This window comes from Sus scrofa, chromosome 15, assembly GCF_000003025.6.
Source record: "Sus scrofa isolate TJ Tabasco breed Duroc chromosome 15, Sscrofa11.1, whole genome shotgun sequence".
Taxonomy (NCBI): domain Eukaryota; kingdom Metazoa; phylum Chordata; class Mammalia; order Artiodactyla; family Suidae; genus Sus; species Sus scrofa.
Genome location: NC_010457.5, coordinates 81883865 through 81951609, shown reverse-complemented (window position 1 = coordinate 81951609; position 67745 = coordinate 81883865). Strand labels below are relative to the sequence as shown.

Below are 67745 nucleotides of genomic sequence, written 5' to 3'. Positions count from 1 at the left end.
TACCCAGACCGTTGCCAGCCCCAGCCTTTTCCTCAGAGCCGCCACCAGCCGATGCAGCCACCCTCACTTTTCAGAGCTGGTTCAGGTAGCCTGAAGCACTTGATGGCAATTTGCAGCAAGGAGTTCCCCATCCTTGTACCAGGGCCGGGGTTACCAAGCAGCCAAGGAGTCAGGACAGTCTTCTTCGTAAGAAAGAAAGAAAAAGAACAGAAGAAAAATAATCCATCCCAGAAATGGCGGCTTTATCCCCCCCCTCTGGATCTACATACGCCCCCCCTCCCTTATCAGCTGGTATTTTCCAGAAAGGAGCAAATGCCCTTAGTGGCAGAAGAAAAAGAGGCAAGAGGGAATATCCTCTGCCCATTCTTTTGCCCACTGCCAGGGCAAGCCAGGTTGGCTGACAAAGCTAGTTCTCCAAGAAGTCCCGCATTTACCTTACTGGTCCCTGAGCCCGGCTGGCCTCTCCGTTCGGCTGCTGCTGCAGACCCCGAGGCAGGCGCTGCTTGCAGGCACAGAGCCGCCCTGGGCTGGGGCCGGAGCACTAATGGTGAAGGGCAGGGCGAGGGGTCATTCGAAATCATTTACAAACATATCACAAAGTTTCATTATTTTTGTTTGCCGACAGCAGCACACAAGAGTACAAAAGTTCACGAATCGCGCGCCCGCCCCAGCGCCTCAGCGCAGGCTGGGGCTCGCCCCTCCATTCAGGGCATCAAGAACACTCAGGGCTGGGATGGATTTCAGGGGCAAAGGGATGCTCAGGCTCGAGTGGGATTTTTGGGTCCCTGACTATAAGCTAGAGGCGTTAAAATTTTTTTGATTGTTTTGAACCCTGATGATTCGAAAATTAGTTTCAAGCCTCAACCTGGGCCTGGTGGGGTGTAGAAGGGAAAATTCCCTCCACCTCGGTAGCCTGGCAAAACAGGCTGGTTTCTTCTACTCTGCCCTTTGCACACTCTCCAAGAACTGTCCCCCCCCCCAACCCCATCCTCTGGTTCGAGTGCTTTGGCTATTTTGTAGGGATTTCCTGGGTGCCAATTCTAACAAGAGCTCTGAGGCTGCCCCACACCCAACTTCCTTGTCCCAGAAGGGGTTCCCCCAACTTCCTTTAATTCCAAACGCTCCCCCACACACACACCTTCCTGGGGACCATGGGCCTAGGCTTTATCCAGACAAATTGGGGGAGCCTGCTGGGCCGGGTGGGGACCCGGGTGAGGGTACACATTTTCATATTTGTTAGACGCTGTGACCTGCATTTCACCTTATTGCTCGACTTGTTCAGACAGGTCAAAGCCAACGAGTTATTGATGAACAAAAGCGTTAAATATTCACCTCCCGCTCAACTGCCCATACAAATGCTTTTGATGTCTCCAGCTTTTTGTGCTGTGTTCAGCTACAGGGTGCTGAACATGGGTTTGTAAGCAAGGAGCATCCACAGAGATATGCACCCAGAACCAGGGCAGTGGCAGGAAGGGATAAGACCAGGGGGTCCTGGGGACACTAGATTTTCTAACCTGGAGCCCAGAGCCCCTTTCAGTTCAGCCAGCCTGATTTGTAGAGGTGAACTAAGTTCTGAGAGGGCTCTCCACTTGGGGGGGGGGGCAGCTTCCAGAGAGTGGATTAGGCTGCCCAGCCTGGAGGGCAGAAAACTGGCCCACAGCCAAGCCCCATCTTCCTCAAGCCTAAGAAAGGACATCTCACCAGACAGAGAGGGTGCCTGGTTCCCAACATCTTCGCACATTCCATCCCCCATTAAAATAGTCATCTCTGTTTTACAGCGAGGGAGGGGGCCACTGGTTTTTTCCACCATTCTCTCCCCACTACCATCATCTTAAATAAGATAGCCTAGCTGGAGATTTCACAGGTCTCCTCAGAAATGTACCTGTCTTCTGAGACATAATGCAACTCAGAAAGATCCAAACTTCCGACCCCAAGAATCTCTGCCCCACCGGACCTCCCCCACTTGAACCCCATGTTTGCCTGCAACTGCCAGCGGCTCTGACGCAGTAATTCTCAAATTGCAGTTACAGAGGAGCGGAGGTGAAGAAGGGCCGTACCCTCCCTCCTCGCTCAGCCCTCGTCCCCAACCCAAAGCCCGAACTGCTGGGGGAGGGGCCAGGAGGGTCTTCCACGCAGCCCTTCCCAGAAGCGGGCCAACTCAACACACCCGCAGCCGTAGAGGCTTAAGTTTTTTTCTTCCTTCTTTTTATAAAAAGCAAGAGAAGGTTGGGCCAGGCTGGACCGGGTTGAGCTGGGCTGGGCGTCGGAGGGGCACCGCGTTGCCTTGGTGTTCCGCCCGTTGGCTGGAGCAGAAGGCGATGCTCGCCGCAACTTGTTAATAGGGCGGGCTGCTAATTAGCTGCAAGCTCTTCACAGTCGCGTGCACTGCGGCGGAGCTGCACCTGTGCGAGTTGGAGAGGCCTGGGAAGGTCCAGGGAGGCCCAAGGAGACCAGGACGAGAGCCCGCGACACGTTCTCTTAGGTGGCTGTAAACTAGGCCCCAGAAAATCTTTGCAGCAGTCTAACTCAGAGCCTCCACCTTTAAATCGAACTCCCCTCGCAGAGCCAGGCCTAGGGAGGCAGGGCCGCTCTTCCACCCGCCCACTCCCCTGGCGCGGCCCTTCGCCCGCCCCACCTCCCCAGTTATCAATACCAACCCTCTGCGATTCGGAAGAAACGGGAAGGTACTTACAGCGGCGCTGTCTCACGGTCCCAAACCTGTTGCAATGAAAACGGGGTCACTTAAATTCCACAGGATAATAAAGCAGAGATAGATGATACACAGAAAAATGACAAGGCCCAGACACCCCACCAATACCCAGACCTCCCTGCTTCGGGTGCCCGCCCTCAGGAACTGCGCCAAGTTCTCCGCGGAGCGGGAGACTGCAGTGCTCAAGGGCAGACTCACGGGCGGGGCGGGGGGGGGAATATAGTATGGCCCCCATTACCTCCCACACTCCATGCACCCCTTGGGCAAAACCTTACTGGTTGCGTGGCCCGACTCAGGCTGTAACAGGGTTTCCCCAGTGGGAAAACGGGAAGCGAGGAGAAAACGGGCCTTTGTGTGTTTCCTTCCGCACAATCGGCGGGGTGGGCGCAGGTCCACTGGGGAGGGGGCAGCCGCCGCATCTGTCCCTTGCCCCAGTTCCCCGTCTGTCTCGCGCTCAGAGCAATTCAGCCCCCTTTCCAGTTTCAGATTGGCTTCAAATACCCCAGCCCCAACTAGCTCCCCCCCCCCCAAATGTCTTCTCCTTCCCAAAGAAGCACCAGGCATGGCTGGGACTTGCCTTCCCACTTCTGATCTAATTCAAAACAAAGAGCAATTTCCAAGGGAAACGAGGACCCAAGTGATAACCAAGGAAGAGGAAAATCGATGAGTTTAAAGGTAAATGGCAATGCTTTAGATTGTTATCCAGCTCTATGGATATGACATCATTTCATCAGCATTTTTTTCTGGAGAACCCCCAAAGCAATCTTACAGAGCAGTAGTCCTCACAGGGACTGGCGCCCAGCTTTCAGTTTTCAGACTCCTCTAGTTTTCTTCTGGGACAGCAGTCTTCCCTGAGAAATCTCAGAGGCAGAGGCATCTCCATCCTTATCCTTTCTCTCTGTCCACCAGACTATCGGTTTTATTCTACTTCTGTAGCAGATGCTCCATTATGCGGAGGAGAGGGACAGAAAATCCCTCTTGTGAGGTGGGAGCCCTCAATTCTTAACTTCCTATGTTCAGAAGGGAGAGGAGAAAATCAGGATTCCCATTCTATTTGTTGATTTAGGTGTAAGTTAAAATTAAAATTCACTTCCATGGGATTTCTCCCCACCAGGCAGAAAAAATGGGGCAGAGAAATTCCCCACCCCTGGAGTTGTCCTGGAAAAAGTAATAAGTGACTTACTGGTTTTCTCTCCTAGTGGGCAGGGGAGATGGGAGCAGAACTGTCTCCTTCTGAGCCCGGCGGTAGCTGGAGCCTCTCACTTCCCTATTGCTGCTCCAGGAACCAAGCATCTGCACTTGTATGCTCTTAACCTAATTTATGGTGGGAATTATATTTTGGCTTGTCAACTCTCAAGCCATAAAACAAAGTTTATTGGAATCACGTGCTCGTAAATAGCCACTCAGGTCCCATCTCTGCAGAACCATAAATAACCTTCGCCTTTAAACTTTTATTCACTAAATAAAGGTTCACTGCAACTGTTCCCTCACATTTAAATAGTTCCAAATATCTGGGATGCAAGGGGGGTCATATTCATATCAATACCCTGAGCTTTTCAAATAGCATCTTTTCAGGGATGTCTGTTTAGATTGGGAGATAGTGCTATTTGGAAAAGGCTGATTGGTGGGCATGCCTTATGATTCTTGGGCTACATTCGCTGTGAGTACCATCAACTCCTTTATTTCGATCATTTTCTAGCTCTAATGTGGTAAATAAAGAGGAACGGAATGCCACTTCTTACTTGCTTACACCAGAAGTTATTGGAGATTTTGTTTTAGATTCAATAAGAAAAGAGTAGTTAGGGAGAGGCGGGGTGGGCTTGGGGGTGGGGGTGGCAGTTGAGTTAACACTCAGCTCTGTATTGTTGTGAATGGGCTCAGCGAAAGTTGAAGGTAGCCACATGCCTAGAAGTTTCTATAATTTGCTTAGATCTGGAAGGGAAGCCTTTGCAAGTGACCAAACTGCTTAAAACAGCAAGATTTGGGGTTTGGTGAAGTGAGAAAGTGGAGAATAGCCCCATCTGAATCTTTGGCAACTGAAGCGCTAAAGAAGGTTATAAAACAATAAAACAGCCCTGGTGTGAAGGAGACAGGGTGTGAGCAAGCAAATGAGGCTCTCAAGAAACCCAAGCCCAGGAAGTCAGATGTCCCCAGTCCCACGGTGCCCCCACACAGAGCTTGGGGCTCCAAATCTGGCTGGGGTCCTATCCCTCTCCCCCTCTTCTGCCTCCACTCCCACACTGCCACTCCCACCAGAGGGAGAGCCTAAGAGAGGAGGGGGCCGCCGTGCTCTCCCGCTGAGAAAGCAAGAAAAGGAACTTGGGCCTGAGTGCTGCTCTATCCTGCGGCGAATGTGACACTCTTTGCTTGGGGTAGGTGGGGGTGGGAAAGATGCTCCCAGCTCCCCCCAAGGGGAGTAAATAAAAGCTAACTGACCCCCAGCATTCTTCCCTAGCCTGTCAGAGTTGCTATCAAACAGTATGAAAATGTGTGATTTTGACTATTCTGATGCAAAGAATGGATGTTCTGCGTAGATTTGTAGAGCACATCCACATACATGATTTCTAAATCAAATTCAGTTGCAGAAGTTCTTAGCAAGTCCTATCAAATCCACGAAACTCCTCTCTACAAAAAACCTCTTCAAACCCTACTTCTCACCCTTTCTCTGTGCATTTATAAACCCATGTCCTGATTTCACTTTCCTTGGACAGAAAGTAGAGGGCTATTGGCTGGACTATATATGGCATCTATTTCTCCCCTGCCTCTCCCCACCTCCTCCACCCCCATTAGACACTCAGCAGTATCTTTTCCTTTTACAGTTGGTGGCATCTGTTTTTAAAACTTGAACATAAAGATCAATCCTTAAAAAAATGATTTTTGAGTCTATTAGCACTAGATGAACAGCTTCAAAATAAGCCCCTCTTAATCCACTCAAAAAAATAAATAAATGTTTGAGGTACTGGGAAAAGCTTTCTTTATTTTTCCTTACGTGAATAAAACAGAATTAGTCAAAGAATGCTGATATTCTAGGCAATTGTGATGAGCTTTTTATGGGGGGGGAGGTGTAAGGAGAAGACCAAGCTGAGGAGATAGTGTTTGAAACAATGTCTGGGACCTAATCAGGGCTCAATAGATATTTTCTGAATGAAAGGTGATGAAGGATGGTGATTTGGACTTGTTTGCAGTCCTCACTGTGGCTTACCTAAGAAGAATACAATTATACAGCCTCCTCTCTATATTTAGACAATAACAGGAAAGGAACTAGCTATGCTTAGGGGAAAGGAGGAAAGAAAGGCAGTCAACTTCCATTACCTCCTAATCTTAGGATGGCCAGGAAGCATGATTAAGAAGAAAGTGCCCACCTTCCCCTAATCTTGCCTTGCCCCCATCGCCCAGGGTGGGGCTTCTGGAGATGAATGAGAGAGAGGAGAAGGGGAAGAACAGATTCTGCCTAGTAAGAAGACGGGAGCACCAGAGGGAGCGGCAGACTAGCTTGGGCCAATTTGTTGGGATTTTCCCAAGGACTTTTGATGGCAGTCCTGGTAGACAGAAAGAAGAGGTAAGGGAGAAGAGGTGGAAAGCCTTCTTAAAAACCTGTCAGGAATTGGTTTCTGGGTAAAATGAGGCTCTGGGCACTGTCCTTCCCCATGTGGCTGGAAAGAGCCAATCCTGGGAATTCCTGCCTGGAGTGCTTCCATGAGGTAGGGTCCCCTGCAGGGCTCCTCCAACCCAGATGCCACCAAGTAGCTCCCAGGAAGAAGGAGAGAGTTAAGGGGTCCCAGGAGGCATCAGCTGCACTCCTGATGTAATGAGGTCCACGACCTGCCCACCCCAAGGGCCCTGCCATGTGGCCCAGGAAATCTTGACTTTTAAGAGACTTCTTGCCCAGAGGTGGTATGGAACTCTCCACTTAAACTAAGTGTTTGCACACCCAGGATAGGTGGGGATGGGACTTTAGGTGAATTCTCTGGGCTCGGGGCAGATAAAGGAAGGAGACTGCCAGGTCTGGCACTTAGGGACACAGGCTGGGGGTAGAGCTTGGGGAGTCCCAAGCAGAAGAGAAATATGATTCCATAGTCCTAGCACTGTACTCTATCACTGAGAGAGGAACATTTCTGCTACACCCACCTCCACCTGCTACGATGGCGTCTGCCCACTGGAGCTCTGACTTGCTGTCCTCTGGGAAGGAAAGGTGACCCCAGAGGGAACAACCCTGATGGTCAGAGATGGGAGGTCAAAGAACAGGCTCTGCGGCAGCATCTCTGATGCTGGGGCCTGAGGTTGGAAAAGGCTCCACTATTCCCAAGAGAAGCAGAGCCTGAGGTGGTCATCTAAGTCTTTGAGAACCAAAAATAGAGGTTAGATGGCACAGGAGATGGGGTGGCTGGGCTGCTGCAGTGCTGCCTGATTACATGGGCCAAATCCTGCCTTCCATGGTTGAAAGCAGAAGAGACTAGGTGTGTTTGGACAGAAAATCTGACCCAGGTGACTCCTGGTTGAGCCAAGAGAAGCAGCTTGCCAAAGGCTGTGGGGGCCCACTCAGGAAAAATCTAGAGTCAGAAGTCATGGAAGCCAAGGCTCAGGGGTGAAACCTGGTTGCGGGGGTGGGGGTGGGGGCTGTGTGCATATGTGTGGGTTATATCCTGAAGTAGTATTTATAGAATTCTTTTTAAAAGATATAAAGAATCTCAAAAATTGGAAGGGCTGATGAAGATGTGGCGGTGAAGGCCTCTCTAAGACACACCATGACATCACTGTGGCCCAAGTTGGGAGCTGTGGCTCAGCCATGGCCCCAGAGCCCAAATGTTGGAGCACAAGCAGATAAAAGAGTGGGGCACTCCTTGCCTCCTTTGCGTGGTCTTCTGGCCTTTTGCTTTTCCACCCTGAGCCAGGTTTCAAGAGATGTCCTGGGGCTGTAAAAGAGGGCACTTGGCCTAATGCTTGTGACTGATAGGCAGTGGTGGAGAAAGTGACTCCAGGGGGTGGATGGTGGGGCCTGCTCTCTGGTAAAGCCTGTGCCTTCTGTAGGTGTCACATGAGTGTCCCCTGTAGGTGTCACATGTGTGTCCTGTGTGGGTGTGAGGCTTCCCCTACCTGATATCTGCCCACTGAGGAACCAGAGGCACTTTCCTCCAAGGCATGGCCCTGAAATCTCCCTGGAGGCAGGTGCCAGACACTGAGATCCAAGGAAGCAGAGTCTATGAGGCTCACTACAGCAACAGGAAAAGTCTCAGATCCATGTTCTCCTGGGCCTGCCACTTTCCATGTCACCAAGCCTAGGTCTGTCTGCTCTGTACTATTCAAAGATTGGGCACGGGAATCAGGTCTCTTTCAGTTCTAATAGTCTAGGCCTGATTACTGAACAGAAAAGGCATACTGATGATAAGGAACACCTACTGAATGCTTATTATTCAATACATGGTCAAAACAGGTAATGAATGTTTGGCTTGTGCCAAAAACTATTTTAAGTGCTTAATCAGTGAGTTAATGTATGTAAAGCAGTTAGAATAGTGCTGGGAATACAGAAGTGCTATGTAAGTAAAAATCCTCACAACAGCTCTTGAAGGTACTTTTATTATCTCTACTTTCCAAATGAGGAAACAAGCCCAGAGAGTTTGCCCTCCTTGCCTAAGGTCACACAGCAGGTAAAGATTTGAACAAAGGCAGACTGTACCAAGAACCTACTCATCTCTTTGAAAAAAAAATCTCCAAGTTAGCAAAGGACCAATGTCCCCTTCCCTATATGGAAGCAATTACTCACCCCATGGGGTCATGACATTAGAAAACCTAATTGAAGAGGGAGCCCCCAGAACTATGGGAGGGGGGTGCTGAGTGGTAGAGAGAACTTGGCGCCGGAGACCAAGGAACCATAGAAGAAGCAGGAGACACCCTTGACTTGTAATTCTCAAACATAAGTATACATCCTAATTGCTATGGTAGAGAATGTTTACAAACTGCATTCTGATTCTGTAAGTCTAGTGTGAGGCCCAGGAACCTGGATTATAAACAAGAGACTTGAATGCAGGCCTTCATTAAGAATCACTGGCCTAAGGTAAAGAAGGAGGCATAAGACTGTGTTGCCAGGAGGCAATGAGGAACAGTGGAGTTGGATCAGAGCCAGTCGTTGAAACTGGGTATCACTACTGATGCAGGAAATGCCCCCGTGGAACCCACGAAAGGCCTGAAATGGGCCCAACGGTGAAAGAAGAGTGTGTCGATGGTGAGGAAAGGAGGAAAGATGAGCACCTGCGGAGTTCTTTAACAGCACGAGCAACAGGATTCACCCTGGCTTGTCCTGGGTAAGCCAGGACAAGGCCCGTCTGCTTACGGGAGGACGTGCTGAATGCTCTTCAAGGGTGTCCGTTCCAGGTAGCAGGGATTGCGGGAAGGGAAAGTGGCAAGCACAGTAGCCCAACAATAGGGGACTGGTTGGGACCCCGCGGATTGTGCGCAGCTTGCCCCACCACCGGACCCTAGCTCTTTTCCTGCGCTTCGAAGCCTAGAGCGCGGAAATCGCGCCCCCTCCAGGAAGGCGGAGGAAGTGAGGTGGACCGCCACCCCGGTACCTGCCTTCAGACTCCCAGGCCTCGGGGCTCCTTCTGCTGCGCGTCTCGCGAAGCCTGTCCTGGGGGTGGGCGCAGCGTCGCCAGCGCCAACTCTCCTCAGAGGCGGAAAACACTTTGCGAGCGGAGATGGAGGGCGGGGAGAGAGAGGGGCGGGGTCACGTGTCCTTCCCTCCCCCCACCCCACCCGGTCCGCTCGCGGCCGGGGCATCTCCCTCGCCTCCGCAGCCAAGACGCTTGTCCTACAGCGCCTCCTCCTGGACAAGGCGCCAGACAGCCGAGCAGGGGGACTGTGCCAGCCCCGGAAACCCGAGGGCCGGCTTCTTCGCGCCGGCGGAGGTCTTCCCGCGCCAGAGGCTGTGAGCTGATTCTCTAGGGTCCCCTGGGGTGGCCAGAAGGAGGCGAGAGGACCCTGAGGCCGCCTCCCACCCCAGCCCCCCAGCATCGACAACGGGCTCTCTGCCCAGGAGCGTGCATCCCCCCCTCTTAATTAGGCGAGCCCAGGCGGAAAAGCCTTCCAGTTTGTCTGTTTATTTTTTTATTTGTTTGACCGCTCCGCTGAGCCGCTGGCCCCCACGGAGCCCTCAAACGTGCTGCGCTGGCGTAACAAGATCCGGGAGTGGTCTGGCTGAAGGATCGGCCTGAAGTTTGGCGGTCTGAACAGGCTCCAAGAGGAAAGGCCTTTTCCCAAAGCCTAAGCACCAGGCTGAAAAAATCTATACGCCCCCGAGGGTCACATATAAGGTCTTCTTTTAAGGTGTTAAAAATGTATGTGTGTGTTTAACACCTTGAAAGATTTGGTTTTCTTTTGGCCACTAGCTCTTATTTGCAGCCTGTTTCTAAAGTACAGATTTCAATTGGGGTGGGGTGGTGAGTCAAGACGATTGAAAATAACGTAGTCAAGGGCAAGATGTTTGGCTATATTTAGACTGAAGGTTGGAATAAAGGAAAGATGAGTAGCGAATCCAGAGGGAGGGAGGAGTGGAGAGATCAGGTTATATCTTCCTACTCCGAGTCCACTCGCCCCCTCCCCCTTCTCGTACTTTGCTGGTTGGATCTTCAGGCTGGACTATTTCATTGCACATGCGCCTGACGCCGGGCGACCGCGCGAGGCAGGCGTTTCGGGGGCCCTGAACTGTGTGGGAGGTGTGCGCAGCGCTGGGCGGTGTGCGTCATCGCGCGCTACTTTAGCAGGTACTTGCAGAGGACCTTGCATGCCCCACCTTAGAGAGGCAGGAAACATACTTTTCTTTTTCAGGAAAACCTATGTCAAAAGCCTCAAGATGCCTTCTGATTTGCAAGCGCTGTTCCTCCGAATCAACAAAATCGCCATGTTGCCAGTGAACCCTCTGAAGGTTGTCGTTTGGATCAGCAATTTCACATTTAGTACACGGCTTCTCCCAAGTCTTTCATCAAGGGGAACGGGAGGGAGGAACCACCCTACGTTCAGAGAGCTCAACTTCTCCCTCATTCTGTACAACTACGAAGTCTAAGGAACCAGTTCCTAGAAAGAGGGTATCTATTCACAGCAATTCCGGAAAAGTGACCCTAAATTGGACTTAAATCGGAATTCCGAGTTCTTGGTGTCTTCTCCCCAGCTTCCGGTGCCCCCGCGTGCCCTGCCCGGCGGCCGCACTGCGGCAAGGCCGTAAATACCTCTAACAGCTGCCTGCCAGCCCAGAGTGAAATACTGTCTTTGTTCCGATTTCTCTTGCTTCTCGAGCTCGGAAAGCAGAATTCTGGCGAAATACATTTATTTGGAGGAGCATCTAACAGGAAAATAGGTTTGGTTTTTCAGTCCTGGTGCTTGGCCATATTTATAACAAGGAGCTTCGTTCTTTTTCCTGGTCCTCGGAGACCGCAAGCCCAGCTCACTGCCTGACCTTAGATTCTAAGACCCTGACATGCCATCGGCTCCCTGATCTATAAACGGATAGAAGTTTGGCCAAGGACGCTGGGAGTTACACTCCCTGGCTTGTGGCCTCTTAGGGTCCGAGTATTTTTTTTATTTCGTTTACTTTTAAAAAGATTAGGTTAACAGGGACAGTGGGAGCATTTCTGGCAGTGGCAAAAGTGTTAACTAGTCTCCTCAGTAGTCTAAGTGGCCTGAGTTCAAATGTGATTTGCAGATTATTTACTCCCTTCGATGCAAGTGACCATTTAGTTCCAGTAAGCTCTTAACGCTACCACAGGGACTTACAAAGAGCTCCTTAGTCCTCCATATCTGCCCATGACATCATCCTCTGCAGCATAATCAGACCTGCAGCCTGCTCAGGTTCCTAGTCACTTGGGCGTGCTCAGTCACCAAATTCAGGGAAGGGCTACTGAAGCTCTGAACACAAGAGCTTGGTAATCACGGCCACAACTCATCCCCATCCCCATCGTGGTTCCAGCCAACTTAGGTGCTCCTTAGGCTCTGGAACTGCCAGGGGAGGGCCTTGGGAGCCCCCCCACCAGGGGCCTGCTTTTCAGTAGGTAATGCTCTATGCCAATATGAAAGAATGATCTCAGCAGTACCTTAGTAGAGGAATCGTTACAAAATACAGACATTCCAAATGTAAAAATCATTGTTTCTTATTTGTGGAGGATCGTAGTGATCCACGACAATTCCGCAGAAGTCAATGGGCCACAAATCTCCTAGCCCTCCATTTTGAAATGAGCATCATTCCATCATGAATTACTAAAAATGCCTTTCTATAAAGATGTCGTTTATTGTTCAGAAATCCTTTTGTGGCCAACATTGTTACACTGGAATATTGGGGAGAACATTAAATTAGAGTTTTCCGCTGGGTGCTTGAAAAATGATACTCTGCCATGTGTAGGTCAACCCCATGCGCAATGCGGCAGATTGTCCAAAGGTTTTACTCTTTCACAATGTGTCCATGAGGGAAAAGGCAATGGGATTTGAGAACTGCATCCTCAAGTGCCATTCAAAGTCCGTGGGAGAAAATTGCATTTTTCCTCCAAATAATTTTCTTTTGACTCATAGATATTTTGGTTCAGTGATTTTGAAGTAGAGTTGAAAATGTTGCCATATAATATTCGTTTCTAAGCAAAACAACAATGACCTACACCATGACAGTACATTTAGAGAGCAAAATATCTACTTTTTTCCTACTCTAGCAAATAAACACAGGCAATGTTTTAACTTAAACATGCTTTGAATTTCTGAGATGTCTATTGGTTTTTTTCCCAAGACCTGCACCAGGTGTTCTGATACTGTTACCTCCCCAAATGTATTCACCTTATGGCACAGAATACCTTATGCATTCACCTTATGGCACAGAATAATCCAAATTCATTTGATAGATTATTACATGTGTGAGGAACCTTTCTTGCGTTGTTACAAAAACTGTCTAAGGACTAGAGAAACAGTTAATACTTAAAATTCCATCTTATACACAAGGCCCAATAAACCATAAACCTTAGAAATAAGCATCACTCATCAAAGTCTAGGTTAACAAACCAAGCACATCCCGAATACACGGAATTCACCCCACCCCCCACCCCAAGCTCCCACCCTCGAAAAGCACCTGTTAGCCTCCCAGATACCTGACCACAGACAAACCGCAAAACACTGCTCTGTACTCTAAGTGCCTTTAGCAACCCCCAACAAAGCTGAGACGTCCAGGAACCATCTACACACTTTTCCCAGGGTAGAGATTGGGGGGCTTTCCATCTAGGCAGTGGGGTCCTGACTGCTGCTATCCGCCCCTCGGAATCTCGAGAGGAAACAGGGCTTCCTTTCGACTTCTGAGCTCAGCTGGACCCCACCCGGGGCCCCAGGGGACGTCCGCTCAGAGATGGAGTGATTTGGAAGCAGGGGGCGCAGACAGCCACTCCCAGGCCCCGGGGAAGTGTAGGGTGTCGGGCCGGGTTCACCGAGCGGTCCAAAGGGGTGGGAGCCTCGAGCCCCGCGGTGGCACGCCGGGGGCGCGGGGCGGGGGAGACTCTTACCCGGAGGTGCCGAACAGGAGGCGGCGGTGGGCCCTGGAGGCTACTGTAATCCACTAGGCGCTGCCGGGCTGCGCACGCTCTGGGCTTCTTCATGTTGGAGAAGGAGCCGCGTCGGAACCGCGCGGCTCGGTCACCCGGAGCAGGCCGGCTGCTCCCGGCGGGCGGTGCCGGCGCCGGCGGGGGCCTCGGTGCCCGGGGCTCCTTCCGGGCTCTCCCGCCCGCCGGGCTCCCTACCGGCTTCGGAGGCGGCAGCGGCGCTGCCGGGGCGAAGCGGCGGTGGGGCCAGGTTGAGCGCCGGGCGGGAGACGAGGCCGCCGCGGACCCCGCGATCCCGCAGCCGGCGACTGGAGCCCACCTCTGCAGAGACAAAGGTTAGAAAAAGAGGGGGTGAGGCTCTAGGAAGGCAGAATGCGGGGGGAAATTCGCCTGGGAAATCAGGAAAAAGGCCGTGAAGGCGAGCGGAGCCTGCACATGACCAGCCGCAGCCAATGACGACCGCAAATAGGTCATAAAAAGGTCTATTACCAAGTTGTAAATTTTCTTCAAACAAAAAGGAATTTACTGCAATTCCTTGCGGATTTTGCACATACAGCTCGCAAGCGCCATGTTTTTTCCTCTCTTTCTCTCTCTCTCCCTCTCCTCTTTCCTCTTCTCTCTCTCCTTCTCTTCCTCCCCCTCCTGAGTCTCCTCTTCCTTCCTCCCTCATCTGCTCTCTCTGCCTTTTTTGCCTTTAGGATTCCTTTCTCTTTCACCTTTGCTAGGAATTCTTTTCCTTTATTTTTTTTTTTTAAATTTTGGTGGGTTGGCTTGAAACCCCTGCTCATTGGGCTCTGTGTTACAGGGAGAATGAGTGCTGTGTACCGCCCCGCGCCGGCTTGAGGAGGTGATCCTGGCGGTCACCCCTCCAACTCTCCTTTCATTTGGCCTCTCCGTCCCTCTCCTCACCAAAAGGCTGTTCTGAAATAGCAGCCAAGCACTTTCTGTTTTGGCCCTTCTCATCTCCGGGCAAGCAAGCCCCAGTCAGTGATCTTGCGCTGAAAACCTGGGCTCTGCAGGCCAAGAAAGTGTGTTGTTCCCTCACCAGCCCTCTTCAACATAATTTGGGGTCCCTCCCATTTCTTAGGGTTTCTGTGGTAGAGAGTTGCCAACCAGCTCAAAGGCTGAAAATGGTTTTAGGTACTTGTCAACTTGTCCAAAATAAGTGTGAACTCCCAATGCCTGACCTTTTCTCTCAGCAGGAACAACTTCCTGGACAGTCCTGGGATAGAGGAGAGGCAATCTTTTTGGATCCCCTCTGAAACCCTTGTTTAAGTATCCCTGAAGTGCAATTCTCATTGTTTTTTCTTTTTTTGTTGTTGTTGCAATTTTCATTTCTATGGAATCAATCCTAGCCCGCCTTCCCTTGTTCCCCAAATGCTTGTCCATTGAAAAGCTTGCTCAATGCAATATTGAAGAGGAGAGGGGCTCCATTTGTTCAGGAAAAGGGCAACTACCCAGTTTCAGGCTTGGAAGAAAAAAAAAAAAAAAAAGGTCCTTTTTCTTCAAAGGCAGGAGTCACATTCCCTTTGCACCTCTCACGGAAGCTGCTCCAGTGAACCCCAGCTGAAAGTAAATGTCCTTGGCTGGCCTTCCTCATCATTAATGCATGGGCATGGCCAGCCAGGCTTCAGAATCAGCCTGTAAGAGGTAACCCCTCCCCCCATCCCTTCAAGGACACTGTCTTTGGACTTCTAGTAATACTTTTATAAATATTTGCATTGGATGCCTGTGTGTAAGTTCTCTGCTATTAACATCCTCACACCCAGTAAGTAGCTAAGTGGACATGGACTTAAGCAGGAGGTGCACAACACCCTCAGGAGCAGGCCGTTTATATCCCTTGAAAAAATTCTGATGACCTTGAATTTTTTTTCTAAAAGTACTTCTGTTGCCATGTTTCAGCAAAAATCATATTCTTTCTAGAGAAAGTCAGTGGACTCCAACTTTGCTAGAGGTAACCATAGCAGCAGCCAGGGTTCATTAAAATGTTCTCTCTCTTCCTCTCTTCACCAGATGCCTGAGGATTCAGCAAACACTGAAGAAGCAGAGGACACAGTTTGGATGTGAAAGAGCAACACCTTCTGCACTGAAGAATAATTAGACAATATTTTTAATTATACAAGAAAATCCAGCATGTTGTTGGACCCTTCCAAGCTAGAGCACTTTATATGGGTCTATACATGTGGAACTGAACAGAGATTGTTTAATTCTAAGATATTCTGAGAAAGAACCTCAATTGTCATTTTTCCTCTACCTAAAAAAAATGCACAGCTTTATGACCGTCCTTTTCTGCTCGGGGAAGAGGGCTAGGAAAAAAACTGCACTTTTGAAAAGGCAGCCATATTTGCATTTTCCCCTCTTGTGCAGAGGTAAGCCATGTGCTAGGCTTTGTGGAACTTCACAAAATGGCAGCCCGTGAACTGACTTTTCTCTAGGAACCATTGAGACCCACACCCCCTTTTGTGTGTTTCTGGTCCATGAAAACAGAGAATCTGATTCACTTCGAAGGCTTGGTTATTTCATTCCGTGTTAACATTGGAGGGTCCTATTTTTCTGTAAATAGTTTACAGACCTCTCTAAGCAGATCCTCTAAGCAGTCCAAGGCAAAAGAACGTTGCGCAGGTTTGCAAAAGGTTCATGCAAATTTCTGCAGCAAAAATGTTGGCTCACTTATTGCTGCAACCCTCGGATGTTTACAGATTTGAGCCAATTAGAAGGGTATCTCCTGCACTCGTCACTGTGAGCTGTCTGCATGAAACACCATGATGGGAGTTTCTAGCCACTGTAAGAAAGAAGGTGGTGATGAGGGTTTGTAATTCCACAGCTCTTTATTTGGAGACAAATCTATGCTTTTCCCAGCTGCAAAAGGAAACTTACATACCTACATTTATTACCAATGTTTTCTGCACATGAATATCAATGTGTATATACAAATACACCATATATATACACACCAAAAAAATGTACAAATACTCTCAAATGTACCAGTTAACTGCAACAGTCTTTTTCTGTACATGAGCTGTGAATTAACCATGGGTTAGGAGGCTGATGGGGCCAGGCAGCACAACAGAGTAGCACAAAATGAAGAGGAAATATTTTTACCTCCCCTTCCTTCCCTTATTTCCACCTCTATCCACACCCAAGTCCCCCTCCTTACAGAGAATTTTGCACAAATCAGTGGCTCTAAAAGTGATTTTTGGGGGGACATTCTTATGTAGGAGATGGTGCATTCTGCTAACAGAGGATCCCTTAAACGGAAGGCAGCTGGAGTTTAGCCAGCACCAGTCTCTAGCCAGCTTACTCACGCCCTCTCCCCAGGCAAGCTGTTCCCTAGCCATGCTTTCAGGCACTTGGCATACTTGCTCTAAACCAGTCAACAGCAGTCTCAGGCAGCACTCAGAGCAAGGCGTTTCCAAATCCAGTATGCACGTTTGCAGCTGTCTCCTCTCATGCAAATGTTTAAACTCAGGGCCACCCCTGACTTAAAACTGTCTTTCCTGGCTCAGGTCAGCAAATGCCACAGCCAGACCTCTTCCCTGGATAGAAAGCCAGGTGGTGCTTCGTTTCTGGCCCAGTAAGTGCCAACATTTCACCGGTCCTTGAAGCAGCAGGCATACAGCCCATCAATGCCTGAGGGGTGATCCAGACCTAAAACTAGAGGATTTCATTTTCTTACCTGTACAATCATTAAATCTGGAAATTAAAATGTACCTCTTCTAAAATACACAGGCATTTAGAAATAGAAGAGACTTCTTCAATGTCTACCTGATAAAGGTCCTTTCCCTTTCGGGGGAAGAAATGTTAATTTACTTGAATTTTTGCTCTTCTCTCCCGCCCCTCTGCCCCCTCCTCTGCCCTCATAAAATGGCAGCTGCAGGAGCAGCCTCAAATGGAAAATGGATATCTTGTTAAGAACAGATCCCAAACCTCAGCATCAGCGCCGACTCAGTGGAATAAGCTGCGGTGTAACCTGGACTCTGGGTCATTCCCCACCGGGCCTACAACTCCAATCCTTTGTGAAGTTCAAGGCTTTCCCAATATCTTATCAAGGTTAAACAGAACAAGATGAAGCTTAGGTAGCCTAGCCGGCCCTCTCTGGAATGAAAGAGAGCCCCCTCCACTCCTTGCATTTATTATTTATTTTTTTACAGCAAGGGTGCATGTAACCCCCACCCTCCTTTTTATCAAACAGAAGTTTTGGCAGGATGTTGCCTTCATGTGAGCACAGGCAATTGTTCCTAATTCAGGAAAAGTGTTATTGGCGGCGCTCAAAAACACTAGCTCTAGAAAAAAGATTCATTTCTTTTATTAAGGAGCTAGCTTTGTTCTGGAGCAGTTGTTTACACTCAGATTTTTCTGCATTTGCTCTCAGGGCTTGTTTCAAATAAGTGAGGCCAACCTGGAGAACAGCAGAGGACGTACCAACCGATATCTGAGATGTGCAGAGCAAGTTGGCTCACAATGGGCATGCAAACAGAGAGAAGGAATACAAATAAATATGGCACCTCCTCAAAAAACAGAATCACATCGACTGCCACAGCATAGAGACCTAGCAATTTCAGGCGATACCAAGCTCGGTTCAAAACGAAAGCAAATTCAGCAATGAAAAGCTTTCCACAAGGCGATTCGCCAGAGTAAAAACTATATAAGTGAAAGTTATAATAGGCTTTTCAAGTATTCATTCACTTTAGATGATTAAATTGCCATAATTTGTAGAAACTATAGAAAAATTATTAAACATCAACTTTAACATTGTCCTGAAACTTCTGTCACTGGCCCAACATTTTCCCCCAAGTTTAAGGAAGCTGCAGAGCCAGGACTACACATTACACTCTTCAGCTAACATGTGCTTTTCGAATATTTGGCCCAGACTTTTTCCCAGAGATATTACATTTACAAAATACTCAAAGAAATCTTTTAGGAGTAAACAAAAGGCACCCGAACCATTCATTATAAAAGCAGAAAGAAAAACCATAAATAATACATTTTAATCAAATAATATAAAGTAAATATTCTGCAGGCATAATTTTTTTAAAAAAATTAATAGACTTCTTTTAACTTACTCACCATAAAGAAAAGATTTAAAATGTTCAAGTGCACTTGTTTGATTAATAAAGCATTTTATATTCAATTACTTAGTGCTAATCATTAGGAAGTTTATGTTGTTGAGGCAAAATCATCAGCTCAGACATTAAAAACTACCATTATAAAAATATAGCTACAAGGTCAGTATCAAATTACTCTTACATAGGACAGCTCAACCGCTGTTTCTATGTGACACTAGAAACTTTTTTTGCAACACCCAAATCCCTCTCAAAGCGCAGAAACCTCAAGAGCAGTGACATGAAGGTAGCTTGAAATACAGGTAAAGTCCTTTCCAACAAAGAAAATAGGTGGTGTCCACCAGCATATGCTGACCATTAGTTTTAATAGTCTGCGGTAAAACTTTAAAGGTAGAAGTTAATTTGTCGGGCCTTCAGCTCGATCTTCCTCCAGCTCTTGGGCTTCCTTTTTGGTTTCCCCATCCTTTGCCTCCTGTCGGGAAACCGGGAATTTGTCCTTGTTGTTCTCCTTCTTCCATTTCATTCTTCTGTTCTGGAACCAGATTTTTACCTGTCTCTCGGTGAGGGCTAAGGCGTGGGAAACCTCGATTCTTCTCTTCCTGGTCAGATAAGGGTTAAAAAGGAATTCCTTTTCCAGCTCTAGGGTTTGGAAACGACTGTAGGTTTGTCTTCCTCTTCGTCTACCAGGAGCTGCTGATTAAAATAAACAAACAAACAAAAAAAAAAAGAGGAAAATAAATGTTTAAAAAATGTAACGGTGCATCTGCAGGTTGCTGGAGGTTTCTGGAACCGGTCTAAGAAGTGAAATATACACAACTCTCCTTAGGTTAGATATATACAGGATGTGCAGGAATGAGGGGCAGATTGCCACTATTCTGTCCCCATCATCTTTACATGGTTTCTACTTAAAAAAAAAAAAGTCTGTATTACTTTATGAATAAGAGTCACTGTAAGCCACACAAGAAGGAAAAGGAGAGGGAGAGGAAAGGGGAGTTTTAAAGCTAGAACGTGAGATGAAAGCAGATTTCTCCCCCTCTCCCCGCTTAAAAAAAAAAAATGCATCCCAACCTTGTGGTCTCATCCAGGGAAACATTTGAGAAGGAGACGAGCTCTGATTTAAGTGGTCTGGGTCCTCGCCAATATTACCACTGGACGATTTACAGTCAGGATATTGTACCAGCTCGGCCTCTTGCTGGGTCGTAAAAATCGGCTGTCTCTGTAAGTTATCGTATCCGTAAAACTTCGCGGGCTCCCCGTGACAGGCAATCCCGCCGCAGGGGGGAGGCGGCGGCGGCGGCGGCGGCGGCGGCGGCGGGGGGGCGGCCTGGTAGGCTGCGGCTGGGCTGCCCCCGCCGGGGTGGAAGTAGTCTTGGCCGGGGCCCGGACCGCCCCCACCACCGCAACCCGGCCTGGCGGGCGGCGGCGAAGGGTGCGGGTGCGCGTGCGCCTGCGGGGGCGCGTGCGGGAAGCCCGCGGCGCTGTTGCCATAGAGCTGCAAGGCGGCGGCGGCTGCGGCGTGGCGGCCGCCGACCTCGGGCGCGAAGTGACAGTCGTAGTAAGTGGGATTGATGGCCTCGCCTGCCGCGGCCGCCGCCGCGGCCGCCGCCTTGTACTTGGAGTACAGCGGGTTCACGAAGTACGAGCTCATCGGGGCGGCGGCGGCCGGGGGCCGAGGTAGGGCGGCCCCGGGCGGGCGGGCGGCGCCGAGCAGGCAGGGAGCGCGCCTCAGCGCGACTGCACTGCCGCGGGGGCCTCTGGGGCGGCTGCTCGCGCCGCTGGGGCCGCCGGGCTACTTTGGTGCCGCCGCCCGCCCGCCCGCCCGCGCGTCGCCTCTGAGGCCGGGCAGCCGCGGGCACTCGGCTACTGGGCGTTCATGCTCCGCTCTCGCGCCCGTCTCCTCGGCCTCGCGCCGCCTCCCTCGCGGGTCGCGGGGCCTCACCCAGCCCCCGCGTTCCACCGCCCGCCCAGCCTCTCCCGGCGCGCGCCGGCTCGGCCGCAATAAAATCGCCGACGCCCCGGGTGACCTGTCCCTCTGCCTCCACTGTTTCCTCTCAGGCACCAGGCGGCCCTGAGCGCACCGGGACAAGAAAAAAGTGCACCCGACCCACGGGGACACTCTTTGGCTTCGGTTTACAACCCCCGCTCTGGAGGGAAAAGGAAAAAAACACCCTCTGCCCGCCGCCACCTCTCACCTCGCCCCCCCTGTAGCCCCCTCCCACAGCTCTCGCCGCCGCTGCCGAGGCTTCCGCCCCGGTGCGCCCCGGCGAGGCATTTTCGCACCACGCCACTGCGCGGAGAGGGAGCGAGATGGGCGCGAGATAACCGCGCGGAGGGATCCGTGCGGAGGCGACACCGCTGTTCCCGACGGGACGCCTCACGCCGGACGGGAGATGCCTCCGCCGGCCTTAAAGGGGGCCCATAAAGCCGCACTGCCAAGGGCTCGTCTTGCCCCTCGGGGCCGAGGGAATGAGGACCGCAGCCGGCAGGGCGGGGGCGCGGCAGAGCCTTACACTTGGGGGGAGGCAGGGAGGCCACTCCCAGGAGGCTGTGGAGCAAATGACTCCCTTCCTGGGCCCCTAGAGCAGCCCCTCAGAGGTTGGCCCTGGCTTTTACGGCTCTAGACACGAGCATGCAGCCCAAGGAACATGGGCAAGTGGTGTAGATGATCCAAACCGAATATTTGAGTTAGGTCCTGTGCAAGTGGTTTGATTAAAAGCCACAAGGGTGACCCCAATACCTTGCATTATCAAATCGAATCTAAGCCCTTCTTTTCCAGCCGAGAGGGCCTTGTGGAAATGAGATGTACATTTACCCTTGACGCACTGCACGCCTGGCTGAGGCTCCCAGGTTAATTGATATTTAATGGAAATCATGCCCATGAATATAGTTTCCATCATTTCACCCTTGATAGACGTCAGCACCGGGCGCCGGGGGGAGGCTGAAGAATGTGGCGGGCGGGGGGTGAGGGGAGGCATTAGCATTGCTGAGGGAGTAAATGGAAAAACGGACAGAAATGTTCCAAGGCGGGAAGGAGGACTCATGCTGGGGTGGGTGGTATTTCCTCGGGCAGGACGCGTGGCTCCAGGGTCTCAGCCCCTGAGCCGAGCGGACCAGGGCAGGCGGTGGCCCCGGGCGGAGTACAGGGGACTGACGCCCGCAAGTCCCCCCGCAACGAGCCTCGGGCCGGCATTCGGATCGCGCCGGTTCCAAGCAGCTGCAGGCGGCGCCCATCTTCTAAAGATTCTAGTTTATCCAAGAAGTCTGTGAAGTTACTGCTGAGAGCGGGCGCTGGGCTCAGACTAAAAAGTTACTGATTTTTCTAAAAGGAAAGAGAAGGTTCATCCTGGTTTATGAGCGAGGAGGAAGAGAAACGTCCTGTGTCATATGGATAAATCAAGTGTGAATCGGCATGATATCCCTGGTTTTAGAAGCTTGCTCTGAAGTCACTTGCCATTACACCACCATTCGCCTTCTCTCCTCCACATCCTCCCTCCCCTTCCCCTCTGGCGTTAATGTCCTATATAAGTAATAGGTCTCCGTTGAGTGTGTTTTCCCTTGCCCACACTGCCTTTCTCGTAGAGTCTTTGGGTGACCCATTTCCTTGGGATAATTCACTGTTGTGAGGACTCCAGGCCCAACGGCCTGGGAACGGACCTCAGAAACACTCCCTGAGCCCACCGAGGGGCTCCCGCTGTAGCTAAAACACACCACGCCAGCTTTTCACGCCAAATGCAAATGTCTAAAACCTTCACACAGCTCCCAAAGGCACAGCAGGAGAGTGGTTTAACTACCCCTCGCTTCTTGCGGGTTGACCCAGCCTGTGAGTAAGATCTTGGGGTCAGTCCGGATAGACCGAATATCATATTTTGCAAATGGAGGAAATAAGATCGAGATGGAAAGGCATAACAATATAATGTTTAAGAATCAATTGTTTCTACAGGGATTAGTTGGAAATGATTAAGGTAAATGAATTGCTAATGAATCTCCAGGTGATAAAATCGAGCTTTACTTAATTTTTAAATTAGTAGGGAGTGCAAGGAGACTTTACTTGTGGGGGTAGTGAAGGGTAAGGGTTTTGTTGTTGTTTCCTGCCAGTTACCGCCAGGTAAACTTCCTTTAAGTCCGAAGGCGAACGAACTGATTCCAACAGTTAACGACTTGTACTCCAATCTTGCAAATACCCAATTAAAAGAGTATTATTTTCAATAAAGCCTTGGAAATAACTTTGTAATTGTGCCTTTTTATTTCACTGTTTGGCGTGTGTGTGTGTGTGTGCATGTTTAAATCGTCGTTAGTGGGTTTTGGAATGGAATGGGAGAAAAAGAAGAATGAATCCAGATCTCAATAACACAAGGCACCCTCTAGAACTTTGTGATTCCTGGGGGGGCGAAAAATAAACACAAACACTACAAATTCCATTTCTACACATTCTGGCCTAATTAAGAAAATATCATAACTTAATATTTCCTCTTGGGACAAAACACTTAGGGTTTTTTTCCCCCTTCAAACATTTTGTTTACAATCTGGGAAAGAGCGCGATTACTTCGTAAATAAAGATGTATGCTTTTGCACGTTTCTATTTTGATACAGTGCATTAACATAACATTTTATAGTTTCAGCTGTGCCGTAGTCCACATTTTCTGAAATCCTGACTAAGCCAAAATTTTATACATAACAAACACTTCTAGAGAACTTAATAGTGCACATTGCTTCTTTTTGCTTAAATTTATCCTAATTTGGAATTTAAAATGAGATTGTATCTTTAATCAAAACCTTCTTCCGCTGCAACACCAGCTTTACGATCACAAAGTGGAGCAACGGCGCTCTCTAGTGGCAAAAGGACACCTCTAGCCGACTGAGCTTGTCTGCTCAAACCAATTCCAATCTTGTTCTTTAGTCTGACTGAGACTGGAATCGCTGACACTAATAATGCTTCATCCATTTGATTGTCGACAAGTCAACTGCAGCAAACAGGGGCTCCTGAATGCCAAAAGCATTTTTGCTCCCAAGAGCTTCTAGTAGTGTCTTTTTCAAAAGCTTCCAGCCCTTCTTTTGCCAGATACAGTAAATCCCCATTCTGTAATCGCCCACAATTATTACAATGGACTAAATCTAACAAAATCACAACTTTCTAAATATCAACTGCAACAGGACTTTTTTTCTTCAATAGAACCAGGCACTTTAAAAACTAAGAAATTATAGAAGTTAAATTTGTTAATTGTTTTCTTTAAAATGGTTACATTTAGCATTAAATGGCAAATATTCGCTATTTTAACTTTGCAATTTTATTGCTTCAGGCCCATTTCACTGGACAATGAGGGGATAGAAGGCAAATTAAAAGCTTTTTGCTGTATCTCTGAATGGTTGTCTGGAAAGGCCCCGTTGGTCTATGTTCATTGGAATGCCTATGCACAATAAATGAGATATTAAATTTATATCAAAAGTCACAGTTAAATGAAATTACTAAGCATTCCACTTGACTTTAAAAAAAAAAAAAGCAAAAACTTTAATTATTTTAGGTGTTTCCTGAGAGGTTAATCTTTTTCTCATTTTCAAAAATGCTTCCCTCCAATTCAGCTGTAATGATTATTTTCCTATAAGCAAATAGATATAATTTCTAACAGCATTTTTGCTACAAGGTTTGGAGTAAAGGGCCAGATATTTTTGTGAAAAGTCAATTAAGTAACTTCATCATTTCCGGCAGACCATGCAGCTTGAAGACACTTGGCCTAAGTAAATGACCCAAGATCACGAGCTCTCCCACCCCCAAATAACAGGCCAATTAATTTTTTTTTAAGAATGACCTAGATGGTGGCCATAGTCAAATATTATTGAGAGCCACACACTGTAGCCTAATTCTAATACCCAGCCCATTTAAAAATCAGAAATACATGGTCTCCTTCCTACGCACCCCCCACATTTTTATTTCCTAGGTGCTCACACCTCATGTGGGGCTCCCAAGCCCCTGCCTTCTTAGTTCAACACAGTCTTGTTTATATTTTATTGTCCAGATTTTAAGACCTGGTTTTGTCTGCATTTTTTCTTTCCTCCCACAAACACAAACATCAAAATGAGATGGTTTCAAAGCGAAGCGCCGGGCCTGTCGTAAACTCATTACCTCCAGACGTCTCGCCGGCTAGATGGCTTTATGACACCTTGGCTCTTCCTGTTTTCAAAGAGCCCTAGGTATCGGTTTGGCCACAGGGGCGGGGGTACACAGCACCTTCTGCCGGATCTGGGCCTTGGATTTCCCTTCCAGCCCCCCTCTGCCTTTCCTTTAAGCCCCTTCTACTATCAGGATCCCCCAAAACTCTATCATCACCCCCGCCTTCCGCGTCTCTTTGGATTGGAAAGGCTATGCTGGGCCCGAGCCCTCACTTACAATGACCTTCATTTTAGCCTCTGAATGCGGCCCTCAGAGGTCCAACCTCGGGCCTAAACACACAGAAACTGGGTGGGGTGGGAAGGGGGCAGTGGGATGGGGAAGCTGTGGAGGAGAGCCTTGACCATTTTGATCTGCTAAGGTCACTTTGCGGGGAGGGGTGGAAGCTCACAGCCTAACTGGCTCAGCCCTCCTGGAGCTAGCCAGTCTTGCAGAATGGAGGTGTTGCCCCAGAGTGCAGAATTGGCCTTTCCCTGGTTTGGAGAAGGGAGATCCATGGCTGGGACTCTGTGAGCAGAGGGAGATGGGGGTGCAAGAGGGTGCCTGGCTTCTGGAGCCTGTCCACTGGCACTGCTGTGAGGCTGACTCTGGGCCCGGGACTCTGGGTTTGCCCTAAGCACTGGAAGTAGGTTGGTGGAGGGACTGGGCCACCAAGGACCACCCCCCCAAGGTCTGTGCTTTAGGCTGGGTCTGCCCACACAAAGGGACATTCAGAGGCACATCAGAGAGACCTCTCAGGTGGAAGGGCCACAAATTTTTAGCAGTGTTTCCCTCCCAAGGGTGGGAATGAAGTCCCATGAGGGAGATATCTTGCAGAGACAGAGAAAGCAAGCACACAGTGTTCAGGGCCAGCATCTGGGCTCCATTTGATCAGGTTATCATTTATTGGTAGGAAGCGGTAACATTTACAACTGGTCCTCAGGCAGGAACCGGGAGAGCCTTACACCCGCGGCCGCCCACAGGAGCCAAGCCTCCCAGGGAGAGTGGCTTCCCCAGCACACTGAGAAGAAACCCCCAACCTACCGGAGGCCCTGGGTTCCTCTCTCATTCCAAGTCTCAGGGGAGGGTCTGTGGGCTCCCTGAGGAAAGGGCGCTTTCATAACCAGTGGGCAACACCGCCTGGGGCTCAGCCTGGGAGGGCCTCCTCACTCTCCTTGCTCTGCCTTCGCTCTTGGAAGTGGGGTGCGCTCGGCCCCTGCTTGAACAGCACTGGGGGCTAAACTACAGCACTTTTCAGAAACATGGGGAACATTTACACAGGACAGGGCTCCTCAAGCTGTCGTGCACTCACAAAATATAGCATTTCCTAAGGAACCAATGGGCAGGAAACAGGGGAGCGTGATAGGGCAAAACCCCAAAGCCACTTGGTTTCTCCAAGACATAAGCGAGCAAATACAGAGTCCCCCAAAATACCGCACAGAGACCAACCACACAGTCACTTCTACCTAAAAAAAGGGGTGGGGGAGATGTCCGAATCGCTAGAGAATTTCTGGAAATCAAGCACCCACAAAGAAAAAAACCCCACTGCCATTGCAAAGCAGAGTGGTCCCAACGGCGCCTCGCCGAGTCAGTCTCCTTTGGGGCATTTTTCCTTGCTCATCTTTTTCATTTTCATCCTACGATTCTGGAACCAGATTTTGACCTGTCTCTCTGTGAGGTTCAGAATCCTTGCCACCTCATAACGCCGGTCCCGGGTGAGGTACATATTGAAGAGGAATTCCTTCTCCAGCTCAAGCGTCTGGTATTTGGTGTAGGGACAGCGCTTTTTCCGGGTAGAGCGAGCGTGGATCCAGTTTGCTGCGGGGTTGTCTACGAAGAGGGGGGTTTAGGAAAGGGGAGCGAGGAGCGGAGGGGAGGCAGGAAGAGACCACAGGGTGGGGAAGAGAGGTCGTTAAATTAATTTCACCAAGGATAGCCGCTTTTCACAACTTGGGGGGAATTATCATAAAAAGCCTTAATGCCCGCGCTCTGTTTACCGTACAAACCGCGCGCCTAGGGTAGGTGGTTATGGGAAGCTTTTTTTATGGGTGCGTGTTGCTCGCCTAGGCTAGGGTAGGCGTCTAGACGTTTTTATAGGTTAGTAAAACTATCAGTTTTGCACATTCGAGCCTTACAGGTTTCAGCAATAAATCAGGGGGCAATTTCTTTTGCACTTACTTGGGTCAAGTTGCTGCTGCGGCGGCTGCGGGTGCTGCTTCTCCTCCTCCTTCAGCGGGCAGCCTGGGCTCGGGTGGTCGCTGCAAGCCGAAGGCTCCGATGAGCCGCCTGCCCCAGACCCGGACCCGGACCCGATCCCTGCCCCGGGCCCGGATCCCCCAGCCGCCGCTGCCGCCTTGTCCCGTAGGAACGAGTTGCACGGGAACTCGGGACCGCCGCTCCCCTGGGACTCCCGGGCTGCGGAGCACTCAGTCCGTTTAGAAGAGGAAGACGAAGAAGTGGAGGAGGTGGAAGTGGCGGCAGCGGCGGCGGCGGCGGAGGGGCCGAGGCCGCTCCGGTTTCAGGCTTAATCCCGTAGTGGCGCCCGTTGGGTGGGCCGCTGGGGCCAGGGCTGGGACCGGGACCCGGGCCGCCTCCGCCGCCGCCGCCCGGGCCGCCCGGAAAGCCGGGCAGCGGCTCCATCCAGGAGCGCATGTAGCGGCCGGGCTCGGAAGCAGCGGCAGCCAGGGGCGGCGGGGGCACGTAAGGGTGGTAGAGGCCGCTCATCGCCGCCGCCGCCGGGGGCTGGGCGGGCACCGCGGACCACGAGGCGGAGAACACGGCCGATTTGGGGGCAAAACTACACGAGGCAAACTCGGCGGCGGCGGCGGCTGGGCTGTCGGCCACACCTGCGGGCCTGCCCTGCGCGCCAGGCCCTGGAGGTCCGAAGCGCGCGGCGAACACCTCGTCGCCCTCATGGCCTATGAGCGAGTCCACGTAGTAGTTGCTGAGGGTGCCACTGGAGGACATTTTGAGGCGCCGTGCGCTCCCACCCAAGGTTACACTGCCCGCCGCGGCGCCGCTCCCAGCCGGCGCCCGAGCCGCCGACTAGTTCGCAGGCTGCAGCCTCCACCATTGGTCGCGCGGCCCACGTGATCATATTTACCAATACCGGGAGTAAATCAGTCCGCTAAACTGGGGGCTGCTGTGATTTAAAAAAAAAAAAAAATCATCATCAACATAAGCGCCGCAATTAGAGCCCGCGGGCCCGGGCCAGTGCGCCGGGCTCGGCCCGGCCTGGCTCAACCAGCCAGGAGGCGGCTGGGACCATGCGCCGGACCGCGGCCGGAGGAGGCGCTGGGGACTATTTGTTCGCCTCCTCTTGCAGCCCTTGGTCTTGCAGTCCGGATCCGGCGCTGACTTCCCAATGTCTGGGCTCCGAGCTACCCGTCCCGAGTCCTGGGCTCATCGGGCACTTAGCCAGAGCCGGGAGAAGCCGGGGAGAACGTAGAGCCAGTGCGGCCCGAGGCTGGCCGGCCTTCCGAGGCGGCCCCCTGGCGCCCGAGGGGAGTTCTTCTCCCTGTACCTCACTTCAGGCCCGAACCCACCCCTCCCTATGCATACCCACACACACGCTCTCTCACAGCTTGTCGTGTTGTTTAAAACAGGTGGAAGACCTCTGTAATGATATTATGCCTTTCAATAAAAATTTTATGAGGTGTATTTGATTATAGATTAATGTGTCCCTAATAAAACGGACGGATGGAGCAGCTCGGAGGGCCCCCTCCCCCTACCACACTCACACACGCCCGCGCAGCCACACACACCCCCGACGTGAGGCTGAGCACACGCCGAGGCCCGAGGAGTTGGAGCTGTCTGGCCCGTGGGTTGGGTGCGGCGGCGGCCACCTCTAGGGCTCTATCCGCCCTCGGAAGGGTTCGCAGGCTGGCAGTCGGTACCAAGCTGACGGTGGGGGCCAGGGTGCCTTGTCTTCTCCGGAACTTCTGGAAAGGCTCTGGAAGAGAACACGCCGTAGGGCAGAACCCAAATACTAACACAGGCCAGCTCCCGCCCGCCGCCCCGACCCTGCCTCAAAGAGGCCAGCGGGAACAGCATCTCCCAAGGCAAAGCCGATTCCCTTCCCGTGGTTCCCACTTAGAGGCCTCCAGCTGGATTACCGAGATGTCTTAAAAATGGCCTGGTCCTTGGGCTACTCTCTAACGAACTCTTTTCTTTCTTTTCTTTTTCTCTCTTTTCTTTCTTTCTTTCCCTCTAGAGGTAAGGCTGGGTAGCCTTGAATCTGAGGGAAATGCCCATTGTCACTCCCAAATCCATGGTACAAAGCCTCGGGAGCCGGCTGGGCGCCGAGACAAAAGCAGCTGGGCGCTGGCGGCGGAGGATATATTCCTCATTCTACAAGTCGCCCAGCGCACCCTTGAAGGGCTCCCAGCCCACCTCGAGCCCCGGAAAGGAAGGGAGGAAATGGCTACTTATGGCCTGATTGATTGCCTTTGCCACCGGCTTTCTGATTTTATTCCAGAGGAGCTGCCTTTGCCTGTAGCATGGGTTTTCCTCCTAGACATGGCCCTCTGTCAACCACCAATGATGCTTCCCATATCGCAGAGGGTAAACTGAGGAGCTAGAAATTGCCTTCCTTCCCTTGCCTAGCCAATGGAGGTCTGGGCAGATCTATTCCAACCTGGCATTGATGCTCAGCCATCTCTCGTCCACCCTAGGAAATGGCTCCCCTAAAGGGTTCTGTCTTGGAACTGAAGAAGGATCTTGGTTTTCCAGAGGAAATTTAAAACTCTGAATAAATACAGAGTCTCCCAAAGACTCCTTGGATGAGTTTTAAGGCTTAGACCCCACATAGAGATTGTTTTTAGGAGAAAGAAAGGGGAAAAATGAAAAGGACTCATTTTGTGAAGCTGTTTGAATCTACTGGAGACACTCAGAAACCACAGCATGACCTGGGGTAACAAATTCTGTCAGCTCATCCTCCCCTCCCCCAGGCCTCTCCTTCTCTTTTCCCTGGCAGAACCAAATAAGTCTGGACTCTCTTGGGCAATCAATCTACCTACCTACCTGTCTATCCACACACACACACACACACACACACACACACACACGCACACACACTGGTGAAACCTGGCTAAAGTTTTCTGAGGCATGGTGGCAGCTGGAACATTGGACTTCATGGGAAGTCATGTTCACCTTTAAATTCTCTATCAGTTACTCTTTGTACATTTTCTTGCCTCCCAGATACAATGGCTCCAACCAGCATTTTGTAATTAAAGGGAGGATTAACTGGGGGAAATCTCCCTAAAATTTGTTTTCACGTGGGCCACTGAAAGCTAATGACTGAGCATAAAATCCTTCCACAAGGAAACCAGGGCAAAGTGGATGGGGAAACTCACCCATCCTCGGCTTCACTGTGGCCTGGCTGTCTTGCGCTTGGGATGAGGGTGGGGGTGAGGAGGGGGGGGTCAGAATTGAATCTGATGCAATGCTAAGCTGCTGCTTGTCCTTGCTCCTGTAATGAAGGCCAGACGGCTTCCAGGTGGGCAAGACTGGTTTCAACCCAGCTCCTGATGATGGCCAGAAATTGCCAAGACCCCACTGAAACCATTAAAATAACACACACACACACACACACACCCCAAAAAGGGGGGAAGACACACAAATGGGGCGCTGCAAAGAAAAAGCAGTTTGGGCAAAGGCTTACTACCCGGCTCAGGCTAGAGGGAAGCTCACACCCACTGACAAATCAATTACGTTACTATCATGGGGGAAGGGGGAGAGAGGACCCTCCTTCTTCCCAGCTATGAAAACAGCACACACAGGTCATCACTCCCTTCACTACTGCCAAATTTCAGCATCAGAGTCCCCCTTCAGCTTTTCTCTCCCATCTCCTTTCCCCTGTTTTCTGCCACCCCCCCAACTAACCCAAACAAGCAGTTTAACAGGAAGATAATCTCAACAAAAGCTAGCATTTCCACTGTAACATATTTCCCTTTCAGAAAGCAGAGGGAGCGCACTCGTTTCCAGAGTTTATTGCATTATACATGCGACCAGAACATGCACAGAAAGGACAGGTTGCTGTTGTACTTCTACCAAACCACAGATGCACCACAAGGGAAAGGCTACAAGGCATAAATCGTCAATATTCCATCTCACCAAGGACAATTGCTAAATTCAATTGCAAAAAGATACATTGTAATGTGCTTTTTTAGTCCCCCTCCCCCCCAAAGCTTGTGGGTTTTCTTAATCTTTTTTAAATATATATGTAATTTAAGTACTTTTAAGTACTGGATGTACTCAAAATGCCATGAGCTCATGGACTAACCACACACACAGATCTTTTGTGTTAGGAAAAACATGAAAAAGTCACATTTCTGGATGGATGAATGGATTGATGGATGCTCTACAGTTCCAATAAGTTAAGATCCAAATGAAAATGCGCAGTAATAGTTACCCTGCATTACGATGAGAAAAATAATAAATTACACGTGCTAGTTTTTTTAATATATATATATATACTCATAGGGATTACAGATCACTTGCAGCACGAACAGTATGACCCCAAAGTCACATTCTAGCAGGAAAACAAAAACAAAAACAAAACAAATAAAAAAAAACAAAGAGCAATGAAGGTTTTGTTTCCGCCTTCCCAGTCCTCCAGCACTCGGCCCTGGAATGCGGTGCCCCCTCTCTGATCCTGGCCTCTAATGGGCCTTGGACCTAAGAGAAGGTGAGGTTGGCGGTCAGTTCTCGGATCCGGTTCTCTCGGCTCATCTTCTTGAGTTTCATTCGGCGGTTTTGAAACCAAATCTTGACCTGCCTGTCGGTGAGGTTAACGCTCTTACTGATCTCTAGGCGGCGCTCGCGGGTGAGGTACATATTGAACAAGAATTCTTTTTCTAATTCCAGCGTTTGGTGCTTAGTGTAAGGGCACCTCTTCTTTCTGCCACTCTTTGCAGTGAGCCAATTGCTGGTTGGAGTATCAGACTTGATTTCCTCTAACAAAATTAAAGGGAGAAGAAGAAAAAAAATCAAGAATTTTTTTTTTTTCTCTCAGTCTGTTCAAATGTACCCTTGGCCATGACCCTGCTGGCAGCCAGGCTGCTTTGGGAAATGCTGGTATTAGACATTACTCACATGAGGTGGGCCCTGGAAGGGATTTGTAAATGATGCCATGTTAGTTTAAATACTCACAATGACACGATGGGCTGGTACTCTCACCCTCTGCGTCAGGGTTCCCGAACCCTCTCTCTCTCTCTCCTCTCTCTCTCTCTCTCTATCTCTCAATCTCCCTCTCTCTCTTAACTTTCTGGACCTGCACAAAACATTTGTATAATAGTAAACTTTCAGGATCTCACCAGCAACATTCTAAGTGATCATCTGACAACAGGGCTGGAGTAGAAGAAATAAACCACAACCTGACAAGACTACAAACCCTCAGGTTCCCAACTCTGCCACTTCTTCCCACCGCTCCTAGGCAGGGGAGCCCCACAGCTAGGTTTATAGGTGCCCATTCTCTTTCAAAAGATCACCAACTGAGGAACCGAGCATACCTTCTCTGCCTTGCCTGGGCATTGTTGTATGCCCAGAATTTCCTGAATTCTAATGGCTTCTTGCCCCCACACAAAAGCATTTGCCCAGAAATGTAGTTCCTTGATGTGGCCCAATTCTGAGTACTCGGGAAGAGGATCAGGGGCAGAAAAGCCAGAGCCCCTGGCTCTTTGCCCTGCCCAGCCCTAAGGCTGGCCCTGCCGCCGCCGGGTGGGCCATGAACATTCCATTCCCCCCCCCCTTCTGCCTTTGCCCCCTTTGCTAGTGGACTGCAAAGCTTGCGGCATTTTCCCCAGACAAAGCCAAGGTTATCTCACCCTGCAGAGGCAGGGATCCCTGTTCTCCAGCCCACGCACCAAACGGCCCAGCCATCTCATACCCCCTTGTCAACCCCAAGCTCGCAGGATGCGGGGTGCATACATTTGAACAAGAACACAGTGCCTCAGACAACCTTAAAATCATCATTGGGTGAAAGGCAGGGCTGGGACTGCAAATCTGAACGAGAGAAAGGAGGGTCTGGGGCATGTTTACCAGCCGCAGGTCTCATTTGCACTCTTTTGTTGCATTTCAAGTCTAGCTCAGGAAAAATAAACCCGGCAAACCCTTCCTCTGCCTGGGCTCCCTCAGCGTGGGGCCAGGACCAGCCAGGAGGGCCAGGGCAGTGCCGGAGAAGCGGAGACCATCTCAGGACTAAGAATGCCCCTCTAAAAGCCGGGAGGAGCAGCACCTCCCTGTCGGGCCCCAGACTGCCGAGCTCGACACTGGGCACCCAGGCGGAGCTCTTTGCCGGGTTCCCGGGCTGCTCGCCCCGCTGGGGTGGCAACTCTGCTCATACCGACCTTTGCTTTCCTTCTCCTGTACTTCAGGACTGGACACGGAGACCTCAGCCAGGCAGCTCCTCTCTTCCGGAAGGCCACCCTTGGCCTCGGGGCTCTCCACCTGGGAGACTTTGTTGGGCTCCGGGCCACTCGCGGGCTCGTTCATCTTCTTTTCCATCTGCAGCTGGGCGGCCGAGAGCTGCGGCTTGGCCGCGCCGCGAGGGTTGAGCTGGAGCATGACTGTGGAGCTGCCTTCGGGGCTGTTATTGTACTCTTGGGTTTTCCCGGTGGCGTAGGTCTGACTCAGTCTAAAATATCCAGGGACAGGAACCTCAGGGTTCTCAACGGGACAGGACTCAGGGACCAGCCTCTGGTACGAAGGGACCTCAGCAGAAATGAGTTTGTTGCGCTTATCAGAATACATGCAGCAATTGGATTCTTCCTTAATGTTGGTGGTGAAGGAGCAAGTGGGGACTTGCTGTGTAACAGGTTGCTCTATTCGACAAGATCTGTTCGGGTCTGTCCAACTGTCTACTTGAGGTATATAAGGATGCACATTCATACCCATATTTTGGTGGTTCACTTCTCTTTTGGCCAGAGACGGGAGCAGTCCACAGGTTTGCATTCCATAGGTCCCCATGTCTGCGCTAGGTGGTGGCATGTACATGCTGGCGCTGCTCGAATAAAAACTGTCACTCCTGCAGGCACTGATCAAGGAATCTACTAAAAAAGTATTAGCAGCAGGAGAGCTGTTGGGAAAGGACATTTTGGGGAGGAATTTGAAGAAGAGAGATTGTGTCCTTTGTAGGCTGACATCTCTAGGAAAACATTCCCCGTGTAATTGTGGATGCCTCTGCCGACCACATGACAACCAAGCCAATGAGATTTGAAAATGGCCTTGAGCCGCAGCCTCCTCGCAGGTCACGTGCTCCAGAGCCCGGCCGGCCAGCCGCGTAAGCACGGACAACAGCGACATCTACTACGCGCCTGCGATAGTGCGCGCTGGAGACTGCCGGCCCAGCACTCTTCGCCGCCCGCCAGCCTCCCGGGGCTCGCTCGGCCCTCCCGCCCCACTCGCGTCCCCCACTCCGGCCTCTGGGCCCCGCAGGCGGAAGGAAACACTCGGCCCCGAGGGGGTCTCCAGGCGGACACACGCAGGGAGGGAAGTCGGAGCGCCGTGGCGCCAGCACACAGAAGCATGCCCCGCACACACCCAGGCAGGCGCCCGAGACGGCCCGGGCCCGGGCGGGGGGGATGGTGGGGGGCCCAGCCTAGTTCATTTTGTCTCGGGCAGCCTGGGAAGGTGAGTCGGATTCCCCAGGCTCTGAGACATCCCACCCCAGGGGTCCACAGGAAAGAGCTCTGGCGCCTAAGACGCGGCCAAGGTATCCTGGGGAGCGGAGGCGAGAAGGACCGCGAGGGCCGAGAGGCTACGCAGTTGGCCGGCCCCGCGGAGCCCCAGGACCCGCCCGGCCCCGGCGCTGTCCTCTGCCTCCGCCCGGCCACCCTAGCTCCGGGCGCCTGCGCCCCGGTGGGCTACCCGAGCCTTTGACTCTCGGAGGAACCACACCCCGACCTCTGCGGGTCGGGCCGCTGGGAGCTTTCAGTCCGGAGACAATCCCTTTCCAGCAGTTCACAATCCGCGAAAGCGTCCCTCGGGTTCCCAGCGGAAGAACGAAACCGAGGTTTCCTCCCCACGCGCCCTGATAATAGAGGGCAAAGAGGAAGGAAGGGAGAGAGAAAGAAAACGTTTTCAAGGAAAGGAAGGAACTCTCGCTTTCATACTCCAGAAGTTTTAGAAAACTGGGCCAAGCAGGAGAGAGTGAGAGGCAAAGGTGTCATTTGGTTCTTCTGCAAAGAAAAATATGTTTTCCTTTTATGGATTTTGTAAAAGCATTGGTTTCTGACAAGTGCAAGGTACAAAAGGTTGTGGAATTTATTAATACATATTAAGAAGAATCAGGGCGATCAATAAAATTCTCATCTACATTCTTGGGCTACTTGGTAATTTTCTTGCTTCTGAAGGTTTTTAAAGAGTTATACCCGCTGTTGCCACACACGGGAAGATATTTTATTAACAAATCAATCGAGACTTTGTAAAGGATAAGATTAATAGTTAAGATTTAGCATAATGGCGTTCGCTTTATGAATTATTGAAAATTATACTATTGATTTTTCCCCTTCGCTACTAACCAAGAAGGTCAATTTTTGTTTTAACACAAATTGTCAAATATTAAAAGCTATACTTTTGTCAGAAGTTGAGTTTTATAGTTGTGAGCAATCCCTAAAATTATTTGACACGATTCTGCTTGGGTAAGGGAAAGGAGGGAAAAAGGAGGTGGGGGAACCATACTCCTCTGTTTCCTTTGGTGAGGGAAAGTTCTATAAAGAGGATTTGGTCTTTGGGGTTGTGGTCGAGCTCATTAAAAAAACAACCACCATCACCACCACCATGGAAACTCAGTTTTATGAGAAACTTCTTCAACAACTTCCTCCCTCGTTCTCTGGCTGTAGGCGGGTGAGCAGTCCTTCGGAAGCCACAGCCTCGGGGCAGCAGCGGGGAGCTTTAACCTTGATTTCCAAAGGCTTGCCCTGAGCGAGGGGCCCCGGCCAGGGCGCAGGAGTCGTCCGCCGGCTTCCCATATCCCCTTTCCTGCATCCAAGAGAGGAAAAGGGCCCCAGAAACTCTGCTCGTAAACCAGTTCTCTGTCCGGGAAGGCGTCCGTATTTTCTTCTCCCCACACTCGTCCTGTCACGGGCTGGCCTTGGATTTCAGGCCCAGAGACTGAACTTGTGGGCAAATGGGGTTTCTGCCTCTGCAGAACATTGTTTTGGAGCCTGTCGCTAAGTGAAGTGCCTCAGCCTACTGGGGGACGTCGTAGCCCGCTCGCTCCTTCACAAAAACCTTTTCCAACAAAACCTTTGTCCCCCCTCCCCAAAAGGAATCTCCCCTGGCCTGGTAGAAACAGGCACTGGACATTCTTTTCCGCCTTGGGACCATTTCGCCTGTCCCCTCGCAGTGCCCTCGCCCAAACAATAAACCCTTTAAAAAAAAAAAACCCTCCGCGGTGGCAATGAGACAGACCTTTTAAACCTTTACGCAGCTGTTCAAATACAACATCATTGTCAGGTTAAAAGCCTGGCGCCTCTAACTGCTCTGGTTGCAGGACGCCGGCCGACGAAGCAGAGGTTTAAACATTACCTTCGGCAGGGGTGGCTGTTTTTAAGCTTGGGGGTGGGGGAGTGAGGACGACAGGGGGGGAAAAAACCAACTTTTGACTCTAGTCTGCTAAGGACCTGTTCACAGCTAACAGCCACTGACTAGCACGAAAATTACTTTCTCTCAAGGCAGAGCTCATGATCCCAGCCACAGCTAAGCATGCCCACGGCTGGACAAAGTGCCCGCTGCATGCGCTCGCGGCAGGCGCCCTGACGCCAGCCTGGCGCTCCAGCACTGTCGTCCCTTTGCATGTTGGCCAACGGAGCTGCCCAGAACCCCGTTGTCCAGTTCTCCCTATCCCACAAGAGAGGCGAGAGGGTTAAATCTAATCGTGAATTTTATGCCCATCAAATGCCCTTTCATAATCTTTATTTATACATGAAGAAAACATCCAGGCTAAAACCCAGCAATTCCTCACCGAGCGGGCAGATTCTGCCGTGAGCCAGGGAATCTGCCTTCTGAATTTGGGGGGCCTTTCTGTTTCAGCTCCTGGTGCCTTCAAGCTCAAAGTCACTCCCACATTGGATTTGGTTTTAAATAGGTTGTCTTCAGTTGGGGGGGGATGTGTTTCAGATATAATTTTGAATCTATTATCACAAAATTCTCTTTTATTCTTTTTCAAATTTGTCTTCACACCAGCTCCTTGAGGCCAGAGACTGCCAATATTTCAAAGAGATTTTATTATAAAAATTAAGCAAGATAGAAAGATATAAGAAAATGATCTGTGCCTGGGAGGACAGAAAGTTTACCTAAGACCCTAAGGCTAAGATAAAGAAAATGGAATAAAAAGGCAGTGGCTTTCAAGGTTAGGCTTTATTATTCTTACAAGTATTTAATGTAGCTGCATAGCCGCTGTTTTCGATCATCTTTAGATCAGTTGGAGCAGTTACCATTAATAATAAATCAATATTGCACCATAAAGGAGATGAATATCCACATTTGTACCAAGACACCCTTCTCCCTGGTGCAGTTCTTTCCAGAGAAAAATTAAAAGGGTTGCTTTAGCAAGGAATTAGCATTTGTAATCAAGAAGTGACTTGCATCTGTGCTCTCCTGTCACTGGGAAGAAGGGCAGCAGCTCTGGGCCTGAGTGGACCTGGGAGCTCCTAGGTTCACCCTGAATTGGGGGGCCTGAGTGGCCTCTTAGGGTTGTGCAACCCTTGGGGGACAGAGTGGATGGGCACAAATTTTAAAAGCTGCTCCCCCTGGGTGCCCTTTCAGTTGCACCATGCACCACCCAGCCGAAGTGAAAAGAAATCAAGAGGGCCATTGGGGAGGGTAGGGAAGCCACCACCAACTTGGAAAGGGGTCTAGGGAGACATGCAAAAGGGCCAGTGGCCTGGGAGCCTCTTTCCTTTGCAGACACAAAAGACTCTTACCCCTCCACTTCAGGATCTGAGACCTCAGATACTCAAGATACTCAGCCATGCTCTATGAGCCCCACATGCCCTGAACAATCAAGAGATCTCAGACCTGCAGCCCCCAGAAGTCCTGATCCAATTCCCTGGACTTTTTCAGGCTCAACTTGGGCTCTGCCGAGGGGAAAGGAATTGCAGAGTGTTGAGCACCCGCGGTCTGGGGGAGGCTGTCAGCCAAGGCCAAGGGGCCCTGCAAGGCCACAAGAGCCTCCGAGCTGGAACTGCCTAAAGAGGAATGCAACGACATTTGGGGAGAGGCATTCTCACCCCACTTGGATTAGGGCCCAGTTTAGGCCCCAGGAAATGTAGCTTCACAATAGTTAAGCTGGACCCATGGTCAGACAGGCAGGAGCCAGGGTGCCCACGGGGAACAGGAACATCAATGCCTCTGGCTGGCGCCTCTAGTGGGGTGGGAAGACTCATGGCCCCCAGCCTCCACAGATGCCAGCTCCCAGTGGTGGACCCAAACAGAGACTTTGGTCCAGGGCTGGAGGGAAGGGGGCAGAGACGGCGGAGCCAAGGAGGTCTTTACTAATTCCAGGGGTTGCATGTGCTTCACAATGATCTTCGGGAAAGAAGGGATTGATATCCTTCATTTTGGAACTTCCCTTTTTTGGACTGCGGATGGTGACCCTCCGGCAGGGTCAGGGGCGTTTTGGGGTGAGAGTAGGTTGAGGCGGGCACGCGGGGAGAAAACTGCTTCCAAGAGCTGGTGCCAAAATCAAACACCGCACTCAAGGCCAGCAGACGGCTTGGAAAGATAGCCAGGGTTCTGTCAAATGCAAAGCCCGCTTGCTTCAAATGCACTCCCCGCTCCACGACGCCTTGAAACACAAATGTTTCCCAGGACTTCCTGCCGCCTCTCGCAGCCACATTAGCCTAATCCACCCCAGGCGCCCCAACTCAGTCCCGCCCGAGCCTCTCGGTCGCTCCGGGTAGCCCCAGACGCCAGGCACGACGGGGGAGGGGGCGTCCGTCGCTCAGAACGACCCACTCAGTCCCGACGCGTCTCTTTTTCTGAGACCACACTCTGCTAAGTTGCCGGCGCCCCGATCTGTCTTAAACAAAAGCCTTTTAATCACCCCGGGCGGTCAGAGAGCACGCACCGCGGACCGCGGTTTTGGGCAGGGGTGGTCCTACCTTCCTACAGCTCTCCACACTCAAACCAACAAGAAAATTGATTTCCATAATTTAATTAGCTCTCAGTGGCATGACCTATTTCGAAATGCACGTATTTGTCTCCAAAAACCTCTGCTCAACACCACCAGGTTATACTAAGGTATTATAGATAACAGTTTTATCTATAAGAAGGCAATGATTAGGTGATCTCTTATTTCAGGAATCTGCTCCCTTTCCTCTGTCTTTATACAACTTCCCAACCTCACGGCTGCTTAGAACAAACAAACGACAAACAAACACCTTAGTGGTTTCTAACGGGCTAAGATTGCATATTAGAATCCAGTACTGGAAAGATAGGGTACCACGGCCTCTCCGACAAATACGGCTTCTGGAACGTGAGCACGCCCCCGTGTGGCTCTCCAAGGCCATGCAAACGCGAAATGATATCCCAAGGTTCGGCTTGCCTAAGGTGGTGGACATACAAGCTTGCTACATTTACACGCAGTTAAAAAACGAGAGAGAGAGAGAGAGAGCAACAGAGAGCAAGCGAGAGATAGATGGAGAGAGAAGTAAACCAGTTTTAAGCTCCTGGAACGATCATACTACTAGGGCACTGACATTGTAACGGATGTTCAGAATTTCAAACAAAGGAATCCCCTTCTGAACGAAATTATTCAATTGTAGGCTTTGTTTCTATTGCATCTTTCACTAAAGGTTGAGAGATGCCTTTGGAAACAATATAAATGTGTTTTCTTTTGTTCCAAATCATAGAAAGTACAATAATTTATTTGACAGGTTGAAAAAAATGACAAATATATCCAAGTAAGTCTGTAACAGAACTTCCTTTTTCAAATGCCAGCTTTTAAAACCATGGTTCTTCACTAGTGCTAAAGGACTGCTTATCTATGACCTCACCCCCCCCAAAAAAAAACCCCATCATTTACTAGCCGTATTAAAAATATGCTGGTAGACATTTTAATCTAACTAGTTTTTTTTAAATATAAAGAAGTCAATTGCTGTTGAATTACACAAATGTTTGAAGTGAAATTAAGGTTATTGATCCTGAAATTAGAAATTTGCTTAGATTTATGGTGAGCCACGATATGATTCTGTGTGGTCATAAACGTGTGTGGGGGTCTGGATATGTGTGAGCATGTGTGTGTGAATGGGTGGCAGTTGAATATCACAGAAGAACCTTTAGGCGCCTAATTATTCAGAAAGGTTAAAGGTGATGACCTTGACATTTTGGAAGTTCAAAGGCATACACTTATGCACTTATGTTTTTCCTTCCCTCCAAAAGCTTTGGTAATTAAAAAAATTTTGCATTTGGAAATGCATGCCTCCTTGGAAGATGCCTGGGGTGCTGCACATCTTATGGATTTATTTATTTATTTATTTTTTACTTTGGGCTTATGAGAGGTTAAGAGTCATAAGACTCACTTTACTCTTTTCAGAGAAAGAAAAGCTTTTCTCACTCTTCCAGTTTATTGCACATTGCGGAAATCTCTTTTGGGCCCACCAGAAGGTGTATAATATAACCTAATTAAGCTGTTTAGAACTTTGGGTTTTATGGTATTGTCTAGACAGTTCAAGGTTTTGTAAACAGCCTGGCCTGGCCCTGCAACATAAAGTGCAGAGCAGCCCTCACCACATTCTTTAACTTGAAGCGATAAATGCGGTGAGAAGTGGGTCTGCAGCCCTAGGCCCTATTTCCAGGGAAAGGGGGGTTACCTTCTCTGCTCCAGGCCCCTGTGACACAAGCAAGGACCCCAGGCCCTCTCAATTCACTGATAATTTCCTTTAAGCAAACCTTTTTTTTTTTTTTTTTCTTCCAGTGAAAGGTTCTAGTTTTGATTTCTTCTTTTAAGGGAGCCTGGATCTTTGACACCTTGTTAAGAGTGAACTTCAATTTCCTAATCAGTATTTTAAAAAAACATTTTTTTGTCTTTTCAGGAATTCCATGTTAATACACTGGAAGTGGGGTGAGGTGGAGGAGCAGATTTGCTTCTTAGGTTCCTGCTGCCCCATCCTCATTGCCTGCAGAAGGCAGTACCATCATGACTGGGTCACGTCTTCAATTCAGAGATTCATCCCTAATGCGATTTTTAAAAGCAGTGTGGCCTAGACGAGATGGGAGGAGAACACTCTTATTTTAGCGGGATTCAAAAGCATTTTACTTGATTTTCAGTTGCATATGGGAGAAGATTCTGGTCACTAAAATATCCTAATCAGACACTGAACTTCTTCAAAGAGGAAAATTCATACCGTGTATTAAAGCTGTAACCTCCATTTTACTAGAAACCATTTATTCACACAAAAGACAGTGACTCGTGCCTTGATATGACAGACCAAAGGTACATTTCCAGGAGTTTAAATAATCTGTGTTCACCAAGGGGAAAGGATGGGGTCCCTTAAACTCAGAACAAAAACAAGCGCCTTCCAGCCCCTCGGCCTAGCTCTACAGATCCCACAGCGTCCCCACGGGAACTCAGAGAGAGGAAGGGAGAACAACAGTGCATTGGCGGTAAAATTGTAAAGGGACATTTGCATTTACCATTTTCCCCTTATTAGGATCCGTTCGGCCAAGTCCCCGACCTCGTCCGCAGGCTGCAGTGGTCGCTGGGAGGTCCCGAGTTGACCGTGGGAAGGAATCGTGGAGTTCCACAGAGAAGAGGCGTCATTAAACCCAAGGACATTGGGCCTGCCCAGGACAGGCTGGTGGGAGGACAGTGGGTGAGTGGGGCTCAGGGGAGAGGGGTGCTTCCTGGAGCTCTCAAAATAAGGGGTTTCCAGTGAAATACTGCAGACGGTCTCTGTTCAGTTTCTTTTCTTTCATCCTGCGATTCTGGAACCAGATTTTGACTTGCCGGTCAGTGAGGTTGAGCATCCGAGAGAGTTGGAGTCTTTTCTCTTTGTTTATGTACACGTTAAAGAAAAACTCGCGTTCCAGTTCGCGGATCTGATACTTCGTGTAGGGACAGCGCTTTTTCCGGGACCGTTGGGGGGCCACTGCAAGGCAAAGAGACCAAAGGGTGAGAGAGGCCGCTGTATGCCCACCCTCCCCTGCCCGTCCGGGCCGCGCAAGGGCCAGGCCTCAGCCCGTTGGGGACGTCCCCTGCTGCCGCTGAAAGGCCCTGCTTGCGTCGTGGGGGATGATATATGGGCGGGCACAGGAGAGTGCGGGCGTGGACGTGTGTTCACGTCCGGACACACACACACACACACGCGCGCGCGCGCGCGCCCCCACACACACACACACACACACACACACACACACACACACAGCCTGGCATCGATGTGGGGAAGCAGAGGGCGAGGCAGACTCTGAGCTGGACCCAGAAGCGAGAGAAACACGAGCGCGCCGGGCAGGGCATCTGCTCTACTCCAGCCAGCAGCGCGCGTCAGCCAGCGGCTTGGAAAAAGTCCAGTTAAAGGATCAAACTCCCACCCCCACCTCCCCACCCCCACCCCTTTAAAAGCTGGAGGCTGGAGTGTCCACACTCACAAATTGGCCTGAAATCTCCCTCCTTCCGTGGTCTCTAGAACCGACTCCCACCCCATACACACACACACGCAAAACTGGGAAAAGCTCTCTGTAGCGATTAACGTCCTCCTCGAAGTCTACCTTAAGCCCACCTAAATTGGTTTCCTATCGTAAACACGCTTTACAACGGCCCGGGAAATCTTATAGGATGTATAAACCCCTTCGAACGCTTATAAAGTAGCACATAAAACGGCGCAAGCAGAGGGAGGCCCCCTCCGCCCCCCCGCGCTGGCGGCCCCTGATCCCCGCCGCCCACCCCGCGCCCAGTGCCTACCTGCGCTGCCGCTCTTCTCAGCCCCCGTCTCCCCCGGGGGCCCCTCGCTGTCGCCGCCCCTTCTGCCGCCCCCTTGAGCTCCGAGCTGGGGAGCGCCTTGGTGCAGGGACTGCCCCCGCCGCCACCAGCCCCGGTCTTGGGGTCTCCCTTGTCGGCGGCGCCCTCGGGCTGCGGCGGCGCGGGCGGCGGAGCAGGCTGCGGCCCGGCGAACGGGGGCCCGGGCGCAGCCTCGTAGAACTGGTCGAAGCCCTGCGGCAGGATGCCGTTGCGGCCCACAGCGCTGTAGAAGTTGGAGGCGGCGCCCGCGGGGCCGTGCGGCGGCCCAGGCGCGGCGCACACCGGCTCGGGCGCCTTGAAGAGCACGTCCGGCCGCCGGCCCGCGGGCGGGAGCAGCTCGCGCTGCATGGCCGCCTCCTCGGCCGCCGCGGCTGCCGCCGCCGCCGCCGCCGCTGCAGCGTAGTAGGGAGCGTAGCCCCCGGCGCCGCCGCTGCCGCCCCCGCCGGGGCCGCCCCCGCCGCCGCCGCCCCCTGCACCGCCGCCGCCGCCGCCACGGTACGGCCACTTGGCGCGCTCCAGGCCGTAGTCACGGAAGGCCACTTCGCGCACGGGCTGGACGTGCGGCGCCAGGTTGGAAGAGTAGGGGAAAGTCATCTGGCAGGACGACGGTTGCGACAGGAACGACGGCTTGCTGGCGAAGTCCGACGGGGCCACATAGTAGGCGCAGCCGGGCAGGTACATACTGGCTGCGCTCGGGCCGCACTCGTCAAAGTCGTTCATGGCTCCGCGGCGAGCGCGCCGGCGAGCCCCGGGCCGCTCCCCGCGCCGCCAACCTGAGCCATCGATTGCACAAGAGGCTTGGGCCAGGATCAACTAAGCAAAAATCCCCACCGGGCGCTGACGTGCAATTCATCTTGATTGATTCTGGTGGTAATTATGTCACGTGACGCCATGGAGAGAAATGTCCTTATATCTATATCAGTGCTCGCCAACACGCCCCGGGACGGCTCCTGGCGCCGAGACGTGCGCGCGCTGGGGGCGGATCACCCTCCCTCTCCAGCCAGTTCTCCCCCTGCGCCCTCTGACCGGGCTGTGCCGCAGGCCGGTCACCTGTGCGCCGCCGGCGGCTGCCACTGCTGGGTGCATCTGCCACTGCCCGGCTGGGCCGCCCGCCCGCGCCCGCCCGCGCCGCTTTAAGTACGCGGACCAAGGCCGGCAGGGAGGAGGAGGGAGGGAGAGGGAGGGGGAGGAAGGGGGAAGGGAAAGAAGCGTTGAGCGGAGGTGGGGGGGGGAGCCCCGACTCGGGGCACAGGGGACTAGGTGTGAGGGTGTGAGGTTCCCACCCCCCACACCCCTTACTACAGCCGCTCCCTCCCGCGCGACACCGTCACCCTCTGCAGCTTGCCCGCCGGGAGCTTGTTGCTTCTAGTTCAAGGGTCGTAATTGCGCCGCTCTCGGGGCGCAAGGAGCCCTGATTTACATATTTCTCTGCCCGGCGCTTTCGCCACGGAGTAACTTGGCTCTCTCCACTGACGTCCGGGAGCGAGACTGCCATCCTCAAAAAACCCATGCCAAAATCTTGCCAGGAGCTCACCCGGGCCAAAGCTCGGTCGGTGCCCACTGGGTTCAGTCTCACTTCTTTTTCCCGTCTTCTCTTCTCTCACTTCCTTGTTTCCCTTTTCTTCTTCCTTCCTCTGACTTTACTCCTTTCTTCTGTCTCACTCTGTCCTCTGATCTCTCCCATTTTCCTCTCGCTATGTGTCATTGCCCCTATCTCTCTTCCTGTCGCTTCTCTGCCTTTTCTCAGTGCCAAAGCAAAGGGGGCGTTCAGCCAGCGGAGATACCTCATAGCCCTCTAGAAGCCGGGGTGTCTGGTGAACAAAAGGATCTGTAGTCCTACTCTTAGGGTGCCTGGCTTTCCGCTTTCACTCAAGCAGGAGACAAGCCGCAGGCACCTCCGCCCTCCTCACCCTCTTTGCTTTCTGGCCTCGTCTCACAATCAGTCCCTTTCCAGCAGGCATCGGAGCCCCGCCAAGGCCTAAACATCCCTGCTGAGTCTCCCTTAGGTTCCTGGCACCCGAGGGCCAGCACAGTCACTGGAGTGGTGGGGGGTTTTTGAAGGTCCGTAGGCTCTGGGGTGGGGTGGGGTGGGGTGGGGGGATGGGCTCTCAGCAGCTCTTGCCTCCTTGCTCAAGTCTCTCTGCTCCACTCGGCTCTGAGGGTCTCCCAGCCACTCTCCCCAAGGCCTCACTCTCTTCCTCTGCTGATTTCGTCCCTTTATTCTAGCCGGGAGGTCCAGGAGAGGCCTGGGCTCCTGCCTGCGGATAACCCAGCATTTTCCAAAGGTAAAATCAGTCTCTCAGAAAGAAGCTCCCCAAACCCAAATTCCAGAACCCAGGGCAAGAGTTGCCCCTCTCCCCAGGATTCCTCTGCCAAGCGGTTTGAGCACTGGTCCTGGGCCTCAGCCATATGCCTAGGACAGGCAGTATAGGTTGTGGAGCTGGTTCCCTTCTTGGCCTCAGCCGCGGCAGTGCCCGAGCAGTGAGCTCTGCCCACCATGCTGACAGAGAAAAGGCGGGTGATCAGAGCTCAAATCTATTTTCTGGCCAAGGTTCCCCCCCTCCTCTTTTTCTCCTCCCTCCCTCTCTCCCTCCCACTCTCTCTCCTCCACTCTCCTCCCACCTCTGCTTCCCTCCGAATACTGCGCAAACAGGTCTGAGGGGCTGGAGGGCAAGAAGCCTACCCCACCCGCCCAGAAATGCCCATCCTTAGTGTGCATCCTCTACGCAGCTGGTACCCTCGCCCAGATTCCAGCTCGCCCCCTTCTCCTCAGCCCAGACCGCCGACGCATTTATCTGCCTCCCCATCTCCATCCCCAGCCCAAGCCTCTCCCTGTCGGGCTCGTAGTCGACGCCCCTGGATCTCTCCTAAAATGGCTCCCCGGACACTGCAAGCTAGCCCTGTTGCTGCTCAGGACCCAGGGCAGGGACTGCGGGGGGCCCCGGCCGAGTCTTTATGTGTCTGCAAGTGGGCAAGATTCTGGCACCTTCCCTCTGCACGGGTGGGGCGCAGGCAGTCAGCTGCCCCCCAAAGTGGAGCCTGCTGACCGCCGAAGAGGGAAATGGGGGAGGACGAATCATTCAAGTTCAACGACATGGCGACGGCGCTCGGGCTGGAGCCGTGCTTCGGCGGGGGAGGGTGCGCCATCTGCAGCGGCGCGCGGGTGCAGAGGGGAAAGGGGCGACCGGCCCCTCTCTGTGCGTTAGCGCGGACCCCCACCCCTACCCCCACACCCACCCCAACCCTAGGCTTTCCTTCTGGGCCCAGCCCTCTTCGCCCTTTGGCCCCAGCTTTCTCCTCCATCCTCACCCCGAAATCCAAGGAAAACCGCAGCCTCCCGACCCGCGCGCCCCGCTCGAGAACCTACCGTGAAGATCCCAGAGCTGTGGCCTTGTCCTTGCTGGCGCGGCCCCACTCGAAGCGCAGGGAGCTCAGTAGACCCTCCGGGCACTGCCGGCAGCTCCGCGAGTGGTAGCTTTCCGCGCAGCGCCCGGACGCGATGCGGTAATTTTGAGCTACCCAAGATAAGACACTAACTTGACCTTAACTTTGTCAGGGCGCCCCTGGTATCTGGAGAACGTGAACAGACACTGTCTGGCAGCTCTCGTAAAAGCTGACTGGGGAAGGGATTCTGAGTCATTTCATTTATTGCCACTACAGTTCTGCAAGAAAGCTTTTCCTCCCTGCCAAACTTTAATTATTTATGCTCTTTTAGGAAACGAAAGAAGAGGAGAAACGCGGGGAAAACACCCAGAGCCAGTCCCTTCCCCGCAGAGCCTTCGGAATGGGCTCCTTAAGTCAAGTGACTGAAGAACAAAAATGTGGGGAGATTACCTTTGTCCAAGGACGATCGGACAAGCGCCGTGCCCCCCCCCAAGGGGGGGGTGGATGCAGCTGGGAGAGGCGGGGTGAAGGGGCACACCCCCCCAGACATGAATATTTACAACGGTTCTGGATTTCTCCTGCACCGCCCGCCTCCCGGAAGCCTCCCTAGCCCAGCCCGCCTCCAGTGAGGAGAGCCCCCAGGCCTTAAAAGAGCCTCTTAGCCCTCCGAGCTCACGGCCGACTGAATGTCAGAGCAAGCCAATTTTTCTCATTTTAAAACCTTTTCTTTGGTCAAGAGGCCTGCCTGGACTGCAGTATTTCCGAGGACGCATTTGTCTTTGTGCTAGAGAATGCTGAGCATTCAGATTTTGGCATTTCTTTCGGGGCATTTTTTCTTTCGAATTTCATCGTCGTTCCAAATCCCTGCTGGGATTTCAGCTAGGACGAGAGACAGGACACCACCGCCTTTGTATTCTTAAGGATCAGTAAAATGGATGGATTTGAAAAATACTGCTGGAGCCCCAATCGACAGACCAGATTTTACACTTAAAATAATTTCATTCTCTTTGGGGAGTGGTCTCCATGTATATCTCTTTCCACCCTACATCTTAGGCTAAAGAGAAAGAAAACTATGATTTAAAGGTATATATTGCCAATAAATGGTCTCCCGTATTGTCTTGGGGCCTGGGTCTGAGTCTGATTCCCTGGTCCTTTACCCAGCCCTCTGGACCTGAGGTCTGAGTGTGGCCTGTGCTTTTGTTTGGTTATTGGGATGGGGGAGCAAACCTTCCCAGAAGCAGAGAGACCCAGCTTTCATATTGCTGCCTCCCTGAGCCTCACCAAGTGGGGAAATATTTCTAATGATAGGGCCTCGGCAGCTTCTTGCTTCCATAAAGGAAGGGTAAACCCTGTTTTGTTGTTGTTTTTGCTGTTTGTTTGTTTTTTAAGTAGCTGTTTAGAATATACTTCATTAAATTCGCTTCAGGGAAGGGGAGTTGGAACCATTGAATACTCTGAATTTGATTTCAGATTTCTAATTCTGCTTGCTAAAAGATAGCAATTCTCTCTTTTCTATCTCTAGCTAGCTGGGCGCTGAGGTCTACAAGAGCTTGGTGAATCTGAGCAGGCCCCGAGTTTTCCCGGCCTGAGCTAGAGGCTCTGAAGGCCTGGGGGTGCAGAGGCCACATTTCCTAAGGGAACCTGCAGGGCTCTAGGCAGAGGTGCCCGTGTGAAGGATTTCCACAGTGCATAGCCTATTCACAAGAAGCCTGACCAAAAAACATGGCAGGGGGAGATGTTTTTGTATTGAAAGCTGAGGAGCTTCATATCTTGGCAACCTCCTGATAACAGCAAGCTTCAAAGTTTGAGAATTTAGGCAAAATGTGGAAGCTTCAGCCAGCGATAAGCTGAGGATTCACTTAGTGTGTGAGACACACTGAAATCTGCTCATGTTTCCCTCGCCTTGGATGTTTTATACACATTTTGTTTGCAGGCTTTTATACACCATTTTCTGACTGACTTGGAAGCCATTTTCTCATTTAATGAACAGTCAACGCCCGCAGTGAAACCGCAACCAGGAAAGAAAAACGAATTTGGTGGCCTGAAAAACATTAGAAGGGAATCTGAAACATTTTGAAAAACCAAAATCAGCCCCATGGCAGCTTGGCTGGGACCTGGATATTTATTTCCACTCAAAACATTTCTATCTGTCTGATATATACAGGCTATTATTTTTGACAAAATCAAAACAAAACAAAACATGCACAAAAATTATTAGATAGCAGAAAAAATGCAATTCATCAGCTGAGGTCAGTTGGACTGAGGCTCAGGGCTCGCTGTGAGGTGCCCACTACAGATCAAGGGCCTGGTCCTCCACTAAAAAGAAATCATCAAACTTTGGGGAGGAATTTTCAACTCCTTGGCTGTTGCACACCTCACTAGGAGTTGGGGGGGGTGCTGCTACTTTGAAGGAGAAGGAAAAGAGGCAGAGGTGGTAGAAGGAGCTGGGGGGGCGGCTCAGGTTCACTGAGGTTAAAGCTGGACACCCCTACACACCCAGAACATCTCTATCTGGCATTTGGCACCCCCAGTCTACAAGCAAGCCCAGCAGGGCCCTGGACCTCCAGCTCTGCTGGGGCAGGTCAGACATGGCCTCAGAAAGGGCACAGTGGTGGGCCTCTGGTGGAGTTGGTGGGGAGTAGAGAGGGGAACTTCTACTTCTCTACTTGGTCAAGAGCAGAGAAGGGGCTGAGGATCTGAAAGGGCTCCTTTCTAGCCCTCCTGACTGTTAGCTGGCTGGGAAGACTTCACCTCTCCCTGTAGTGGCCATTTACTGTCATTCGAGGAAGAAAGAAAAAGTTGACACCTTTGCTCACTTTGATGACCAGAAAGCCATTTTTACCATCTGAATGTAGGATCCCCTCTCCCCACTTTCCTGGCTCACTCCCTCCTCCCATGAATATTTCCCCCTCCTCCTAGTGCAACCCAACCTCAAAGCCTACTAGCAGCTCTCCTCATCAGAGGTCAGCTCTGAGGGCCCAGTTACAGAGTACAGGACTCTGGCCTAGGCATGTGTGAGGAGGTGGCAGGAGTAGGGGAATTTTACCAGTCCAGTCTGGAGATTGCAGTTTGCTGTGGAGCCCCAGCCTCCCTCATCCCATCCATGGGAAGGAAGTATCCAGTCCATTCTGCCCAGCTGGAGGGGCCAGCCCAGCCCAGACTATGAGGTTTCTCTGGAGTTTGTCTGGACACCACGCCCCTTACCCCGTTTCTCCTGAAGTCTGAAGGTCTAGGTTTGCTATTGTCCTCCCAAACCAGCCAGGACAGACAGGACTAGGGATTGTGCCCTTTCTTTCCTTCAGAGTTGAAATTTTGGCTTTGTCACAAGGGGCTTTGGCAGCATATAAACAGAATTGTGCCCTTATCCCTTTCAACCCTGCCCCGGGAGGCCTTCCTAAATTCAGTTCCACTCTGAGCTCTAGTTAGGTAACCGCTAGATGCTGAGCCGACTGGAAAGGGAAGGGGAGACCAATGAGGTGGAAGCAGAAATCCAAGCACAAAGTGCTAGAGTGAGCCCTGGGTATAACGCCCCAGCCAAGAATTAGGACAGGCGACCCCAGACCTTTACTCTGAAAGCCTCAAGGCCAAGGTTGTGCTGCAGCTTCTACAGGCTTCTTCCAGAAAGGGGAAAGTGTGGACCCCCCAGTTGGCAGGATGCTGGCTTCTGGGGCTGCCATTTGAGCAGGAGGGTATCTGAACCAGCAGAGAAGGAGCAGAAGAAAGGCCCTATCCCCTCTCTTCCTGCAAGCCAGGCTTCGGTGAAAAAAGGCAGGCCCAGCCCCGCCGAAGCCACACCCGGGGCTAGTACAGCGACAGCGCCTGCTCGCGCAGCACCACGCGCTTCTTCTTCATACGCCGGTTCTGGAACCAGATTTTGACTTGCTGGTCGCTGAGGTTCAGCCTGTTGGACAATTCCTTGCGCTTCTGCCGGTTGATAAATTCGTTGAGAAGGAATTCGTTCTCCAACTCGGCAATCTGCTGCTTAGTGTAGGGTTTCCGCTTCTTGCGAGCCCTCCCCGGGGCCGCCCCCCACGGCAGGCCTGCAACACAGCCCCAACCTAGGTCAGCCCAGCCCGCTCCTTGTTGCCTGCCCGCCCCTGGCGGCTCCCTCCCTCTACACACTCTCCCCTGCACCCCACCTCCCACCCCGGCCCGGGGAGCGTTGCTCGGGGAGCGTGGCCACCGTTTACCGTCGGGCAGCGAAGGTCGCAGGCAGGAGGCGACGCCTGCCGCCTGCACTGTCATGTTCAAGTTGAGCGGGCCCTTGACGTCGTCCTTGAAGCCAGCAGAGCAGGGTGTCCCCTCGAGCAGCGCCGAAGAGCCCGGCGCTACACGGCCCACGCCCGCGTAGTCGTACTTGGCTGCTTTGAGAGCAGCGGCCGCGGGGGCCAAGCTTGACTCAGGGATGAAGGGCGGCCGCACACGGCCACGCTCCTCCGGCCCGGCAGCCGCGTCGGGAGTATAAAACTTGGCCTGTTCTTCGGATCCGTCCTTGGCACCCAGGGGCTGCAGGCCAAGAGGCCCAGAGCCAGCCAGGTAGGGCTGGGGAAAGCTGCCGAAGGCCGTGGCACCGGCGGTCTGCGCTGGGGCGCAGGAGGCGGGCGTGGTGGCCCAGGGCAGCGCGCCGCGCGGGTATGAGATGGGGGGAAGCGCGGCCAATTGGCCGCCATTCGGCCGCAGGTTGGAAAAGTAGAAGGAGTCTGGCGACTGCAGATTCAGAAGCGAGCCCACATAGCCCGCTCTGTAGAGACTGCGCTCACACATCTCCAACAAAGGGCTTGGGCTGCGCTTGCAGCAGTATTTAGTTACAACTGGGAATAAGAGGACAGGCTCTGACGATTGGACGAAACTTTGCCTGCAGGTTCTTCAAAGCCGGTCATTTCAGCACCGCCTACATCCCCCGACCCGTTTTCCCCCCCTTCAGGGTATTATGATAACACCCGAAATATTTGATGGCCAAGGACGAGGCTGCCAGGCAGAGCTAAGGCATTTAGAGCGGAGATAAAGCCTCTTTGAGTTTTCTGGAGGCTTTCAGGAGCTGGGGGCATCCCCATCGGGTGCCTTTGCCTCAGTGTCCCTTGGGACCCTTCTTGGTCTGATTGGCTTTGCATTCCTGTTTTCTGCTGGCTACCTGGGCCAGGCTTGCTTCTATCAGCTTTAAATTGCAATTGAGGCCTTTTCCAGTAGGCACATTCCTTAGCTTGTCCAGAGAGCTCTTGGTCTGGTGGGACCACCAGCTCCGTCTGAATAAAGCTACTCCTACCCTCTCCCTCTCCACCTCACCTTTCTGGACTGGACTCTGCACGAGTGATCTGTCAGTGAAGACCCAGCACTGCCCTAGCCCTGGGTCCCAGGCTGTGGGCATAGTTCGCTGATGAAGGAGGAATGCATCACAAAGTCTGCCCAAGTTTGGCGCCCAAAAGGGAGGCTTCACACCACTCCTGGTGTGCTTATCCATGACCCAGCCCTCTGCCCCTAAGAAAGTCACCATCCAAGTCCATGGAGAATGCTGACCCAGGCAGATTGATTGGCCTGCGGTGGCCAAAGGCTACAATCCTTTAATCACCAGGAGTCCACCTTAGCGACTACAGCCTGCAAACCAGAACTCCAAGGTGTTCATCCACTCCATGGCGTGCAGGACGAGCGTCCCAGACCTGGTTGGGAAGAACGGAAGAGCCAGAGCCACAGGTCGGGAACAGCGGGGTGCACGGAGGCAGCGGGCTAGCAGCGTTTCTTTGCTCAGCGCCTCCAGGGGCGCGCGGGCTGCTGGCGGGTTCGGAGGTCTGGCGAACAGGGAGGCGGCGGGCAGTGCTCCCTCGCCCCGAGCTGTGTGGCAGCCCTCGCCGCAGTTCCTCCGGTCTAGTGTGGCCGGAGGGCTAAGGGTCCTCCTTTCCGGCCTTCGGTCCCAAGACCCCCAGGAACCCCGTGAATGGCGCCCGCCCTAACCTGCAGACGCCTCGCGGTCCCTGAGCCAAGCTGGAATTGGTTAGACCGCCAGCTCAGGCACTGAGACCACACAGGCGCCGCCGGAGGGCCAGGCTGACCACCGCGCTGCGACTTTATTGTGTGAGTTATGGCGACCAATTGGGCGGCTCTGGGGAACGCAATCGGCCTCTTCCTCTTGCTCTAGGGCGGGGGTAGGAAGTGGGGGGTGGGCAAGTCCAGGCTCCTCTAGGACTCTGAGTTTCCTTGGGAGCTCAGAAACAGAGATGTATTCCATTCCCTGACCTTTCATGGTGTAGGCACAAGCTGCAACTTCGGTTCCTAGGAACTAAGGGAACCCAGGCTCTCATTTTGGGAAACTTGTCCTGTTTTCGAAGAGCTACAGCTTCCCTAAATCTGAAAGCTCCAGCTCCAACGGGTCCTTGAAATCTCCTCTCCTCCCACCTCAGTGCTATACAGCCATTCCCTGGTATTTCTAGGTCCGGGCGTGTCTTCTTCCGACCCTTAGGCAGCCACAAGGCTGCGGTTTGCCCTCTGGAACTAGAGATATAAAGGAACTAAGAACTAGAAAAGACTAGAACAACCAGCCTCTCCATTTCTCCTTGGCTCAGATGATGCCCAGCCGCCCCACCTCATCTCCTGGGTTTATAATATCCGAGGTCCAGCAGACAAAGTAGTACCGTCGATCAGGGAGGTGGGGACAGGGAGTGTGGGCGGCGAGGGGGAGGAGGCAGGAGGCTCTGCTCGTGAGAGCTGGAGAATGGGAAAGGAGGATTTGGTCTTGGAGCTAAACAGCGAGCTTTGCCAATGCCACCGACTGCCCAGGAGATGGCGAGCGAGCTCCACGCCTCGGGAGGCGCCGCCGCACGGTCAAGATCAACAGTGAAGGGCGGCGCAGCCGGCCTGGGGTCGCCAGCCCGTGCGGTCACGGCCCGCTGCCAGGCGCGGCGGAGCGTCTCGAAAAGCCGAAGATCGCGGCGGCAAGGCTGGCCCGGACTGCGGAGCCAGAGGGACCCGGCGGGCTCCCAGGCACGGGGAAGCGTCGTGGCCGCCCCTTTGTCTGGCCTTGCGTCCCGACTCCAAAGCTTCCTTCGATTCTTGAATCCCGCGTTGAGACGAGGGCCTTGATTCTCCACCGGCGGCGCTCGAAACCGGCCAGGTTTTGGAGGCACTCTCCCCGCGGCCTTTCTGTCTACATTCGAAGCAAAGGCCTCTCCTCGAAGCTCCCTTCGCCTCGCGGGCCTCCGTTCAGCCCTTTGGCCACCGACTGGCTCCGCTCCTCCCTCCTCAATTCGGAATATAAAAGGAATGCATATAAATAACAAAGTCTTCATCTGTTATTGATTTAGCCGTCAATTCAAATTCCACTGGAGAGCATTTGAGCGCAGTTTTAATCTTCAGCAAACCTCCTGTTTCTCTTAGTCGGGGAAAACCGACCGGCAAACTACAGATGAAAGGAAACCCTCGAGGCAATTCTCCCTATCCACAACAGGAAACCTGAGAAATGGACCTGGGAAATGGGGTACGGCCCTGGAGTCTGGAATTTACAAAAAAAAGAAAAAAAAAAGTGTGTGTGTGTGGGGGGGGGGACGAAGGCAAATTAAGATGGAGACGGGAAAAGAGGCCCATTGTAAAAGAAAACACATCTTTGAGAAAAACAGAGAAAATGTTAGTAACTCTTCCCAAAGTGGAAGGTCAGGACGGTTAGCCCCATTTTCAGGGGTTATTTCATCTCGAGAGATCGAGTCGTGGTCACTTTTCGTTTTCTGTCTCGCTATGTGCCTATCTCAATGAAAACGAAGCCGCTTACTCACAGTCGGTAAGATATGAACGAAATCAAGCCAAGGTGGAGGAAAACGAAAGTAGCTCCGAACCTTGGGTTTTGCGCTTTCTCTGGCAGATGCATAAGGGAATCCTCCCGCCAGAAGAGTTTAGGTACTGTGTGAGGTTTTAATACATCTGTGTTTAACTCACATGCCCAAAAGGTAGCCGCCGTTGAATTCACTGTGCCCGGGCGCTGACAAGGACAAGGCACCCGGTTCCTCAGCGGCCATTTCTATGAGTGGCAAAAAGCCCTCAAAAGAAAGTTCGTAGTGCCTAAAAATTGCATCTACAGGTTTAGGGTGTATAATTATGGTTTCAGTCCGCAACTGCTGTGTGCAGGCTGCCGGGAGAAGTCTCTATAGATAAGCCTGAAATGTTTCTTTTTCAGTTTCCAAATATGGATATGACTAATTTCAAGACCTTCCTAGAGTAGATATTTATAATGGCCTTTCTAGGAAGAAAACCTCCAAGTGAGCACGTTTTCCAATACCCAGCACAGACATACATATTGGTTAAAAAAAAAGAAAAGAAAAGAAACTATTCGCATGAGCTGAATTTTTTTTGAAAGAGAAGTAGAATTTTATTGGAGTTTTTTTGAGGTGGTCTGGTTAAAAAATATAATTTTAAACACCACAAATTATATCCTCATTTAAAGATATCACTATTTATGTTAAAGCCATGGGGAAAGGGAGGGGGAAGGGGTGATGGAAGCAGAGAGCCTGGAGGTTTCAGAGACCAGAACTGATACTGAGTTTCCTTCATCTGTAGAGAGCACTGTAGTGTTCAGGATAACAAGGTTTTATAATAAATAAGAAATTTCTAGAGGCAACATGAGCTTGGGGGGAAAAAACCCACAAATGTATAAAGACTCAGAAGAAATAAGTGAGTTCTGTTTATTTGACTCTCCCTAGGAGTAAAAAGTGATTTTTAAATGCCTGAAGCACTGTCCATGTATCTCAGCTCACAGACATTGCATCTACAAAAATAATCTCTCAGTTGTATAAATATGCAGCACTTTAAAAGTAGTTATTTATCATCACTTTCAGAAACACCTTTTTTTTCCCCCTCCTGGACTTCAGAACTCCATATTTTTTCACACTTGTTAGATGTTTTAAAGCTCCAGGAGAGCCCAATACATTTGTTCAGACAGTCAAGTTCTTCACTGGGTTCTGGATAAAAATTCCCACCCATGGCCACATTGACTCAGTCTCTTTCAGGGGACTGAGGAGATGGCCTCATTTCTAACACCACAAACCAAAGGTCAGGGAGTGGGGAGGCATGTATACCATTCATGGGTCACTTTCCCAACTGCAGCCATTTAAATATCTGCATCTAGAGCTGGAGAAATGAAGGCATCACATGAAGACACATTGTTTCCAAATTAAAGATTATAAAAGCACAAATCTACAAGGTGTAGTAAAAAATACAACAGTAAGTGAAAGACCTAAAGTTGGAAATATTGTCTTCACTCTAGTATTGATACAAACCCTATACAATAAGGTAGCTGCTTTTAAAGCCATCACAGAACCTCCAGCCTTCTGTTTTTAGACTTTCTCAGTGACCCTAGAAAACTGCTTGCCCAGAGCTGTTTCCATTTGCCTCAATGCGACTGCTGAGAGCTAAAATTTCAATTACCTAATCACAGGATGTGAATGACTGCAGATCATTCTGCCTTAATGGATTATGAAGATAATCAGTGCTGGAAACAGGCATAAAAAGTGATTTAAAAAAATAAAACCCTAAAATCAGAATGGCACTTCTGAAATTCATTTGGGGGGGGGTATTCAAAAATACTTCAAGTCCTTTATACTGGCCTGGAGGGAGAAACAGAACATTAAAAAGCCATAAAAAACAAACCTAGACAAGAGCAAAATCAATAATAAACAAGTACAAAACAGAACTACAAAGTCAGGTTGGGCAGCAAAAGGTTTTAGAGCCAGATAAGGGGAAGAAAGAAAAACAATTCACAAAATTTGCCATCACTGGCAGGGGGATGGGGGAATTAAATACATATTCAAGTCTTTCCAAAGGTCTTTTGGAGACAACTGAAAGCGTTTAAACTCTCTGTGGCCAATCTGGCCCACATCAGGAGACAGTGTCTTTGAGCTTGGAGACAATTTTCTTGTCTTTCACTCTTCGGTTCTGAAACCAAATGGTCACTTGTCTCTCGGATAGGTTCGTGGCAGCCGAGATCCGCCGCCGCTTGTCCTTGTTAATGAACTTGTTAATGGCATACTCGTTCTCCAGTTCTTTGAGCTGCAGTTTGGTGTAGGGCACCCTCTTCTTCCTCCCCCGACGGTAGACACACATGTCTGGCTGATTTAGAGCCACATCCCCTGATATAGGAAAACAGCACAGGTAAAATTAGATGAGGATATCTGGAGTACCCAGATGGGGACTGGGTGTGTATATTTGGAGGGGGTACAGGGAAAGAAGAAAGCCAGGTTGTTTACACTTTATTATTATTTACGCAGACATATTATTTACATGTTATTAAAAAAAGATCATTTGCACTTCAAAGTGAAAGCCAATTTGACGGATCATCAGCGTTTCTCAAACCGGCATCTTAACAAGCCTGTGATTTTATGGTGTGGTTGTTGAAGATGCTTATAAGGACAGTTTCTGCAAATGCTGGTTGCAAACGTACAAACATACACTTAAAAAAGAAAATCCAGGCTGTTTGTTCAAACTTTGATTTCTTGTGTTCCTATGTTTGGGGTTGGTCAGCTCTTGGAAGCTTTAGTGGTCACTCTGGGACATTTATGTCCTTGAAAAGTGGGGCCCAACTCTGAGACACCTTTTTGGGGAGGAGGGGCCAAGGCCTGAGCAAAGGGCAGCAAAGACCCTCATCCTTAGGAGAAAAATAGGCCTATGCCCATACACAGGAAGAAAAGGGTTCAGAGAGGCAGTTTAAATCAAAGGATTATTTTATAGATTTTTTTTAATTTATTTACAAACTGGACAGACAGTTAGTTCCACTGGGTTATCCCTAGTCCAGGAGGAGGACAGGCGCCCAGCTCCTAAGTAGGGATGTAGACTCCCAGTCCTTTCTTTTCCTTCTTTCTCCCTTCTTCTTCTTCCCTCCCTGCATCTCTCTCTCTCTCTTGTCCTCCCTTTTTTCCAATGTCCCTACCTGGAAAGGATGATTTCCAAAAGTGGGAGCCCTGTGGCTGGTCCTTGGCGCAGTACACCTGGCTGTTCCACCCGTTGGCCAGCGTCCAGGACTGGTAGCCCTCCATGGAGATGTACGCCTCATGCCGAGGCTCCCCGGAGCCGAAGGTAGACACCATGTCGATATAGCCAGGCACATGCTGGTAGGGGCTCGTGTAGCCCTGGTAGAAGGACACCTCCTTGGCTCGCGCGGGCACTTCGTTGGCCGGTACACTGCTGCTTGCCAGGCCCGACACGTCCATGTACTTCTCCACCGGGAAGCCTCCCAGCGAGGCGTGCGGGGACGACTTGAGAGCATTCTGCTGTAAGCCCACGCCGTGCGACATGCGGCAGCTATAGTAGCCGTTGCCGAAGTGGTAGCCGTAGCCTAGGGCCGGGGCACCCGGGGGCGCTGCGGCGGCCGCGCCGGGCGCCGGGCACTCTTTGGCGGAGGGAGCCTCCGGGCGCGCCGCGACCACAGCCGAGGATGACGACGACGAGGCGGAGCCCGCGCGCTCAGAGGTCCCCGGGTACGCGAAGCCCGAGGCCGCCGCCGCCGCCGCCGCCGCCGCTGCCGCCGCCGCAGCCGCACGCCCGGAGTGCGTCCCGGCGAACACTGGCGCCGAGAGGAAGCCGCGACACTGGCCCGGCGCCGCTGCTGCCACAGAGGAGGAGGTGGAGGAGGAGGCCGGGGCCGCCCCGGCGGCCCCGCCGTCCGCCCGCAGCCCGTCCATGTCCCAGCTCCCGGCGCGGCTCATGGCCCGGCCCAGCCCGGCCCCGGCCCCGGCCCAGGCCCCGTGCAGGACACCATGGCGCGGCGCGCCTCCTCCCTCCTCTCCTTTCTCTCTCGTTCTCTCGCTCCCGCCCTCTTCCTCTCGCCCTCTCTCCCACTGCGAGCCTCCCGCCTCCCGCCCGCCCGCCCTCCAACAGGTTAGCTCATCGCAGGACGTTTATAAAAACGAAGTTCAGGTTGGGAGGGGGCCTGGGCCGGTCGGGGGGCCGCCCCCCTCCCCGAGGGCTCCCGCTCGGGGCCGTACCATTGGCTGCGCGGGGCCACGTGGGGGTGGGGGCGCGGGAGAGCCTGGCTCGGGGCCCCGGCCCCGTGGACCCACCCACCCCGGCCCCTACCCCTCCCCAGTCCTTGCGCAGCCCACAGCCCCTTCCCGCCCTCCCTCGGACCCAGGCGTTTGCGCCGCAGCCACCCCCACAAGCTGATTGCGCGACCGCCCATCCTAGGCCCTGTCTGCGACTGAAGCGGGCGCCGAGGCCTGCGCCTTGTCTCGGCCACGGCTGTTTTGCCACCTCTCCTCGCTCTCTGAGCTGCACAACTAAATGAAGGAGAGGACAGAGATGATCAGAATGATATGAAAACAGACCGGTTTTTGATCCTGTTGCTTAATCCTTCGGATTAGCTGACCCAGACCCCAAACCCGAGAGAGCTAATTTTTCCTACCTTGCGCAATGCTACGGGGCAAAGGCGTTTAACATGATCCTGGGCGATCCTCGAAATAAGACCAATTGGAGCAGACTTCTATACGGACACATCGTCCACCCGGAAAATGCCCACGGAAAAAATGCCGCCCGGGGGCAGAGACTTACAAGTAAATCAAGCAGACGAAAAGACCCGTCTTCGGCGCTGCGAACCCGAGGATTTATCTACCCGAGCGAGAAAAGTCCGGATGCCTGGACCACGATATTCGCCTTTGCACTCAGCCCAGCCAGGAGTCGCCTCCCGACTTGGGCTCCCCAGCCCTGGCGCGGCCTCCCCGGGTCCGCAGAAAGACCCTGTGGAGAGCGCTGGGAGAAAGCCACTTCGCCGCCCTCCAGGAAACTTCTGCGCCTCACTTGCAGAAGAACTGCCTCTTGCATTTTGCAGCCACCACCCACCCCTGCCAGTTACTCACACCAATTAATTGAAAACTTCACTTTCCCAGGGACCTTTGTTTCACTTTCTTTTCCAAGCTGCCTACTGCAGAAAACTGAGAAGGGCAAATTAAGAGAGTGTTTTTTCCAAGCAAATTTGGGGCTCCTAATGAGAGCAGCCCAGAACAACTGGGTCTGGCTTTGAGGGGTTAGGGTGGGCTTCAAGCAATTGGGCCAGGGTGCAGGGATTACAGCCCTGAGCCCTCTTCTTCCCTTCCTTCCATTCCTCAGCCATGGAACCCCAATCCATCATTCTCCATCCAAGCCATGAACAGGGGGCCAATGTGAGTCCTCCAGCAAATTTAAGGCTCCACTTTGGAGAAACATTAGATTCGATGAGCCGAGGGTACAGGAGGGGTGAGAGAGCCCTCAAAGTGAGCCCATTTCTTTCTGTAGCATCAACTCCCCAGGCCAGCCTATCTCCAAAAAAATTGGTCCTTTGGGCCTGTGATTGGTGAGGCCAGCTTATCACCTAGCCCTGCTGTTCCTGGACCCAAGACAGAACTTGGATGGGGCAAGTAAAAGCCAGGGAGGATCTCTTGGGCCAGGCCCGGCATCACAGGGTGGGCTGCTAGTGTTGGGAGTGTTGACACGCAAAACGCAGTAACCATAAAAGGCTCAAATAAAGGGGAAAGTTATGAGAAGGGCACTGGAAAGGAAAAGCAGAAGAATTTGTTTGACCTTTTTGAAGTCCTAGACATGTTCATGATCAAATTCAAGACAGGAGGGGCCTAAGATTCTGCAGAAAATTGTAGAGAATAGAAGTTTTCTGGTGAGAACAATTTTAACTACTTGAGAGAAGGCAGAAGTTAGAGAAGCAGAATTCATATTTTTTAAATGTCATCAAGAGCCAGGTGACAGAGTTACTGACATTTTGGAAGAGTTTGGTTGCATCCTCTTTAGCCAATGATTTTGGAACCAAACTAATGAGATGTTGTCCTGAAATGCTTTTATTTTTTCTTTATCTCCCTTTCTTTTTCTTAGAGAGGGAAAACATGGAGATGCTTAATTTTTTTTCTGTGACCTCAAAAAACAATTTTGTTGAAATATTTCTAAGACATAACTGGAACCAATGAACTTTCAGTCTCTTAAAACTAGATATCTCTGTGATCTTGTGCCCTGTCTGTTCCATTTTCTATCTGATAAATAACATTTTAATGACTGATTATATGCTTGCAAATGAAGAAAGTGAAATTAAGATAGCAAGGAAGAACTTGTCAAGTTTTACTGTTTTCAGACAGCCCTTCACTTTTGGCTTAATTTTCCATGAAACAAATTAAATTGTGCAGGACTGGGAGGAAAGTCTGAATTAATACTCTGATCGAGACACTTCTCAATGATGGATGGCCCTGCCTCCAATTTCCCTATGGAACCCTGTCAGGATTTGGGATTTCTCTGCCCATCCTAGTGGATAGTTAGAGACCTAGAGGGTATTCAGGAAGGTTTTGAACAATAACGAGCATATAACCTCTTGCTATTCTGTGGCTAAATCTTCTTCCAGGGCAGCCTTCTGGTCTTGGTTCTGGGGGAGGATCTTCCCCTTAGGAAAGAGCCTCAGACTGGACCCTATGAGGGTCCCCTAAACCCAGAACCCCAGGACAGCTGCTGCTAGAGCTGTGGTTTAGTACCAGGGAAAGCCAGGGTTGCTCTGTTTATGAACTAAGAAGACACATAATTTACAAGCGGGGTGGTAGGTAGTGGAGGAATTTTGAGGTTGAATTTGCAGGAATATTTCATTTAGCTTCTATACCCTATATCCAAAGTGATTTTAGGTTTAAACTTAATGGGAATAATTTTCTTTAATTGGCCAGGAGCACAGACTGAACCCAGCATATGTATGTCTGTGGGTGTATTATGTTGGGGCTTTAACAACAGAAATAGTCTTTGTTAAACAAAAATGTGTGCAATCAAAAATGTTTCAAAACACTGATGTGTTATTCGTTGAAACTAATTTTGCTTATCTTCTCTGATTTTGGTGAAAAACTCAAGAAGGCCCTTTATTGTCCAAAGTCCCACTCTACCAGAAAGAGACAAGGCAGCTCTACCCTCCTCTCCCATCCCTTGTTCTGCTCCTTCCTTTGCCAACCCAAGAACCTCTTTTGGGAATTGATGATGTTGTGGAAGTCACATCCTCCCTTTTCCTCCTTGTAGGTGATTTTTCAAATCATGTCTCTGTCCTGGGTTGGGGAATGGGTAGATGCAGGCTGTGATTTAGATTTACTGAAGAACATAATTTCCTCTGTTTGCCAAGACAGCAATGAGCTCAATTAACCACCTAATCAGTGGCCATTAGGATCTGGACAACAGTAGCTGGGTCCTAATAGAATGGGATGCCTTTGAAAATGTTTTCCTTGATGGCCACACCAGAAAGTGCAGGATGCCATTGTAATTAACTCATAAGAAGCCAAAACTTCAGAGTGGCTTTAAGACTTTAGTCTTAAATCCAGCGGAATTGGTTGGACAGTGCTCTTAACCAAGTCTGTGCCCTGCCAACTTTGGAGCTAATTTTCCCTCTGCAGGCAATATTCAGTTTTACTCAGGCTAGAAATATCAAAAGGACTAAACAACAACAACAACAACAAAACTGGAATGAAGAAAGGGGTCTCTAGCAGAACCCAGACAGCGACTCCTGAGTTTGGGCACTTACTGTGTTTGAGATGTATTCCATTTGAATTTAACAACACAATTAAGCTTTATTAAATGTAAATTGTTTGCAACAACAACAAAAAAGTCTCCAAACCGAAGCGTTATTTGGCGAGACCAGCTTTACCTCCTGCAGGGCAGTGGACCCTTGTTTTTGATGGAGAGAACTCCGCCAGCCCTGGCGGGAATTAAACACAGCAAGAGTCTTCCCTCTCAAAGAAGCACTAATCTCGCTGTGAAGGGGGCGCCGGAGGGTGGGTGCAGAGCAAGAGGACCCAGGTAACTTGCTGCTTTTTTCGCAAAACAAAGGAGGGGACCGTAAACTATCTTTCCCTCTTTTGTCCTACAGACAGCTCAAGGTGTAGGTTTATCCTGGGAATACTTCTTTAGCAATACCATTGTGAAGTCCGTAAGTGCTCGCTCTTTCAGCCCTTCGAAATGAAAGAAAAATAGGTATCTCTCTGTCTTTCTGTCTCTGTCTCTCTCTCTCTGTCCCCCTCCCCGCCCCGCCCATTCCGCAGATCCCCGCTGTCTCTAAGGGAAATTCACTTGTGGTCACTGGCAAAACCAAGGGATGAAGGTTAGGGAAATGCTTAACCGCGGAGGGGCGGGGGTGGGAGGGAGGGGGCGAAGGGAAGGAGGCGGAGGAGCAAGAGGGTCAGGCTTAGCTTCCCTGCTGGGCGGCGCGCAGTTCCCCTGGCCCGGCGCTAGATGTCCCTGCAAGTTTTCCTGTCGCTTCCGAGGGTGCAGGAGCTTCAGGCAGGCAGCGAGTCAGGGTAGCCTCAGAGTCCAGGGAGACAGTAACCCATCCCCTCCACCCGATCGCCCACTCAAGTCGGTCCTGCTGGGCGCGGGATTGTAGGACAGCGGAGGAGAAATAGAAGCAGACAGAGAGACCCGGGGGAGATCGCGCGAGGCCGGCCTGCTCAGGAAAGGCAGCAAAAAGTTGCCAGTACAGAATCCGCCCTGGAGTCTCCAGACCAGCGTCTTCCCTTATAAACCGAAACTTCCGAGCCGTGGGGACTGCACTTAGTCTAAAGAAAAAAGTACCGGGTTCACAGGCCAGGCTCTAGCCGTTCCGCCGTCCCACCGCACTCGGCGGTCCCAGTCCTTCAGCGATCTTGCGTCCGATGCCGGCCTGCGGGTTTCGCGCCCTGTTGGCCCGGAGCCTTCCTCACCGAAGGCAGGAACCAGGCTCCGGTGATTGCCCGGCTCCGGGCAACTCTGGCTTTACCGGCGCACCTCCCCTCGGGCAGCCTGGACACAATTTTATTACCTTCACCCGAAGGCCAAAAGTGTTTACCACTTCACCTCGGAGGACCCGCCACTGCTCCAGAAGCAAATATTTAGTCTGGAGGCCTAACAACACAAAACTCAGGCCTCTTTCATGTAATTCCTCCTTTGGAGCAAAAAGTGCTTTTCAGGCCTTTTGGAGGAAAGCCCTTCCCTCACCCTCACTCCCAACGCATCTTAAAAATTCCTGCCAAACCACGCGGGCATGGGTTGGATTCTTGTCTTTTTTCTTGAGTGAATCTTGTGTCTTGGTAGTGAGCAGGAGGTCTTGGTAGTACTCAGAGGCTGCATCTGAATCCAGGAAGTTCTGACAGTCCCCAGTTTCAGCCTGGACATCTAGAAGAGGTGCAAGTTTTGGGCATTTCATTAATAAACAGCAACAGAACTGTGTCAGAGAACTATTTCTGAGATAGGCCTGGATTTAAAAAGAAATATGTAAAATGAAAGAATCAACCAAAAATGTTGTCCAAAGCTTTTTTTTGGGGGGGTGCACCCGCAGCACATGGAGGTTCCCAGGCTAGGGATCGAATCAGAGCTGTGGCTACTGGCCTATGCCACTGCCACAACTATGCCACATCTAAGCCACATTCTCGACTTACACCGAAGTTCATGGCAATGCCGAATACTTAACCCACTGAGTGAGGCCAGGGATCAAACCTGCATCCTCATGGATACTAGTCAGATTCGTTTCTGCTGAGCCACAATCGGGATCTCTTACCCAAAGCTTTTAAATTCAACACAGCTTAGATATTATCAGAGATAACTTAAATCACAAGCAAGTCCTCTAATTTCTGTGCGGAATTTTTCTCTTCTCTGAAAAAAGAATAATAATACAATTGATCCCTAGATTTGCTGTGAGTTTTAGAGACGATAATATATGTAAAAAAGCACTTGTAACTTCAGAGTAAAAGCTCTATATAAGTTGGCCAACATTACTACTACTTATAGGTGTGGAATCTAAAATTAAGTGACATTAAATATTGTGATGGAATGTTCTCGGTCTCCCCCAAAACATTGTCTGCTAAACGCAATTTAGTGAAAAATTATAGGTGTGTTTTAGTATGAGTAGTTTCCCTGAAATTGTCTCAAATGCACTTTTCATAATAAACATGCTAGAATATGCAAATTAATGTTTTTTAAAAGGTGCAGAATAGTTTTCAAAACCACTAATGAATGAAGGTATCATCAAGAATTGGTGTTCTTCCCTTTTCAACAGACTGAAGTCCGGTTTGGCACAGGCTTTGGGTCTAGAAGCGAGGGATCCCAGAGGAAGGGAGGAAGTTGGAGACCCACCCGAGGGGTGAAGTAGGAAAGGACTGCCGTCTGTAACCCAGCCCCCAGCGGCGGCTTCTGCCATTGAAAGCAGCTCACAGCCGCCGAAACCGCGAGGAAAACAGACGGGGGCGCCAAACGACAGCAATAAAGGCATCAGCGACTTCCGCTTAAGTCGCGCCTCCGCCCATTTCACCCCCCCCCACCAGGGCCTTGGCGCCCCCACCCCCCAAGACCAGAACCTGGACCAAAGTGTCCCAAAGCGAAGCGGGACTAGGGGGTACCCATCTTAAGTTCCTGGGACAGCAACTCCCCTACGCCCGGCGCAGCCTGCCAAGGATGGTGGAACTGGGCATTCGGACTGTGGAGCGGGGAAGGAGAGGTGGGGGCACCCTCGAGGCTGAGCTCTGACCACGTTAATCGCCGGACAGCAGGCGTGAGAAGGGCTCAGATAGTACGCAGAGTCGGGTGGCCTCTGGGGCAGGGGCGAAGGTGAACACAGGTCATGTCCTCCTACGATCTACCCCCGACGCCCACTTCGCAGTTACACCTCTCACCTCTCCAGCCACTGGGTGCCTATCCAGCTTTCCATTTCTCACCTTGGGGGAGAATTCCGTTTATTACCTTAAAGAGGTGGAATTGATTTTCTAAGCAAACCTCGCGTTGTTGAAATAAGTTGGCGCCAAGGGGAACACGAGAGAAACTTTTGGCATTGACTATGTGTATAAATGTATATACATATACTTCACACCTCGCCTCCCCTTACATTCCTGACGGGCCCCCAATGGGTCTAAGGTTAAAAGGAAAGAGCCAACAGAGAGATGGGCAAATAGATCTGGAGTTTGCCCCTAACACACCCCGATGTGCTGGGTGTGGCGGCAGGGAGGAAAGGGGGGGCCTGGGTTGGGGTCTGGGTTGGCGCTGGGGCGGGGATGCAGGACCCAAGCCCAGCGCCCAGATTGCCAGGGTCTCTCGGCTGCTTCGGAAGCTCGCAGGCCGACCTCCGTGTCCCATCTCTGTCTTCTCTTGTCCCTCCCAGAGGCCACGGATCTCTCCCCTTGGGCTGCTGGCGGGTACACTCGCACAGCGCATTGGGGTCTGGGCACGGTGGGGCGCAAGCGAGGAAGGAGACGTGCAACGGCCTTGAGCGAAGATTGATCTTCGTTAAAATGGTTGCCACCAGCGTCATTATGACCATCAAAGTTATCGCCAAGAGGCTCAGCCGCCAAGCTCAGGCCGGGAGGAGCAGCAGCACGGCTGGTCCGCGATATTTCGCGGCCGGACTCCGAGCGGGGAATACCCGGGGCCACAGGTAAGGTGCTGGGGTTGGGGAGGGGAGGAAGGCGAGTTGGAAGACGAGCAGAGTGGGGAAGAGAGGGCAGGGGAAAATAGAGGAAGGAAACTAAGTCTCTTCTTTCCCCCCTTTGCCTTCAAAATCCGGCAACTTTTTCACAAATAATTCGATTTGAGGAGGGAGGGGAAAGGCTGGCACCGTAAAAAGTGGATTTGGGGCGACCCATATGGCGCTGTAAATTGCGACTGTGTTTAAAGTTAGCTGTTGAATTCTGTTGTGAAATCGTCCAGCCGAGTTCATTTCCCCCAGGGAAAATGCGTAGGCGAGAAGCCTATCCATCAGCAGGATTATAAAAGTAAAAAACCCGGACTTCAAGTTCAGAACACACTCTGCAAATGGTGTTAAAGAATCAGAGAGGATCTAATGATTTCCGTTTGGAGGCGCGGGCCCAACGCACCTCCCCAGCCACGTAGCACTAAAGTGCTTTCAAAACTCTATGACATTCATATTCTCATTCTCTCTCCCTCTCTCCCTCTCTCTCTCTCTCTCTCTCTCTCTCTCTCTCTCTCTCTTTCTCTCTCTCTCTCTCTCTCGATGGGAGGAGAGAGCAGGCAGGCTGAGGCAAAGAAGTGGGGGAGAGAGAGAGAGAACTCGGCGTCCTATTTGTTAAATAAAATACATATTTGGTTCTGAAATTCGAAAGATAAGTAATCCATACAGGAGCGCAAGGTCTTCTCCTTACGCAACTCTTCCTACACCCTCCCCCTGTCCCCCCCCTTTACCCTCCTCCCGCTTGTAAATGTTAAAAAAAACAACCCTTCTCGACGATCTTCTCTGGAAAATCAAAGCATTATCTATTATTTAACACGTATCTGTGTCCGAGGAAAAATGAGGAAGGTGCTGCATGATTAGGACCTAAGGGGCAACCCAGCAAACTGAGAGCGTAATGATGCCCCTAAATGAAGGGGGAAATGTGCCGCGGCGCGCTCTATTAATCAGACTGTCAATTTCACCCCCGAGGCCAAACCCCCGGGCGAGCAGAACCGGCTCTGAGCGGGCAAAGGACCGGAGCCTTCCTCCTCACTTCTTGTCTCTTCTCGTCTCCTACCTGGATCTATTTGTCTGCTCCGAAGCCGCCTTCATTACCCACTGACAGCAGCGTGTATTTATTTGCTTATAAACCTGTTACAATAAATGATTATTCGAACGGCGTCATTCGTACCTTAATGACGAGCGAGCGCTACTTTTTGATGAATGACATCTCGGGCTCGGAAGGATGTATGGGTCATTTTGACCAGTCATTCCCTCGCTCTGGCATCCCACAATTTTTCCGCCTCCCTCCAAAAGAGATAATAATATTTAGAGGCGCTCGCTGGGGCTGAATGAGAATTAGCCCTAGGCGCAGCCCATCATTAGGACGGGACAGCCGGGCCACTGTGACATTTTTTAGAAAGCTGAGATGATGGAAAGAATAAGAAAAGAGATGATTCTGATGGAGAGAGGGCTGCACAGCCCCACGGCCGGCAAGAGGTTCTCCAATTTGTCCGACTCAGCTGGCAATGCTGTACTCGAGGCCCTGGAAAATTCGCAGCACCCGGCTCGCCTCAGCCCTCGCCTGCCGTCCGCCCCCCTGCACAGCGCTCTGGGAGACCTCCCTGCCAAGGGCAAATTCGAAATAGACACTTTGTTCAACCTGCAGCACCCGGGCAGCGAAAGCACCGTCTCCTCCGAAATTGCGTCCGCCGCGGAGGGCCGCAAAAAGCCGGGCCATTATTCAGAGGCTGCCGCTGAGGCGGACATGAGCAGCGACGTGGAGGTGGGCTGCTCCGCGCTGCGCTCCCCCGGCGGCCTCGGCGCCGCGCCGCTCAAGGAAAACAATGGCAAAGGTAATCTCGCCGCCCGCGCCTCTCCGGTCCCATCCTCCCTGTTCCTCCGGTGCTTTTCCGGGCCCTTCTTGGTGCCTTCGCCCCTCTCCGATCTTCTGCAGCGAGCTGCAGAGAGCTGGCTCGAGCGGGGACAGGACGCAGGCCGGGATCGTGCCCTCTGGCTCTGCTCCTTGAGCTTCCCAGAGAGGAGCAGGCCTGGGGCCTGCCCTCGCTCCTGAGTCGGAGAAAATGTTTTCTGCGCGCGGGTCTAAAAACCCGTGCGAGTCGACAGATCTCTAGCCATCTACTGACATGCTCTGAGGGAAAGGTGCCCCGGGCAGCTGGTCTGAACTTCCCTCCCTCTGAATCCCAAGGCCGAGTGGAGGGGGCATTCTATGTAAGTCTAAGGGAGCCTCGCTGGGCGCCTCTGGGAGACCTTCTTGGGTCAGCGGGAGAAAGAGTTGAAAAGTAGAGCCACCCCCAAATAGTTCTGGTTTGAGCTCCTGTTGTCTTTCAAATCTTAAAATATTTTAAGCCAAACCCGAAAGACTGTCAAAGAAAGGTTAGAGGCCGTGCAGAAAGCTGTCCTGCAGTCCTCAGATCACGGCAAATCCAGAGCTTCCCAAACTGCTTCTAGATGTAGGCATTTTCCCTCGGCCAATTTTCCTCCTGAGTTGAAAATTTCCGATTATTAAAACAAAACAACCCTCCCTAATTGAGTTCC

At 51.5% G+C, this 67745-nt stretch overlaps 8 protein-coding genes across 11 annotated transcripts in view; 2 read left to right on the top strand and 6 right to left on the bottom strand.

Annotated features, from left to right (window-relative positions):
- Positions 10227-15773, top strand: LOC110257186 (translation initiation factor IF-2-like). The gene is made up of 2 exons (XM_021076352.1): positions 10227-13601; positions 15280-15773. Exons 1-2 carry the CDS (start codon positions 13322-13324, stop codon positions 15285-15287), a joined length of 288 nt encoding a protein of 95 aa, XP_020932011.1. The 5' UTR covers positions 10227-13321; the 3' UTR covers positions 15288-15773.
- HOXD8 (homeobox D8) lies at positions 16082-20687 on the bottom strand. 3 transcript variants are annotated; one of them, XM_021076351.1, is made up of 3 exons: positions 20522-20687; positions 19398-19545; positions 16082-19022 (listed from the first exon to the last, which is right to left on the bottom strand). In XM_021076351.1, the coding sequence occupies exons 2-3, from the start codon at positions 19420-19422 to the stop codon at positions 18727-18729; spliced, it is 321 nt and encodes a 106-aa protein (XP_020932010.1). In that variant the 5' UTR covers positions 19423-19545; positions 20522-20687; the 3' UTR covers positions 16082-18726. The 3 variants fall into 3 exon arrangements, with proteins under 3 accessions (XP_020932010.1, XP_020932007.1, XP_020932008.1); XM_021076348.1 differs by having other exon boundaries at positions 19398-20615; XM_021076349.1 differs by having other exon boundaries at positions 16082-19019; positions 19398-20615.
- HOXD9 (homeobox D9) lies at positions 25334-41195 on the bottom strand. The gene is given in 4 exon segments (XM_013984297.2): positions 25334-26301; positions 26650-26965; positions 26968-28423; positions 41110-41195. Coding segments are annotated over 3 exon segments (1029 nt in total). The 5' UTR covers positions 27439-28423; positions 41110-41195; the 3' UTR covers positions 25334-26059.
- HOXD10 (homeobox D10) lies at positions 30446-40238 on the bottom strand. 2 transcript variants are annotated; one of them, XM_021076346.1, is made up of 3 exons: positions 35884-40238; positions 32820-35451; positions 30446-31427 (listed from the first exon to the last, which is right to left on the bottom strand). In XM_021076346.1, exons 2-3 carry the CDS (start codon positions 33772-33774, stop codon positions 31150-31152), a joined length of 1233 nt encoding a protein of 410 aa, XP_020932005.1. In that variant the 5' UTR covers positions 33775-35451; positions 35884-40238; the 3' UTR covers positions 30446-31149. The 2 variants fall into 2 exon arrangements, with proteins under 2 accessions (XP_020932005.1, XP_020932004.1); XM_021076345.1 differs by having other exon boundaries at positions 32820-40238.
- On the bottom strand, positions 40845-44956 carry HOXD11 (homeobox D11). The gene is given in 3 exon segments (XM_021076347.1): positions 40845-41564; positions 42374-42433; positions 42436-44956. Coding segments are annotated over 3 exon segments (1011 nt in total). The 5' UTR covers positions 43151-44956; the 3' UTR covers positions 40845-41328.
- On the bottom strand, positions 49283-50648 carry HOXD12 (homeobox D12). Its single transcript, XM_021076048.1, has 2 exons — positions 50005-50648; positions 49283-49854 (listed from the first exon to the last, which is right to left on the bottom strand). The coding sequence occupies exons 1-2, from the start codon at positions 50576-50578 to the stop codon at positions 49616-49618; spliced, it is 813 nt and encodes a 270-aa protein (XP_020931707.1). The 5' UTR covers positions 50579-50648; the 3' UTR covers positions 49283-49615.
- HOXD13 (homeobox D13) lies at positions 53645-57613 on the bottom strand. Its single transcript, XM_003483680.3, has 2 exons — positions 56715-57613; positions 53645-55917 (listed from the first exon to the last, which is right to left on the bottom strand). Exons 1-2 carry the CDS (start codon positions 57487-57489, stop codon positions 55667-55669), a joined length of 1026 nt encoding a protein of 341 aa, XP_003483728.1. The 5' UTR covers positions 57490-57613; the 3' UTR covers positions 53645-55666.
- The window catches only part of EVX2 (even-skipped homeobox 2), a 3633-nt gene continuing 2503 nt past the window's right edge, over positions 66616-67745 (top strand). Inside the window, exon 1 of the mRNA XM_021075278.1 lies at positions 66616-67042. Coding sequence (XP_020930937.1) covers positions 66616-67042 — 427 coding nt within the window. The remainder of the gene's footprint in view (positions 67043-67745) is intronic.

Excerpts from the sequence above, each read along its gene's own strand:
- HOXD13 (XM_003483680.3), bottom strand. The coding sequence starts at position 57,489 with ATGAGCCGCGCCGGGAGCTGGGACATGGACGGGCTGCGGGCGGACGGC. Across the intron at positions 55,918-56,714 it reads TTGGAAATCATCCTTTCCAG|GGGATGTGGCTCTAAATCAG; the intron begins GTAGGGACATTG and ends TTCCTATATCAG.
- LOC110257186 (XM_021076352.1), top strand. The coding sequence starts at position 13,322 with ATGTTGGAGAAGGAGCCGCGTCGGAACCGCGCGGCTCGGTCACCCGGA.
- HOXD10 (XM_021076345.1), bottom strand. The coding sequence starts at position 33,774 with ATGTCGCTGTTGTCCGTGCTTACGCGGCTGGCCGGCCGGGCTCTGGAG. Across the intron at positions 31,428-32,819 it reads ACAGGAGAAGGAAAGCAAAG|AGGAAATCAAGTCTGATACT; the intron begins GTCGGTATGAGC and ends TAATTTTGTTAG.
- HOXD12 (XM_021076048.1), bottom strand. The coding sequence starts at position 50,578 with ATGTGTGAGCGCAGTCTCTACAGAGCGGGCTATGTGGGCTCGCTTCTG. Across the intron at positions 49,855-50,004 it reads GCGACCTTCGCTGCCCGACG|GCCTGCCGTGGGGGGCGGCC; the intron begins GTAAACGGTGGC and ends GCTGTGTTGCAG.
- HOXD8 (XM_021076348.1), bottom strand. The coding sequence starts at position 19,977 with ATGAGCTCGTACTTCGTGAACCCGCTGTACTCCAAGTACAAGGCGGCG. Across the intron at positions 19,023-19,397 it reads TCCCTGGATGAGACCACAAG|CAGCTCCTGGTAGACGAAGA; the intron begins GTTGGGATGCAT and ends TATTTTAATCAG.